The sequence below is a fragment of the Periophthalmus magnuspinnatus genome, chromosome 15 (genome assembly GCF_009829125.3).
Source record: "Periophthalmus magnuspinnatus isolate fPerMag1 chromosome 15, fPerMag1.2.pri, whole genome shotgun sequence".
Taxonomy (NCBI): domain Eukaryota; kingdom Metazoa; phylum Chordata; class Actinopteri; order Gobiiformes; family Gobiidae; genus Periophthalmus; species Periophthalmus magnuspinnatus.
In genome coordinates this window covers 16921051-16993139 of record NC_047140.1, presented here as the reverse complement: position 1 = coordinate 16993139, position 72089 = coordinate 16921051, and the positions used below count along the sequence as shown (strand labels likewise).

The 72089-nt window shown below is 39.0% G+C and overlaps 1 protein-coding gene across 1 annotated transcript; it reads left to right on the top strand.

Moving 5' to 3' along the window:
• The first annotated feature begins 17463 nt into the window (after nucleotides 1-17463).
• Nucleotides 17464-50383, top strand: LOC117382187 (gamma-aminobutyric acid receptor subunit pi). The gene is made up of 8 exons (XM_033979279.2): nucleotides 17464-17522; nucleotides 25575-25642; nucleotides 26905-27122; nucleotides 36394-36476; nucleotides 43351-43488; nucleotides 43704-43856; nucleotides 45921-46111; nucleotides 46920-50383. Exons 1-8 carry the CDS (start codon nucleotides 17483-17485, stop codon nucleotides 47295-47297), a joined length of 1269 nt encoding a protein of 422 aa, XP_033835170.2. The 5' UTR covers nucleotides 17464-17482; the 3' UTR covers nucleotides 47298-50383.
• Nucleotides 50384-72089: the final 21706 nt, after the last annotated feature.

Genomic DNA, 72089 nt, shown 5'->3' with positions numbered 1-72089 from the left:
TACTAGACTCCACTTACAGTTTATTTAGAGCAGATCGGTTACATTAGCGAGTCTGTGCATAATGTACCTTTTCTGGTGGAGGGTCTGAGATATTATTGCTTTACTTTGAATGTTCTATCTATCTTGCATTCATAATTTTGTGGAACATTCCAGGCAAAGCAATAACAACTCCATGGAGACAAACTGATGCTTTGACCCTCCACTTAAAAGTTGCATACTGCAGCTTTAATGCTTTGTCTGTTTGATTACATTACATTAGTAAATTATTAATAACATTCATGTCATGCTGTTGATAGTCCTTGAGTTATTTTGTAATCCTAAACCTGGTTTTATTTTGACATTTCTCTAACCCTGTGTGTTTTGAGTTTTACTTCCTATTGTATTGATTGCTTGCCCCGCCTTAGTGTGTCTCACATGTGTGTGGTCTTTGTTAATTATTACGCTATTGCCTGGAACACCTTCTTGGACGCCTCCCTAAAGAGGTGTTCCGGGCATGTTCCACTGGGAGGAGGCCCCAGGCAAAACCCAGGACATGCTGGAGGGACTATGTCTCTCGGCTGGACTGGGAATGCCTTGGGGTCCCACCGGAGCAGCTGGAGGATGTGTCTGGGGACAGATGTGTCTGGAAGTCTGGGAGTCCCTGCTTAGACTGCTGCCCCTGCAACCTGACTCCGGATAAGAGGAAGAAAATGGATAGATGGATGGATGGATGGATGGATGGCTATGACACTATTTTCTGACTATTGTCTCCCCATCACAAACAGACCTGGAGTTGTGTTCTGTTTCATTCACACATGTTAAACACACAAAATCTGCATATTTAGACTGAGTTCTTCTCTCAAACTGAAAACCCTCTGTTCCACCTTGTGATGTCATGTGCAATGTGGCAATGCAGGAAGTGCTCCACTGTGTTTTTAACTCCATACACCTTCACTAAAAGAATTTGGATAATTTCAGCTCTGCATTTGCCAATCTCTACTGAACTAAAAGTAAAAGGTAGATGTTGAACTTGGATACCACTGCATGACATCATAAGGTGGAACTGAGCATTTTGCGCTTTGGAGATATAGGTACACTAATAACCCAAGATTACTGAAACATGTGTCTATGAAACAAAACACAACTCATGATATGTTTTTAATATAGGACTTTTAAAGAACGTTTCAAGTGCAGTCCTGCATTTTGGGCCCTTCCTCATTACAAAACATGACAATTCCCTTGTTATATCCAACTTGGATTTCAGTACTCTTTGTATTGTTTCTTGAGTAATTATTCAGATCATTACTTTTTCCTTCTGCTTGAGTAATATTAGTTTTTTACTAACAGTGCACTTTTACACACAGTACTTTTGGCATTTTTGGCTACTCCACCCGCCTCGGATGTTATGTAACTTATAATAAGAACACACAATATTTTGTCCTCTGTCCTGTGCTTGGAGTCTGAAAAACACGCAACATTACTCCAATCCTCCAGGTGTGCTGTGCCGCCTGTCACCTCATTTAAAACGTCTTCTCTTCTTCCTTTGCGGCACTTTTATTTATTTATTTATTTTGTGGCTGTGAAATGGGATTTGAGGCAAGTGGATGCTGCTCTCATATGCTCAGATTACTCTTCAGCTCATCAGGGACCCTCAGACCCCTCAGCTACTGCACCCACCGAGCAAAGACTCAACCATCGTGGAAAAAAGGAAAGAAAAGAAAATAAAAACTCGTCTTTGAGCCCATGTCCCACTTTATGGATAAAAGCAGCTGTTTCTTCCTTTCATGCGTCCCCAGCAGATCCCTAACCCCCTCCACATATAGAATAGATGCAACGCTCCCTGTCAAATGCACAGCTATTTTTCCACACGTGAATCCTAAATGCAGGTAGACGTTTAAATATGAGAAAATTGGATAGTGTAGTTTTTCTGGTTTAGTTTCTTCTGTAAACATCTACATTTAACGGCCCCATATTACGCTGTTTTCTGATTTATGTTAAAATGTTGTTTCCTCATCAAAAACATTCACAAGTTTAACGCACAAAACCTGCACTTTCAGGCCAAGTTCTTCTCATGTCATGTGGTAATAGTGTTTTTAAACTCCGTACGCCTTCACTAGAATCATTTGAATCAGTGCAGCCCTGGTATTTCCAATCTCTCCTGAACTAAAGGTAAAAGGTCGCTGTTAACTTGAAAACTACCACTACATGACATCACAAGGTGGAACAGAGCATTTTGAGCTTTGGAGATGTAGACTAATAATGTAGGATTACTCAAACATATGTGAATGAAACAAAACGCAACTCCAGGTATGTTTTTATTTTGATGAGGTGACAACATTCTAACAGGGCTTAAATCTCACAATTTTGTGTAATATAGGACGTTTTAAAGAACCTGTAAAGTTTTTTCTTGCTTTCTGGAATAAACATGGAACACATTTGCAATTGTATTCTGCCCAAAACAACAAAACAAACAAAAAAACGAAAAACGAAATGGGTGTACATATATTGCTCACAGTTGGTAACAATGGAAAGTGAAGTATTATCAGTACCACTATTGGAAACATGACACTTAAACTGTTTTCACTGTGAAGCCTTTAACTATTAAGTGTTGAAATCATCAGAATGTTTTGATGAAGGTGTATGAACTAGAAAAGTACTTCTTGGAATAAAATATCTACACTGTGTTGAAATGGAGCAGACAGCAAAATTAATTGTAACTCATTTGCAAGTGACATGAAAGAGGATTAAGCCTATGAAAGAAAAATATGCTCCAAAGTGCTCACCGTTGTAGAAAAAAAAAAAGAACATAAAGGATCAGGACTAATGATGTCTGTAGAAGATGTTGAAAAAGATGATGGGTAGAAAATGTTAAATTATCACTTGTCGTTTTAATAGAATTGGCTCTGTGCACAATTATGCCTGGCAACCTCACTGTTAGCGTCACTACTTCCTGTCCAATTGTGTCTGTATGAAATAATAAATATTTAAAGATAAGACAGTGGACAGGAGTCACTGACAAAAACTACACAAATATACACAAATATATATAAATGAATGCTTCACTGGGGAACACTTAGAAATGGAGATGTTTGTGTCTCAATGCTAATGCTAATGCTAATTTTGAGGCACAATAAGTATTAAAACAATGCTACAAAGTATTCTACATGAAACAATTGGGTAATCTTTGTTTTAATTAATTTGGATTTTAATAGGTTGTTTATTTTACGTTTTCTGATTTTAATAAAAGTGACTGTTAGCTTTGAGATACAGTGAGCTAGTTAGCGCTGCTATGCAAAGCTACTGATGCTACTGATGAAATGGAATATGTAACTTTTTGTAGCTTTGATATTTTTAAAAACATATTCCAAGTCAAGTTCAATCGAAATCCTGTTATATTTTAGGGTGCATTCACATTTGTATTCTTGGACCTAGTTTTAGTTTAGTACAGACTTGTTTCAGTTCTCTTCTAGTTCTGGTTTAGTCCTGGTTTAGTCCAGATTTAGTCCTAATTTAGTCCCAATTTTGATACGATGATTGTAAAGGCACTCAAACACACTGAGGGCAAGGTGGGGTAAGTGTCTTGCCCAAGGACACCACAACCGCATTCAACTGTGGGAGCTGGTATCACCATCAACCTGTGGGTCCGTGGATTTGACCGCTCAACCAATAATGTCTATGTCGAGAGCGGGATTCAAACTGGCAGCGATCAAATTAGTGGACGAACTCTACCAACTTAGCTACTGTTGATTGTCCAATTCTGTACACACGCCTTAGATCTTGTGAGCTTGTGCGTCATCCGTTAGTGTGAATTATGGACAGATTGTCAGCTGATGTCTGGTAAAAGCAACAACATGGGTTAAATCAAAGAACCTTAACTGCAACATGACACAACGGATTCTTGTTCAACAAAGATGAAGAGGGACAGAGCTCTCATCGGCTGCTACTCGGGTTCATAACGAGTGCTATCATTCACCGTGACTGTCCAATTAGCAGCGCCGCAGTGTTGTGAGGTGGGGAGAGGCGCTGTGTCAGGTGTCAGATCTGAGTTTGGGTTTTCTCCGAGTACAATGACACATCAAGGACAATCACATCAGTGGTGACGGGAGAATCTGCAGCTCTTGTCAGCAAACAGCTCCTCAACTGCTACCTGATGAGGAACGTGAGATTCAGGTGTGATTTTGATACGTCAATTAGTCATACGATTATTTCTATTGTACACTGTGACTTTTAGAATACAATGTCAACCAGAGATCGACCGGTATGGGTTTTTTCATGGCCGATGCCGATACTGATTGTTTAAATACCTGAGAAAGTGATGGCTGCTCAGATCTGCCGATATTTTTGGGGCTGATATAAAGGGTAGATGTAGATTACTTTCCCCAAATGATGTAATTTATATTTACTACACACGTACGCACACTGCCTTTTTTTCCCAACAAACCTTTAAGAGAGCTGTGTAGTCATGTTTTGCAGTTATCTCTTCGCACTAAAGTGTTAAAATAAAGATTTGTGTGTACTCTGGTCGGTCAAAACAAAATCAAAATACTGGCCTGTGCTGGAGATTGAAAGCCGATAGCCGATAGCCGATATGCTAAAAAGTGCTAATATTGGCTACATATATTGGCCAAATGATATATCGGTTTATCTCTAATATCGACCAAGTAAATATGCAGACTTCTACATTGAGAGAATATTTACAGTGACGATGAGAAGTATATATATTTTTGACATTTTGATTTAATACCATCACTGTCTTAAAAAAATGCATTTTCATATGTTTTTCTGTATAGTTCAGATAACAATTACTATTATCAAAATATGACTACAATGGATTTTTTTAGTTGACTAGTTATGATTAATCGGTTAATTATTGCAGCCTTTCTCTTGATTTCAGGTCACTTGAGGATGTATTTGTCAGAGAATAAGGAAGTGCGTAGCTCAGCTCTGGCCTTTAAAACTGTAGTGAATAATTAGGATGCTCTGAATGCATAAGGTGAGTGAGGAGTAACTTTAGACCACCTCGCACTGTAACATGAACTAGTTCTGTTGTTCACGTCTTAAGACAGTAACAGTCAGGCACAGCACCTTTTAATCTGGTTTAAAATATATGTAAAAACCTCAATGTGCAATAGAGATAATCGTTTGACCAGTCGACTCCTAAAATAATCTTTAGTTGCAGTCATGAGTGTTCTAATACAAACTGAAAGATACATGTAGATGTTACAACTGTGCAAATTTATGTCTGATGTATTTTATAATCTGCAGTGACTTAATGGGTGCTTCATGATGCTATAGTATATGGCTTAAAGTTGATTTATGTCATCTAATTAGTCTAGATTGTAATTAACAGACATTAATTTGACTTCTCTAACTACTATAACTACTATAACTGCAATATCACATAACAGTTAACTTTCCTCCTCATATTGATTATAGTCATAATAAGGATTTTCTTAACTGAAATACGGCTTTAATGATTTACTGCATAAATTAGACTTTTAGTTCAGTGTTTAACTAAATTTAACACAAATAAATTCTAATTTTATCCTCCAAAATCTGCAATAAATACCCCTTTTAAACTTTAATGGGACTAGCTATATATCTCACTATGATCAAGCCCCAAACTTGTCATTTGAAACTATTAAATCTCTATTCAAATAAAAGTAATTACACAGCCCTATATCTTCTGTGGCTCCTAATATTACAGACATAAATGGCTGGGTTTACTTTAAGGTCTCAGTGTTCCCCGTCGACCCAAAACATGCACAATAAATATGAGGGATGGGTCAAATGCAAAGGACTTTGGGACTGTAACATGTATCGTACCTTATTATTACTACTACATCTATTCTAACAGTCATGTATTATTGCAGATTACTCATGTGCTTCATTTTTCTTTTTACATCTGTTCCTGTCACAACCCATTGCAGAATTATATTGTTGAGAAGACGTTGACTTTCAGCCGCCTGACTAAATGCATCCCACCTTGTCAGATTTGTTCAGTACAACAGTCCAGTTGGACTACACTGACTCCATAGGCTGTCTGCAACTTCACCTAAGCTGTGGGGCAGAGTCTTCAGTAAGTGACAGGTGCTGGCAGGTGCAGGGCTCTGTCTGACTGCATTTAAACAAACGGTGTCCCTCAGACCTGCTCACATCCAGCCACAGGGACTGTCTGAGCCCATGTGCATCCAGACCAGGTGGCAACTTTTACATAAAAGCCTGAGGAGATAAATACAGTTAACACGTGAAAGAGGTGCCTTTATGTCATCAAAGTGGGATTTCTCTAAATGAAAAGGCGATCGGGAAAAGGCATTTTGTTGGAAGTTCAAGCTGGTTTTATGAATGAGCCACAACAGAATTATGAGCTGATTAATAAAACTTTTGCTAAATATATAAAGAGAATAACCCAGATATCTAACCTCCACTGCAAGATGGATTTTCACGATATTTGTTCACAGACTTATCTTGAGAGACTCCCACTGTAAGGTTCAAAGTCTGGCAGCGAATGGACCAATCACAGAGCAGTATTGAGGTTTGTGTAGATGCCAAAGCGCTGAAACAAACCAGAACAAACACGGCAATGCTGACAGACGTACTTCAGCCTGTTTTAGTGAGAACAGACTATTCTGTTAGTGAAAATCTGCATAAATGCTCAAAGCCCTTTTCTTCAGTTCTTCAGTTTTTTAGTTGACATTTCTGCTAAAATATCCCTAAGTCGTTGACATATTTGTTTTGGTTCGTTTGAGTACTTCGCCTTTGGCTTCTGTCCCAAACTATACTGCCCTGTGACTGGTCCAATCGCTCCAATCTTCTCACAGACTCTTGTGGACTCTCCACACTCTTTGATTGAAACAAAGCAAAAAACAACAACATTTCCATCCTTCCTCAACGTCAAATAAGAGTCAGGTTTGTGGATATGCAAGACCACTCACAGTAAGAACGCATGTTTTTTTCTACATCTTTCAATAAACACAACTAAAATGAAAAAAAAAAATAATAATAAAGTTTATTTATTTTTGCAGTTTACTTTCTGGGTGAAACATTACATACTGTAGCTTTAAGGAGATAACCTTTATCTCTATCACCTCAATATGGCCTCATTATGAAACTGTCACATCAAAACCTCCAGACCCTTTGACACCTCTCTCTTTTAGCTGCACCCATCTGATCTGTCTGTCTCTGTCTCACTGGGTAACAGCTGATTGTCAGGTTGAACTCTGAGTCTCTGCTAAAGTTAGTCTGGGGAGTTTAAGAGATAAAGGAGGGTTGTTCTTGAGCCTCTTGCTGGTCTGAAGATCCATGTTTAATCACGGTGAGATTTGAGATGGATTGTTCTGTCACTTTCTGTGTTCATGAATCAATATTTTTGGCAGAGGGATGCTGCTTGGATTGTGTTAGTAACTTTGAAGTATCACTCAGCTCTTTTATCTTTGAAACATGTTATATTGGCTCTCCAAATGATACCGCTTTGTTCCTTGATAACAAAGTGTTCTGTCAGAGCAGCTCAAATGACAGCCAAAACTTTGTTAAAAATTAGGCATTTTCAGATTGCCATGTTATTTTGCTATTCCATCAAATGAAAAGAAGATTATAGTAAAAAATCTGCCACAATGTAATAGTTTCACTGTTGTTTGGCCTCTACTTTATTTTGTTCCTTGTATTGTTCCATGTCTTTCCCCTATTGTATAAGCAGGTCAAATTAAGTCTGTTTAAGCCGTTAAAAATAAACTAGTTCGCTTTTTCATGTTTTTAAAATAGTATGCAGCATTTTACCAAGAATTTTACCTATTGCACACATTTTGGGTTGATTCAAATTCAACCCATGATGAGGTAGAGCCGACCTCTTATGTAATGCCCAAACCTGGCCATATGTTAGTGATCACAAGAGGGTGAAGATCCAGTTTTATTGCTTTAAACCAAAATACGAATGAATAAATACAGTTGTGCTAGGGGAAAATGTATGACACAAAATCTATGATGACTTTCCATGCCAATTACTGCACACTGGGATACTTTTTATTTATGTTAGCCCCAAGGAATCTGACAAATAGTTGCTCATTAGTTCCTGTTTGTATTGACCTGGTTGAGTTAAATTCTGGGTTAGATTCTTCCTTCACTGACATGCTCAAATTGAAATTCTGACACTCTGAGCTGTCTCTGTTTTGCCTCGGACCAAATATAAGCCTATCATTCTGAAACTATCACAAACTGTTACGTAAAGGGATTTGCAGCTTTGGCTGAGGTCCTCCCCAGTGCTCCCCCCTCTCCTATCTTTTTCTCCTCGCTGTTTCTCTCTTTCTCTCAATCTCTCATTCCCTCTCTACTCTCCCTTTCTCCTTCTCTTTCTATCCCTCGATATTTTTCCTCCCTCTCTCACCCTCTCTCTTTCTGTCTCTTTCTGTCCATCCTCCTCTTCCCCCTCTATTCTTTCTTTCTCCTCTCTCACTTTGTTGATGTTATCTATTCCCTCTCTCTCTACTTCTCCCTCTCTCGTTTTCCTCCCCTGCTCATACCCTGTTTCTTAATTTTTTTTTATTTTCCTCTCTCCTTTCCCCTCTCATCCTGCCTCTCATTATTCTCCCTATTCCTCTCTCACTCTGTCCCCCTTTCGCCTCTATCTTCTCTTAACTCTTTCTCCCATCCTTTCTCTCTTGCTCCAGCTGTTTCTCTCCTCTGCTCTTCCTTCCCTCCTCATCCTCCCTCTCTCTCTCTCTCTCTCTCTCTCTCTCACTCACACTCTCTCTATGTCTTTCATCTCTCTTCTTTATCTCTTCCTCTTTCTTTTATCCTCCCCACCCACCTTCTCTTCCTCTCAGCCTTCCTCTTTCCCTCCCTCTCACTAAATGAAGGTCAGGTGGGGCGAGCCAGATTAAAGGAGCGGTGGATGCCCGGGGTGCTGTACTGTCTGTGCCGTCACCAGCATAGAGCCCCGTATAAGTCTGTTAACATTCTGAAGTCTACAGTGTGGACACTGTGCACTACAGACTCAAGCAGTCAAATGTTACAGAACAATTCATGAATATTGTTTTTGTCTGCTTTAACATTTATATTTCTGCAATTAACTTCTGCAGAAAAAAAACAAAAAAACTGTACATTTTTGAGGAGAAAAAAGTAGGTTGCCCTATAACAGCAGCAGAATAAGCTGTTTTACAGGCAGTAGTAGGAAAAGCAGTATCCTAATGGTAGATTTGTTCTGGTCCCAGAAGTGAAGTATTTATTTTATAATGGTTTCTCAATCAAGATCTAATTATAAAAAGATCTGTTTTTAACTGTCTGTACTCTATGGGTCTTCTTTTTTGAGGGAGTTAGTGCAACCCTGTTCTCCACTCAGAGCTCTGAGGTCAGCTGACCAGCTTCTGCTGGCTGTGCCCAAAGCCAGGCTCAAGACCAGAGGTGACAGAGCCTTGTCTGTGGCAGTGCCCAGACTATGGAACAACCTCCCTCTGCCTGTCAGATCGCAGTCTTTCTAGACTGAAAACCCACCTCTTCTCCCTGGCATTTATTACTAGCTAGACAGGATATTTATTGTTCTTTGTATAATCTGTATATGTGTTTTTTGTTCTTTTTATGTGACACACTTTGGGCAGCTAAAGTTGTTTTTAAATGTACTATATTAATATAGTTGAATTGAATAGATTTTTTTTATATTTATTAATATTTGTAATAATAATTATAATAAATGATTATTACAATTATATTGCAAATAGCAATATCAAATTGATTAATGGCTTATTTACATCAAATCAATCCACAAAGTTCCTTGAAACAACATAGCTGCCTGCTGCACCATGGCAACAGTGGAGTCTGTCTAAGCTGATTTGACACAGTCAGGTGAGACAAGTTCTACCTCTCCTCCTCTCTCTACCTCCTCACTGCCTCCTCATTGCTATGGGGGATGTGAAAGACAGTGGAAGTGTATGTGGCAAATGTAATATTCTTTTACAGTGAAGCTGATGTTTAAGTATGCAGGAAAAATCAGGCATTTTATTGGTGTCATTTTGATTCTCACTGCATTTTGGTACGAGTTTTGATCTAAAAATAGGGAACAGAGAGGACTGTGTTGTGACAAGCTGTGTCAAAATAAGGCATTTTTCTGCTGGTTTTCTTAGCTTCAAAGTGGATGCCTGAAATGGAGTCTGTGATCAGAATAGTCTTTTATAAAAATTGTAACAAAAGACCTAACAGAGCTGGACTGTCACAGTTGCGTGGTGCTTAAAGTTATATACTTGGTAAAGACTGAAGTGAAAACAGTAAAACATGAAAGACAATGTGCTTTTGTGTCAGCCAGCAAGAATTTAACTACAGGTAGATCAACCCACAAATTTGCACAATAGGCAAAAACCATCCAGCTAAAGTTGTTCTGACTAAGCCTGACTAAAGATGTAGGAACATTGAGAGATGAGTCAAATACAGAAGACTCATTTTGCTGTGGGGATAGTAAACTCTGCCTTGGAGGATGCATATTCTGCATTATTTGTCCTGTCTGTTTGGTGATTATTTGTTGACTTAAAAACTGCACAGGAAACCTCTGGATTTCTACCTAGATTTCTACCTGGCATAACAATCCATGGAAAATTTCAACAGAGTAAATTCTGAGGCTCAGAGGGAGATGACCTCTTAAACAGGATTAGTGAAATAAGTGTGAATGAAGCAAAACTCAGCACCGGCTATGTTTTTGATATTGGAACAATGTTAAGATTTTAAATTTTGTTTAAATATTTGTTTAAAATCTAATGAAACTGCGGATGTCTTCATATACCTGTTGACATCTTGAACTATGATGGCTTATATGCTATAACTATATTATATTTTTGTCGTTGTGTCCTTAGGCAAGACATTTCACCCACATTATGAAAGTGTAGTAGCTCATCACCACCAAATATGGAGTGAATGATTAATACTCCAAAAAATACCTGCATCGCTCTTAATAAAATGGTAAATTGTCGCATTTTTATATAGTCTTTTTTTCACTCCAGTCAAAAGCACTTTAAAAATAAAGAACCACTCACCCATTCACACACACATTCATACACCAGTGTACGCAGACACTGGGGGTGAGGTGGGTTAAGTGTTTTGCCCGAGGACACAACAACAGCATTTATCTGTGGGAGCTAGAACTGCACGGTCAACCTGTGGGTCAGAGGATCTGACCGCTCAACCTATGATGTTTATGTGGAGAGCAGGATTTGAACCGCCAACCTTCAGATCAGTGAACAAACAATCTACCAACTGAGCTGCTGTCGCTCAGTTTAAATAATAAACTATTTGTTCATCGTGAATTAAGTCCTTCCTCGTGCTTTCTTAAGGGGGGTTAAGGTGTAGTTATTCTAAGTGTTCCTCCTCCCCGATAGCTGCTGCGCACATGTCCTTAGGCAAGACACTGAACCTTCTGTGCCCTCTTGAGTACTCCTGCTGCATATAGTACATTCATAAATGTGTACTTATTGTGCTCATGGTTGAATAGTGTTGTTGATGTAAAGTACTTTGATAGAAGCTGGTTTCAGAAGCACAGGCTGAATGCAGTCACTTTAGCATTCATGCACATATAAGCACGTTACAGGCTGTATATCCCTGTTATGTGAAGTGGAGAAAGAGTGACACCTGCGTAAACAAACCATAATGGACCCTGTGCACCATTTAGCATGAATAAATCATAACTTCCGTTGTATTGTGTATACACATGAATACCATGTGTTTATAGGACTATAAATAGACCATTGCTTTTTCTATAATTATAGCTATGCACTAGTATTTGAGATATATTTGCTGTAAACACATTTTAACATCCCATATTTAAATATACATTGGATCTGAACTAAATATGTAGTTGTGCTCTTAGGCAAGACACTTCACCCACCTGTTTAGTATGTGTGAGTCAGAGGGGCAGATAGATTGGAGTCACTTCTGTTAGTTTACCCCAGGGCAGCTGTGACTATAGTAGTTTATAGTAGTCTGCACTGTTATCCTGTGGCTCAGAAAATAGACTTTATAGCAGCTCTGCTTATGTACAAATCTCTCCATGGCCTAGTACCAAAGCACATTTCCAACATGTTTGTGCCATATGAACCATCTCGCTCTCTGAGGACCTCAGGGAGCGTCCTCCAGCTGGTGCCCAGAGTCAGGACTAAACCTGGAGAATCAACGTCTTCCTGAAGATGTGAGACAGGCCTTTACTTTGACAGTGTTTAAATCCAGGCTCAAAATGGTTCTGTTTAGCTGTGCATGACTGAAAGGTTTTTATTCTTAACTCTTCTCTTTTGATGTTTGTTTTACGATAATTATTTATGTTTTGATTTGTTTGCGTTGTGATTTTAATGTCTTGCTTATTCTGTAAAGCTATGCAACTTGCCTTGCCACTGTAGCAGAATGAATAAACGTAGCACTTTGAGAGGTTTTTTTATCAAGCACAGTTGAAAAATAATGCATTCTTATTTGTTGATTAAAATGTATGCTGCTTTTTTAAAACTTTCATGATGCTTGTAAGACCACTGCTCATCGGGCATCAGTCTTGTGTAGTCAGTTTCGAGTGACTCAGTTCAATTCCAATGAAGAACTCTTCAACCAACAAATGGCCCTCTCCTCTTCTGCCACACACAGATATACTACTTTAAAGTTCTAGTTATAGCTGTTTCTAAGTGGTTCATTGCTTCATTACATATTCACAATTATTAGTTTTCAGAAGGGAGAGAGTATTTACATGAATGGGTGGAGGGATGATTGGTTGAGAGGGACAGTTTGCAGGTTGGGATTAAGAACGAGGTAAGGACAAAGTAACAAATATGTGGTTGGGGTTGGATTTTAGCACTTATACTGTAATTATACAACTGCAAGACACCCAATATAACCTCATATGTAAAATGCATGACAGAAGAAGTCACTATCTCTCTGTATCTGTCCTCCTGTTCTTCTGAATGTGCTCAGTGTTTCATTTAAATGTTTCAGCCTCTGCACACGGCCCGCTCCAGCTTCCTTCACTCCCTCTTACATCAGGCATCTGCCCCTAGGCTCTCTCTCTCTTTCTCTTTACTATCCTGTCTCTCTTCTCCTTCTCCCCCCTCTCTTTTTTCCCACCCTCCTCCATAATTGTCTCTCTCGTCCTCCTTTCTCTGTCTCAACTCATCTCCTTACCCCTTCTCATCTCTTGTTTTCACCCCTCTCTCACCCTCTCCATCTCCTCTCTTTTTACCCCTGCCCCCCTCTCTACTTTCTCTCTCTTCCTCTCGCATATCCCTCTCTCTAGCCCCCTCACTCTTCTCTCCCTTCTCTTTCGTCCCTATTCTGCCTCTCTCCCTCTCATTTGTTCTTTTCTCTTTTCACCTCTCTCTGTTGCTTTTCCAGGCTCCTCGCTCTCTGTCCCTTTCTGTCTACCTCTCTTTGTTTTTTCTTCCCCTTCTATCATGCTTCCCCTTCTTTCTTTTTTTCCTCTCCTCTCTCCCTCTCTTCACGGATTGCTCATATTTAGGTCTGATTTACACAAACACACAAACCTCTGGGGAGAGCAACACACAATGATGGTTCTCTATTCCCCCGATGTCACCGCAGCAATGCAATCATCTGCCACAATTTCCCTGTGTCTGTTGGGAATTCCGATGTATCTTTAAAGGGGTGGGTTTGAAGCATATGCAAAAGTGGACTAAGGGAGTGTGACGTCGCCCATAGCGTTCAAGGGAAAATTTGCATATTTGGAATTCTGACTGTATCATAGCAACCAAACAGCCGATCCGGAGTGAGTCTGTTGAAGGCCGTTCTGCTCATTTCACTGTCAATCAAACCTGTTGCTAACGCTAGTGGGAGCAACCTCAGGGAAAGAAGGCGACTCCTTGGTCTGTTATTAATGTTCATATCTTGATTTAAGGACAAAATAGTCAGATCAAAACACCAGGATCATGTCGTGCAGATTAATACAAACATTTTAAGACCAAAATGATGAGGCTGACAGCAGCAGTTACAGAGAAAGAGGCGAAAGTTTTTCAGTAGAAAGCGAATTGGAGGCAGAGCCGATGGAGCCGGAAGCACGCCCATGCTCACTTCTTATTTGGAACACGGTGGCTAGCAGGTTAGCTATGTCCATTTTTATATACAGTCTATAGTTTGAAGGCAAAGAGGCTATGAGCAGAGTGGAAAAAGTGGAGTTTCAAGCGGTCATTAAATTATCATTGATTGCTGTGTCATATAATCCCCAGTAGGTTGTGTTTGTGGGACATCACAACATTCACAAGTCCCTGTTCATGAGTTTCATCTTCCGGTTATATGATGCCATTTTGAGGATGGGTGAGCATTCAAAAGATATAATGTTTTTAGCTTCTTTTTTCTTTTAATCAGACAACTTAAATGAGATGTATTTCCCTTGACATGTTTTGGCTGTTAACTGCAAGCCATCCTCAGAACTAGGTGGTAATGTGTCATAGACTACATCAAGGTATAATACTTATAGTTTTGATTTGGTAATTACTATAGCAACAGTTATAACTTCTCATCATTCTGAATGGATAGTTAAAATTAAGCTGGAGGACAGGTCAGAATTTTATGGTGGAATTTGGCTTTAACTGTCGGACTGCAGATTTGTTGAATGTTATCTTATAGTATCTCTGTAAAGAAAAAGGGGAATACTATATTTCACATTAGCTTCTGAAAGTGGTGTCAATATGGGGCGACAGTAGCTCAGTTGGTAAAGTGTTTGTCCACTGATCCAAAGGCTGGCGGGTCACAAACTTCATTGGTTGAGATCCACTGATTGGTAATGCGATTCCACCTCCCACAGATGAATGCTGTCATTGTGTCCTTGGGCAAGACACTTTGCCCCCAGTGGCTGCGTACACTGGTGTATAAATGTGTGTGTGAATGAGTGAGTGGTTCCTTTATGTAAAGCGCTTTGTAAAGCACCTTGAAGGTGGAAAAGCACTATATAAATATGTGACCATTTACCATATTTAACCCCAAAGATGTGATTCTTGTCAATTGAATTACTTAAAGCTGTAAGATTAATGTGGTTTGTAAAGCCACAAAGCACATTAATATAATTTTCAGTTTTCTTGTAACAGTACAAAAATGCAAAGTAGTTCTAAGCTTATTTACCTGACATGTTTTGGTGGTCGGACCTTTGTCAGAGCTGTCAGAGTGTGGCATGAATCTTATCAGCTCCTTTCCTCCCACTACTCTCTCTTCATCTTTTCTCTCTCACGCCTTTTTCGCATCTCTTCTCCCTTTTCCCCTCTAATCGTCTCCTATCCTCGCTTTCTGTCCCTCCCTTCTCTCCACTTTTTCCTGCCTTGTCTTTCCCTCCTTCTCTCTTCCTCTCCCCTTCTCTCTCCCCCTCCTCCTTTATTCCCTTCCCACCCTTCCTCTCTCCCTCTCCCCCATACATCTCCCTCCTTCTCTCGTCTTCTCCCTTCTCTCCCTTTCTCAGCTGTTGTTTCACATGGACAGGACATAAAGAACAGAGAACAGAGGAGCACAAAAACAACAGATGGGTGTGGGATGTTATTGTACTGTAATCAGGGAGCAGGTGTTGGACAAATCAAACTGTATTAACATTTGAACTTTTGGTGATTTCATTTTATTGTTTTAGTTATAACCCACTCTCCACATGGGTTATTTATATAAAAAGCTTTGTCTATACCACTGAGAATTCAGTGGAGCAGGGGAATATCAAAGAGAAGAATGGGCTTACACATGTCAGGATTTGTCAAAGTCTGAACAGTCTAAAAATGAAGCATCTTTTGTTCAGTCAATGGTCACATTTTTATATAGCACTTTTCCACCTTCAAGGCACTGAAAGTGCTTTACATCAAAGAACCACTCACCCATTCACGCATACATTCATACATCAGTGCACGCAGACACTACGGGCAAGGTGGGTTAAGTGTCTTGCCCAAGGACACAACGGCAGCATTCATCTGTGAGAGCTAGAATCACAACGCCAACCTGTGAGTCAGTGGATCTGACCGCTCAACCAGTGTTTTAAGTCTAGAGCTAGAGTCGAACCGCCAGCCTTCAGATCAGCGGACAAACACACACCAACTGAGTTTTTCTGGTGCAGTTTTCAGTGCCGATAAATGGCCTCTCTCCAGCTCAGCTCAGTGTGGTTTGTAGATTTCTATGGAGTGGAATTGGCTCTGTGCAGATGAATTGGAAAGACAAGCTGGTCCAATAAATCTGATTTACCTGGCAACGCAAAAAGAATCCAGAAATAACATACATTCTCTTTTAAATAATAGCCATGGAAAATGTCTTAAAAGATTTTGCATTGTTTTTACTGATTGAGTGATTTTATTTAGAACTACATTAATCCCCAGTGGAACAATGCTCTGTGTCCAGTTTTATCTAAAGGTGCACTAAGATACTTTCCTTGTGTGTAACTTTTCACCTGTTTGTCACCATGGAGATGATATTATTTGCCTGGGATATTCCACAGTATAGCATGGAGCTTTTCTATCTCCATGGAGACAGACGGGTCTTGCTTACAGGTCATATCTGTTACTGCCACGCTGCTCCACTGAGAGACACAGGAAATCTTTCCTGCCTGTCGCCATCAAACTGTTAAACTCCGTTCTGTAACCAAACACTTCAATACTCCAATATTCCACTTTGTACATAGATGTAAATAGTGTGTGATTTTTGTGAGGTGATCTATTTATTTATTTTGTTTAACACTGACACTTTAGAAACACTGACACTTTATTTCTTATTGCATGACACTTTATTCTTATTGCACAAATTTTATTCTTATTTAAATTACTTTTTATTTTTATTCTTAAATTCTATCTTGTGGTTGTGGCATCTGGTAACTAAGAGAATTTCCCTTCGGGGATCAATAAAAGTGATTCTGATTCTGATTCTGATTCTGATATCTGCGGAGAGGTTACCCCACTCACACAGAATACATTTTTCTGGGCATTTTTGAACAATAAAAACACTTTGATTGATTAAATGCAGGGTAGATAAGTTATGCAATATCATGGAACATTCAAGGCAAAGCAATAATATCTCCACGGAAACAAGGAAGTCACGGAACCCCACCAGAAAAGTTACATAGTTCACCTTTACATAGCAATGACAGTTTTATCCACGCATTTGTAACGTCACATTTGGATTATTGTTAACCTTGGTATGCCTGAAAACCCACCTCTTCACCCTGGCATTTAATACTATCAGGACAGGATATCTTGGTGTTTTTTATTGACTTTTTATGCATTTGGGCAGCACTTTGGGCAACTGAAGTTGTTTTTAAATGTGCTATATAAATAAAATAAAATTGAATTGCTGCCATTTCCATTAAATATTCTAGACCGACTACTGTGATGTCATGTTTAACCTGCAACTCACCTCCCATATCTCAGAATAACGTCTTCTTTTGTCTTTTATTCCCTGTACAAATCTGCATGTCAAAACCTGATTATAACTTTATTCTTGTCTTTGTATTGTCAGGTTGTTGGAGAGCTCGATGTTTAACGCAGAAGTGAAAGAGGGCGAGATCCTGCCTCCCACCATCCAGAGACTGATGAAAGGATACAACAAATACCTGAGGCCCTTCTTTGACAGTAAGAAATCTGCACAAATGTACCATACTGAGCTGTCTCTCCTCCTTTTCTCTCTCCTCCTCTATCTCCCTCAATTGTTTTCTCTCCATCGATCTCCACTTTCTCACCCCTTCCTTCTTTTCCCTCTCCCGCTCTAACGGTGTCCTATCCTCTCTCTCTCCCTCTCTCCTCTCAAATTTCTCCCCCCTTACTTTCTTCTCTATCCCCCTCTTTCTCTCGGCCTCTCTCTTTCCCCTTCTTTACTTCTCATCTCTCTTTCTTTTCTCTTATTTCTCTCATCTTCTCTTTCCCCCCTCACATCCTCTCTTCCTCTCTCACTTTCTTCTCTATCCCTCGCTGTCTCTCTCTTTTTTTTACCTCTCTCTTTCCCCTTCTTTCCTTTTCTTCTTTCTGTCTTTTCTTATTTCTCTGTTCCCTCTCTTCCCCCCTCTTATGGTCTCGTATCCTCTCTCTCCCTCTGTTCTCTCCACTACTCCACCTCTTTCTTCTCTATCCTCTGCGCTCTCCCTCTCTACTGTCCTCTCCCTCTTTCTCTCTCCTTTCTTCTCTCTCTCTCTCTCACCCCTTATTTCCCTCTCTTCTCTCTCTCTTGATCTCCTATCCTCTCGCTCCCCTTCTCTCCTTGCTTCACTATCCCCCTGCTCTCTCTTTCATTCTTCTCTCTTTCTCCTATTCTTTCCTTCTCTTCTCTCTGTCTTTTCTCTTCTCTGTTTCCTCTCGTCCCCCTTCTCATGGTCTCGTATCCTCCCTCTGTTCTCTCCATTACTCCCCCAATCTTTCTTTTACATCCCCTGCTCTCCCCCTCTCTTCTGTCCTCTTTCTCTCTCTTTTACTCTCTCTCACATGTACCTGCATCCTTTCTTTGACGATAGGAATCTGCAGACACGTATGACAGGAGACAAAGTAGAAAGCGAGAAAAACACCCGGATCCCCGCACGCTCACGTAGAGTAATATGTGCTGACAGTAGACACACTTTGAAGTTTACTGCATACGTGTGGAAAAACAAAGGGAAGTTCCTGTAGTATAAGCGATATGGGCACATCTAAAGGTTTACTGAAATCCCATATTCCTAGCCATTGTCAATAGCTCCATGTTTAGTATTGATCATTATGGCACTATTTAATGTATATCTGACAAACGTCTAAGGTTTTCTTCAACGAAACTGTTGTAGCTTTCTTTTATCAAGGTTAGGGTTAAAGAAGAGCGATTGTGCTTGTGTCTGTTACATAGTTATAATCTCTGACACCCATGGATCATTATGTTACAGTTTGCATATATTAAATCACAATATTCATCCAGAAGGACTTAGTAAAAGAAACCAGTCCACTGGCTTCCGTATCAGAAAACTGCAGTGCCCAATGTGAGCTGACACCGGCGGAAACGTCATCACAACAAAGAGCTGTCAAGTTGTCGGCCCTTCCTATCCATGACTGTAGATTATGCTAACGAGCCACGTAGGGTTCAATATCATGGATTAAGGCAATAAAATTGAAAAAAAAAGTAAGTACAGAGCAGGGTATTTATGCCGGTGGAGGTGAAAAGAGGGACTGATCGGCAATATGGCATCTTGAAAATATGCGATTAAAGATTGCTCAAACATGCATGAATCACTACTACTAAGGGGAAACAACTATAACATGGATAAAAGCTCTGAAATAGGTCTGCTTTAGGTCTGCCTTAGTGCCTAGCAATAATGCCTTACAACAAGAAAGTTCAGAGTTCGACTCCCGGGTCTTATCTGTGTGGAGTATGCATGTTTCTCTCTGTGTCTGGGCGAGCTTCCTCCTGGTATTCTGATTATACCTGAAATCAACCTAAAACATGCACTACGAGTAAAATTCTACAGGGTCATGAAGTGTACTTTAAAAAGCAAATTCTGTGAACTGGACAGAAGTTTTAGAGTGAAGATGTTTCTCCACTAATTCAAGCGGCTTCTTCAGTTCTGGTTAGATTGCTGGTGGACACTCCCTTATATTTGAAGGGAGAAGATATAATGCAGATTACGGATTACTGATTATGGGTCATACCTAGACAACTGAGGGATTCTACAGATGTGTACAATCCCAGTTTAATATTTTAGCAAAAATGAAAAACTATTACTTGTAATATGATTACAATTACACCTTCATCTAGACATTAGTGAAATGTTGACAGAAACTGACCTTTCTGTCAACAGAAAGGTCAGTTAAAGTGGGGGTCCATTATTTTATAGGAAAAGTGTAAAGATTGTCGAGTTTCATGTCTAAACATAAAAATGTGTAGCACCGCTGGACCTTGCTAACCTCTCATTTAGATTTAATTTTATTATCTGACAGAGAATCTTAATTCCTTGAGTAACTGGAGGAAACTCACCCAGACACAGGGAAAAACATGCAAACTCAAACCACAACCTGCTGCCCATATTTTTCTGAGCTCCCTTAATTTAACACAGTAAGATTATGTTTTGTTTCATCTGTAATAACTCTTAACTTAACCAAGCCATCTAAACAATGGTCCTCTTTCCTCCCAACTTCTTTGTTTTGGTTGTGAAGCCCGAAGACCCAATCAATCACAAAGACTTTAATTACGTTTCAATCTGGTCTCTCCACTTTCCACTTTGCCTTTTGGTTGTGCTTTCTCATTTCGAGTTTCAGGGCTAAGTTGCAGAGGGAATTGGTAGATGTTCACTTACATGGTTGGCAGTTTCTATCCCTGATTGTAGTTGAATAGTCAGGCAGACTAGACATTTCATGTACTTGTCAGAATATATAAATATTTTTGATTTATGCTGACAGAAATAACATTGTAGAGGCAATCTTTCATTAGTATACCCCTAGTGAAAACTACAGAGATAGCACATGGATCCAATATATCTTGACATTTAAAACCATATATACAGCCAACAGGATTTATTGATTAAAACTTGGGCTCAAACGTGGTAAGGGGACCTGTCTTTGTGCAATAAAGTGTGGGTTCAATCATTTATTAATAAAACTGCACCACAACTCAAATGAGTTTTCAGACATCATACTTTTTCTCCTATATTTCTAGATTCCCTCTGTTCCATCATTTGAACATCCGGCCCTCAAAGTAACTGCTTCAGCCCCCTTCACCGTTGCTGTGATCTACTGCCCCCAAAACCAAATCATTCATGTCTGATTTCTCCACATTCCTGACCCAACTTGTCTCCACTTCCCCCTACGTTCTGCTACTTGGTGTTTTCAATTTCCACTTGGACTCTACTGGCTGCCACTACTACTGCTACTACTGACTTTATATATTGAACTGACAGCATGTAAACTTTCCCACCCATAACTGTTGACATACCTCTCCAGCACTAACCTCTCCATATCTGACCCTCCCCCCGTTTGAGGAAGCACGCCCAAAACCATCCCATTCAGTCACTCTGCTCCCTGGTACACTCCTGGTACACAACTAAGCCACTTGAAAACCAAAGGATTCCACACCTAACTCTACAAAGACCCTCTGCAACAATACAAGGAAGTCCTGTTTCACGCCTGGAACATCTACCACTACCAACTCATCCAGTTTGGCTCTGGAAATCTGAAAAGACTTTTCACTGCCATTAAAAAACATCTCAATCACCTGAACATTCACAGCAGAAAAATGCCCCTCCTTCCTGTTCAACCACCTCTCAGCATCTCCATCCCTGCTTTCTGCCTCTCTCTGCCCCCAAACCACTTGCTCTGCCCAATCCGATTTCTCCTTGATCTGCCTGAACTCTTGGATCTGCTCCATCCACACTCAAGCTTGCCACCATTACTCCCATCTGCAAAAAAAAACTGGACTTCACCTCAACATTCCCAACAACTATAGACCCATCTCTAACCTCCCATTTCTCTCCAAACTCAACACAAGTTCATCCATAGGTTCCCGTCTGCTCCACTCACTCAAGGTGTCCCCTGAGGTTTAGTTTTCTCCCCCCTCCTCTTCATACACTACATCCTCCCCCTCTGTCACATAATTCACCGCCACGGCCTTTGGTTCCACTGTTTTGCAGACAACATTCACCTGTCCACTAAATCAATAACCCCGGTCACACACTCAACCCTCACAAACTGCATCTCTGAAATAAAGTCCTGGCTACAATCTAACTTCCTCCAGCTCAACTGTGACAAAATGGAAATAATCAAAACGCAGAAAAGAAATTGTTTGAGGAACCTTTCTTTCTGTACTGATTACGGCGATATAATATACATGCAGACACCAGCCTCTACTTTGAAACCTTTGAATACAGTTTTTCACTCTGCCATATCATAACAGGCAATTAATTTAAAAAGCATCACTGTACAGAAGTACGTTAGCCATTGTTAAGAGAACAACACTGTATGAAATGTATTTATATGAGACAATTTCATAGACTGTCTGAACATGCAAATGAAATTATTGCTTGAGTAATGTAATAACTCTACCACCGTCACTATTCACTGTTTGAAGGCATACACACTTAGCCCAATTTGCTCAAAATTACACAATTTTTAATATTATAATTAACCAAAGAGGTTTTATTAAAGATTGAAATTGTATGAGTTTTTGAACTATAAAACTTCACATTTTTTTATAACAAAGACTTTATGCCATCCTAAATCCATATTGGGATTACTCTGTGGACTTTACCATTATTTCTTATATGCTCTCAATTAATTGCAATGAGAAAGAACTCCACTTTACTTGAAAAGTCCGTGAACACCAAATAAACTGTATAATTTACAGAAATGTCTCCACATTTGACAAGCTACACCCACATCATTGATTTAAAGTGCATTTGACAGATTAAGATGTAATAATTATGACTTAATTTGGTGGGATAGTAAATGAGGTAAATATTCATCATAATTTTACATCAGTCAAGTGGCAGTTTTGTGAAGAAACGTAGAAAAAAAAAAAGTACAAACATATCAGGAAGTAGTGCTGAGTTGTAAATGCTTCTATCTATGTCATCAACTGTCAATCAACTCCATCCAAAATGCAGAGACAGTTTACACACAAGGAAGGTATTTTTCTTACAGTTTAAACCTTCATTTAACAAAATAAAAGTGTTATTGTGTAATTTAGACATGTTTTGGCCTTTGTTTACATTTTGGTTGCTTGTTAATAGTTATGGAGTTGCCTTTACGTATGGCAGATCTGCTGTGTCCAACCAGGATGTAAAATTATAAACATTACCAAAAGAAAAAAAATCTTAAATATAGTATTAGTAACAACCTATGTAATAAAAGTAGAGCGTACTTGTTTGGTTAAGCACAGCCCACACACAGCGCCATATCTGCTCCATGACAGCGACCTCATTCATCATGTTTAAAATGAAGATTGATAAGAGGGAGTGGGAGCAGGGATCAAAGCGGTGAAATGCCAAAGTTTTCCTTCTTTCACGGTTCATCAAGAAGAACTAATTCCCCAAAGAAGCGTCAAAATCCAATGCGGGGTCTGTCTTAGCATCTCAAAAACGACCTGTAATAACCTCACATCATGTAACACTGTACACTTTAGCTCATGGTTTACGAGTGATGAGCAAAAACAATATGGCCGCTTACAGACACTTAGTAGGGTATTTAAGGCAATTGAATAGGCTGTGGTGTGTAGGAAGCAGAGAAATGAGAAAGTCATTTGACAAAGTTTCAATTTTAGTGATTAGACATCTGGGTCAGAACATCTTCAAAACTCACGCTTATGATGCAGAGTCTTGAATGAACATATGAAGGAACTATCATATAAAAAGTACCATGGCTAAAACTGCCAACTTTACGAATTCACCTTATTCCAGATCTTGCCTTGGGCGCCGCCATCGTCATTCAGGTTGTATTATTTTGTATGGGGCTGCCAATCTTGACAGCAAATACACTGTCTGGCCCAAAAAAAGTCGCCATCACATTCTAATATTTCGTTGGACCGCCTTTAGTTTTGATAACAGCACACAATGCTGTGGTATTGTTTTGATAAGCTTCTGCAGTGTCACAAGATTTATTTCCATCCAGTGTTGCATTATTTTTCCACCAAGATGTTGCACTGATGATGGTAGAGTCTGACCGCTGCACAAAGCCTTCTCCAGCACATCCCAAAGATTCTCAATGGGGTTAAGGTCTGGACTCTGTGGTGGACAATCCATGTGTGAAAATGATGTCTCATGCTCCTGAACCACTCTTTCACAATTTGAGCCCAATGAATCCTGGCATTGTCATCTTAGAATATGCCTGTGCCATCAGGGAAGAAAAAAATCCATTGATGGAATAACCTGGTCATTCAGTATATTCAGGTGTCAGCTGACCTCATTCTTTGAGCACAGACTGTTGCTGAATCTAGACCGGACAACTGCAGGAGGCTCAGACCTATTTGTTTAGTTAAACCCAGGTGGCGACTTTTATTTTTATTTTTTTGGCCAGGCAGTGCAAGTTCTGTATGGACTACTTCCAGAGAAATGGTGCATTGTTGACTTGTTGGTCACATGAACATAGAACATTTTAAACAAATGAACATACTTTATATCATATTTTAATGGCAAAACTTTACTCAAATTCTCCATTGAAATTAATGGGATTCCCACTTAACTGGAAGTGCCACCACAAAGACATAAACATCATTGGTTGAGTGTCAGATCCAGTGACCCACAGGTTAGTGATGCAATTCCAGTTCCCACAGATGAACACTGTCGTTAAATCCTTGGGCAAGACACATAACCAACCTCACCCCTCTGTGTCTGTGTACACTGGTGTAAGAATGTGTGTGTGAATGAGTGGTTCCTTGATGCGCTTTGAGTGCCTTAAAGGTGGAAAAGCTCTACATAAAAATGTGACCATTTACCATATCATCATAATTTTATGCCTGATTGCTGTTCAGAGGTTCTTGACTAAATAACTTTAAAGTGTCTGGACAAATTGAATTATTTGTCAACGGGCTTGGACAAAAGCATAGAAAATCTAGGCTGGGAGCAAAGCTGTTTACTCAGAAGGAGTTTAAGATGTGGAGAGACAAGAAGAAGTATCTGAAAAGCCAAAGGGAAAAAACAAAGTCACAAAACTGATGAAGCACAAAATGACCAGACACCAAAAAGAGGGATAAAAACATTCAGCCATTTAAAGGGATTCAGTCTAGACAGAAAATAAACAGTGCCATAGCTAGTTTTATAATTACATTGATGGGCGAGACGTTTTAAATTTAAACAAGCAAAGAAACCAAACAGGAGTTGACTTGAAATTCATCTTTTGCCATAAACAGAAGTTGGGATAGTTAGAGTCGTAGTGCAAACAAGTACACATATCTGCAATGTAGTTAGACCTGTCACTTTAACAAATTTTAAGTACAATATATTGGTGAAGAAAATATAGTCGCTAAACGATAATATTGAAACTAATGCTAAAGCAGGTTGATCCCCTCAAAATATTGTAAATGTACAAATCGTTAAAAAATATGACATGATAAAATAAAATAGGTAGTTAGTTTGCATCAACATAGAGAGTTACACAAGTTATACCGTATACTGTATTTTATCAGGTATTTGATATGACTGTCTCTAGGGCAACCAGCTGCTGCCTGGCAAACATACTCAAATCTATAACTATATGTGCTGGGATGTTCGGTAGTATGGCATTAAACATGTTTAATTTTCAGTTATTGAAACTGATGTTTTTTCTTGCTGAAATATCTCGTCACCTGCTTTTTTCTGTGGAACTACAAATGTTTGTAATGCCATCTATTCATTACTGTGGAGCATTCCAGCCAAACATTACCATGGAAACAAGAATGTGGGGTGGCGGATCCTACAACAGAAACATTTGACACACTAAATACATTTTGTACTGGAGAACACTTGATATCATCAGAAGAACTACTGTTATACACCATAATCTAATCTTCTTCTTTCTTTCAAATGTATTCACAACCAAAGGAAGACAAGCAGGTGGTGGACCCTTCACACACAGAAAAGTTACCTGGCACACCTTTAATATTCATGCAAAATCTGTAACGGACAACACTGTATCACCAGAACCACTGTTATACACCATAATCCAATCTACTCCTTTGTCACAATGTGTTTTTTCTTGCTTGTTTTGCAGACGGCCCTGTGACAGTCGGAATGAGTCTGGACATCGCAAGCATCGACACCATCTCAGAAATCAATATGGTACAGTCCCACTCCCCCCTAACCCCTTATGACCGTAAGAATTCTGTTTTTACTGCAGAAAGTCTATGAGAGACCCTGCACTGCATTCACAGCTTGTTTCTACAGTAGGAGCAAATCCATTACACGCTTTCAACCCATGTGATGCAACTGAGGGACATTTGAGAATAAAAAGCATGATCCTTGGACTTGAAACGAAACGTGGAAATACTTGCTGAGTTGAAGCATTGCAATGGATTATTTTTCCTTGAAGTGTACTTAGCTTAGGGACCTGACGCTATCAATATCCAACAATGTAAAAAAAAATGCTTACTATAGTAATGGTCTACGTAGGGGGGAGACATGCATGGTCTGTCAGCAGTTTATTGATAGCTTTTATCCCGAAACTAATTTCGTGAACTTGTAACCCCAATTTGCAGATTAACTGACATTTTTGTGTTGCCTATAGAAATGTATTGGTGTAAGATTGGAAGAGCCACACCAGCAACCATATTTATGCATCAGGAGTTGTAGTTAAAAGAACTCAACAGCACAAAATTGAGACTTCCCAATGAGACATATTGAACTAAATTGTACAGTAATATTGAACAAACTAACTAATGAAGGTTTGTTTTTGAAGTTACATTATGTATTTTTCATGGTGGACAGCCCCCACCCAATTTGGAGATGTTAATACTTTGACCGTGAAGTTCCACAGTATCGCAGTGAAGGTGCTGTAAATGATTTTCTTAAAAACATTTACCTCATGCATTCCGACTCTGAGTATCACAATTATTCATAACAATGAGCTTTTCACATCTAGGGGTGTAAGAAGAAATTGATTCAGTGATATATCGTGATTGGAAGATTCTCGTATCAATTCAAAATGCATCTGAATTTCTTTTTTAAATCAAATTTTTTTCATTTTTCACCTGTTAGATTTAATGTTGTCATAAAAAATGTTAAAAAATACAAAAAAAACATAACTTGTATTTCATAAAATGTTTTGCCATAACTGTAAATCATGTATAACAACAACTAGCATGCTAAGTGTGCGTTTTCTGATTCTCTGTCAATAAAACGGACTACAATTAGATACATACAGTACAGAGTGCTTATACAATACATCTGTACTGAGGCAAGACACATTTTGCTCAAATACATAAAAAAAACAGGTATAGGCTCTTTAAAGCTGTACATCTTTCACATTTTTTAATTATTGCCAAATACTTTGAAAAGCTTAAACCCATGAAGCTAACTTCCTGGCCTTGTAACCTCATTTGCAGGATTACACAGCCACCATCTTCCTCCGTCAGCGCTGGACCGATGAGCGGCTGGTGTTTGAGGGAAACAAGAGCCTGAGTTTAGACGGTCGCCTAGTGGAGCTGCTGTGGGTCCCGGACACATTTATCGTGGACTCCAAGAAGTCCTTCCTCCACGACATCACTGTGGAGAACAGGCTGATCCGGATATTCCCCAACGGGACCGTCCTGTACGCGCTCAGGTAAGAGGGAAAACTGTGGGAGGTGGTGGGTTTAATGAATGGGTAAAAGTACTAAATGAAGCGTATGCCCCTGGTTTAAAATGGAACTACAGCCTTTTTCTAATGTGATAGTCAATTATCAGAACCAAAACTAGACTGTAAAATTATTGAGCAAAAGAAAATGGAATAAATTGGACACACCCTAGTTGGTTACATAAGAAGAATTTGTTACCCTAAGGTGTGAACTCTCACCGGAATCACATGTAATAGACATATTTTTGCCAAGTTGACAGAACTCAATCTTCTTTTGCAATGGGCCCTACCTGGACAACTGGGAGATTACAGAGACATTGATGTGCTACATTTTCTGTAATGAGAATAAATCAATCAACAAAACACTTTTAAACACTGGTCAATCATAGCTTAGTTTAACTTAATAAGATCACAGTGTAACATTTAACATAAGAACAGACTGGTGTCCAAAGTACTTGAATTATTTAACTATGCAACTTGGTACTTAGTTACATTTCCATTTACTAAAACTTTACTTCTTAAATTAGCTTTCAGACATCATACTTGAGTAATACATTTTACTGTGTTCTAGTACTCTTTCTTGTGCAAAGGTTTGGGCTACTTTGGGTTAATGTGTTTTGCAGTGGATTATGATTTATAATTTGTCTATTCTATTCATCTTATTAAATGTTCTGCCCTCCAATTAGGTACATTTACTTCAACACACAGTAACTATCTGGACACAGCAGCTATGAGTCAGTTGTTGGGTCCAGGCAATTACTCTTACAATTACTCTTACTTTAGTAGTTGTTTCCCCAAATACTTCTTGGACCACTACTTTCTACTTCTACTAAGTAATGGACTTTTGCTTTATCACATTTACTTATTATTATTTAATTATTGTCGGATTACTCATGTGATGTTGTATCTTGGACTGGTATCACATACTGTAAAACTGCTGCGCCCCCTATGGAAGCTTCTCTTAAAAACCACCTCGCCAGCGGGTGTAAACAGTTTAGCCTTGTCATTGACTTATAGCTGTAAGTTCAATATCGCCATAATTGTATTTACTTTGCTGCCTCACCAAACAATGAATAGTGGCTTTGAGAGGTGGGAGAGAAATTGTCTGAGGGACGATCCGTGGGATGGATTTGGGATAGTGCAACCGCAGGGAAGTCACTGTTGATTCTATTAGTTTGTATTGGATTGCACTGGATGGTATGAGTTGTAGAGCATGTGATATGTCGATAGGAGGAGATATATACGGGAACCTTGTTAGGATCTTTCAATTTTGATTGTCCTCTGTTCAAGGGCTTAACATGGGCCAAGTATGTGGAACATGCATTGATTAAAATGAGTTTTGTGGAGACTGGGTACAGGCTACGGAGGGGTGCAGATGATCCGTGGATGAATTAGTTCTGCTCCTTTAAGCTTGTGTGACGGGATTTCCTGGCACTCCTCGTTTGTGTCAGGAGCACATGCGGGGATTGGAGAGGTGGGATGGCGGCTTGTCTCCGGATAACAACTTAAGGTTTAAAATAAGAATGAAATTACTCACAATATAGTGGCAGGTTTGCAGACGTATGTACAGTAACAAATGTGAAGGTGGAATGCTTTTGCTAGAGCCGCGAGATAGGATACCAACATTAACTGTGAAATGTGTTATAGCAAAATGGCAATGTGTGTTAGTGGCTCTAGTTTGGTTGAGTTAGCTTATTATTTTCTTTCAACCAGAGAACTTATAAGTGAGATGTATTTACCGTGACGTGTTTTGGCTGCTAACTGCGAGCCATCCTCAGAACTGTCACCGGTGTTGGAGGCGACGTGTCGTACATCAGCTGTTGTTACTTCCTGTAGATGTGGTCAGCTTGACTGGCCTGGGAGGTTGCGCAAACTGACCACGCCTCCTGTGGTCAGAAGAGTGTCCCGTCTGTGAAGGGAGGAACGCTCCTTCATGTCGCTGATTTCAATGGCCTCCTTGATCCAACTTTTGATCTCGTTTGTTTCAGCTCCTATGACCCATGCCCCAGTCCATGATGTGATTATTCCTTTTGTGATGATCTGATATGGCGGATTTTAAGTTCTGTCGCTCTGCTTTGTCGTTGTTAGTCGTATCATACGTGCAGGCGAAATGAGAATTACAAAAGTAGGTAAAGTAATATCTGAAGGTGATCACTTAAACAGTCTAATGTAAATGACCTTAGTAGTTCATTCAGTGATACAACACAATTCAATTTGGGAATACATTATTTGTATTGTTAATAACCTTTAAACATGCTTTTGAGTACATTTGGTCATTGTACATTGGTCTTTCATGTTGTAGAAACAAACAGTGATCCAAAAAAAGAAAGGAGTGATGTGATGAAGACTATTTGCTTAAATGTAATCTGAAAAAAAAAGAAAAAAAGAATAGTTAAAAATGTTTGGACAAATTCATGTGCCGTGTGTGCAATGCAGTTTCTTTGTTGTTGAAGTTGGTCTTTGCACTTCTATAAGGATACAGGTGTGTGTTACTTCTTCATTTGGTAAAACATAAAACTTAAAATAATGCCTTGGGTTGGTAAATACGTGTTACTTCAGCAGTGCATCTGTTGATAGTAGCTGTTAGCACACTGTATACTTGTAGTTCAGTGCAGAATATCTTAAAACTAATCCAGTGATGGCTTATGGACTTAAAAGCCCTATACCTGATTTTTTTTTTCTATGTATTTGAACAAAATTTGCCCCAGTACAGATATATTGTATAAGCAGCTCTTGAGGTCAAAATAAGTCTACTGTGTGCTATCTCCACCTAATCATAAAGTATTCTATTGTCCGATAATCAGGAATTGTGCGTTACCATGCTACTTGTTGTTGTTGTTGCTTTACCGTATGGCAAAACTCCACACTGGCCTCTGAGAATTGTGAAAAGCGCTTATAAACTTCCTGGTGAATAATAAGGATATTCAGAATGCATAAGGTTAAGTGAGGAATAATTTTGGACCACTGCAAAATAAACTATTTCTGTTTTTTATGTTTTTAAAACTGTAAAATTGGTACGGGAGACTATCACAATTTTCATCGCTCTGAGTTTTTGAATGCTCTGAGTGAGAGAACCTACAGGTGATACAGTAACCTACTCGTGATATGAAGATTTTTATAATATAATAGGCTGTTACTTCACTTACAGCCAATTATATGCAAAAAGAGCCACAATCAAGTTAACTTTAAATGTAAAAGCCAGCAAGTTTCAATTAACAGTTAACAGACAAACATGAAATAATATACTGGCACTTAGTTTGTGTAAAGTACCTTTCAAACACCCTTTTATTTATTTTAATTGTTTCAGTCTTAATTTTTCGGTATAAGTTCAAATAAAAGGTTAGGTTTTAGTTGTCTTTTCTTTGTGTTTCAATCTATTTTTCTTTTAGATGACCGGTCATTAATTTAGAGGGTTTTAGTTGTGGAGTCCTTTGTAGGGTGCTCTCTGGGTAGGGTCGCCGTCCGTATCTCAGTGGAAAGTTCAGCTCAGCTTATCCCGGAGGAAATAAAACCTGGCCTGCAGGACAGGCCACAAAGAAAATAATTTTAGTCCATTAAGTAAAAAATAAAAATTACTTTAAATGAAAGCAGAATCATCTTACGTGACTTAATAAAAACTCAAAATAGCGGCTGCTCCGCACTACAACCATTTAGCACGTTTCACATGAAATATACCCAAAATATATAAAATAACATACAGTCAGGCTTAAATAGTATCAAATAAAACTGCAATCAACATAAATATGCCATTTCCTGGTGTCTACAGCAAGTTTAAATTATCTTAATTACCTGGTTTAACCAAGGCAAAATGCACCTGACAAAAGCAGTCAAAATGTAACATAAAACACCAAAACTCTTTGCTTAATCTCAGGGCGGGCCCTAGCCTTTAGGGGCCCTGAGCTAAATTTGCCCTCGGGGGGCCCTCTCCACTTTAATGCCACATACTCATATTTGACAACATTAAGACAACACACAACTACACAACCAGTTGTCAAAAGACTGAAAATTCGAGATGCTCACAACAGCAATATCCACAAGTATAACAGTATAAAGACGTGTAAGGAAGGGGGGTCTGCCAGAGGAATTTTTAAATTCTGGTGCATTTTAATGTGTGACAGCAGACTAAAGTGGACTTACGTTTCTGAATTCTTTATGTCATAAAATACAGAATTGGATAGAGTAGCAAAACGATGCACTTAAGCAAGGGTACACTTACTTCAAAATCATATCACTCAAGAAGTACATAGAGTTGCATAAGAGAAACAGCCTGGACATAACATTAGATTTATAATCATCAGATCATTTGGACTGAACATTAAATAAGACGTGATTTTAAGATCATATCATTTTTATGTTTATTCTCAGGCTTTGGATGCTGTGATTTCAGTAAATGTGCATATTAATGAGTAGGATGCACAGATACTGATACCAGTATCGGTGCCAGTACTCGTACTCGTCAATGGGCTCCCGATACCAAGAGTCGATACCACTGTATCTGTGCCTCTTGTTTGACTCACAGCTCATCTCTCCACAGAGCAGTGAGCTCTGGACATAAAGCTGCACATTAAGCACAGCTGTAATCACATGTGACTGTCACATGAAATATACAAATATTTAGGACTCTAAAGATGATACAATAGTAGCATGCTAACGTAACTTTTAAAAGACGTACAGCATGTCCATGTGTGTGAAAGTGTGGCCCTGGTAAAAGTAACAAAACACTCAGTTATGCTAACAGTGGCTCGTTAGCAGTTAGCTTGTTAGCTTGTTAGCTATTAGCGCGTTAGCAGTTAGCTCGTTAGCAGTTAGCGCGTTAGCAGTTAGCTTGGAGAGCACAGTCTGCAGAGGAAGTGGTAAATATTAAAGCCAGGTGCTTATCTAAATAAATTATATTTGAATTATACCAAAATACAGTGATTTCAGTAGATAAAAATTGTCTGTATTATAAAAATCCTATGAAATGAATAAGATTTGCCACTACTGTATAATCAAACACCAGTAAAAATTATGTCTGGTATCGGCGAGTACTCAAAATTAAGTACTCGTACTGTTTTTGCATCCCTAGATGAACATTCACAGCACATTCAGGAGTCGTTCACAGGTCGTTCTTTCGTCCAGCACATATAACAGAGGTTTCTGCCATAATCAACGTTGTTAATCTGACTCAGGAGCAGTGAGGCTTTAACTAAACTCACAACATCTGATGTTTAGAGACAAAAGAATCAGACACAACCACAAACAGCCAGTGTAATAAACAGACTCACCTGCTGTCCTCTGTCCCTCTGAGGTGTGTCCTTTGTCCCTCTGAGGTGTGTCCTGTCTGCAAAATTACACATGTCCAGCTTCACAGTTTGATCTGCAGGTCCATTGAAGTAAAATGGTGGCATATTTCATGTCCACTCTAAAACGTTCCTCTTTCCCCAAAATGATCTTCCTCTGGACTCTTCATGCCTTGTCCGGTACTTTAGATAAACTCACTAACTTTTAGTCTTTTAGTCTCTAAAACATCCACTCAAATGTCCCTCTGCTGCCTCAGTGCACTCAGAGCACACCTGGAGGGGAGGGGTCCTTCACACCAGTGTAAACATGTACCTGTCCACACACTGCCTGACTCAAAAACAAATGTAGGCAGCACATATTTAGCTACTGGAAATAAAACACATCTAACTGTTTAAGAAGGATATTTAAACTAGTATAAACACCCAAGCGCCGTTTAGTTTTCAGAAAAACTTTTAAATTATTTTTTTCAACATAAAAGTATGAGCTCTTGGGGGCCCTCTGGTGGCTTATGCAGCTGCTTAGTCTGTTTATAGGCTGGGCCAGCCCTGCTTAAACTCACACCCCACCTTCGGTCTTGCTAGACAACAGGTTTGGTAAGTAGCTCAGTTGGTAGAGTGTTTGTCCACTGATCCGAAGGTTGGCTATAGAAAAATGTGACCATTTACCATGAAATGCTGTTATTGCTGAGCCTGTTTGTAACCGGGGTTACATGTTACACCGCGTTTCAAATAGGAAGGATCACTGACTCAGACAAATCAGGCGCCGTCCGTCCCTGAGGTCAGTCCCACTAGCATTAGTGACAGGTTTGATTGGCAGCATTATTACGTGCCCGCTTCCCGCTCAACCAGCGGAGTGGGCGAGAAGGGGCGTTGCCTTCAACAGCCTCTCTTGGGATTGGCTCTTTGGTTGCTACGATACTCGTGGTCGGAATTCCTAATATGCAACTTGGCTCCAAATTGGCCACTATAACTGCTCTAGCCTCGATGAGCTTCATTTGACTGGAGCTGAATGCTATGGCTGACGTCACACTCACTTAGTCCACTTCTTTATACAGTCGATGGTTAAAATCTGTACATTTATAATTCTCATAGGCAAATTGGGAATCCAGAACACAAGTTTTGCCATCAGGGGGCGCTGTAGCTTGGCTCGCTTTAACATACATTATTTGAGAGTCAGGACACACCTCTGCAAATATTCAGAGAGATAACTGCTTCTCTGCTCCAGCTGTCTTCTTCAAACCTGACCTCTTTTTCCACTCAGACAAGTCTCCATTTTAAGGACTTTACCGTGACACAGGAGAAGTCGATGAGGGCACAGACAGTCCGGGACTACTGAGGGAGAGGTAGAGCGATAGAGAGAGATAGAGGGAGAGGGGGGAGGAAAGAGAGAGGGGAGATAAATAGGAATGACAGGGAGAGAAAAAGAGATAGAAGGAGAGAGAGGGAGTGAGAGAAAGAGAGAAGGGGAAGAAAGAGTTAGAGTGAGATGATCAGAAAGTAAAAGGGAGGGAGAGAAAGAGAGGGGAGTGATGGAGATAGAGAGAAAGAGAGGGAGGAGGAAAGAGAAAGAGAGAATGTGAGAATGAGACAGAAAGGGAGAAAGAACATGAGAGACGAGGGAAGGAGTGAAAAAGACAAGTCAGAGAGAGGAGATAAAGATAGAGGAGTGGATGGGCATGAGAGAGAAGGGAGAGAGTGGTGAAAAAGACAGTGAAGGGGGGAGGGTGAGAGAGAAAGAGGGATTGGAGGGAAAGAGAATGAGATGGTGAGAGAGGAGTGGAAGGTAGAGAGAGAAAGAAAGAGAGAGAGAGATGAGGGAGAGAGACTGAGCTTGTGACAGAGAGCAAGGGTTAGAACAAGAGACAGAGGGACAGAGAGAAGCCAAAAAGAGAATGAAAGAGGAAGTGGGGGGAGAGAGAGAGGGAGGAGTGAAAGGGTGGGTGTGTGTGAGAGAGAGAACGAGAGGGAGAGAGAGGGAGGGGGATTAGAGGGAGAGAGGAAGGAGAGAACAGAAGGAAAAGATAGAGAGATGGGAGAAAAGAAAATCGAAGTAGATATTCACAGGAGAGATGGCCTCCTTTGGGATTATAGACCCCAAAGAGAGTGAGGTTCAGAGCTGCCGACAGATAGACAGACAGACAGCTGAGGTATAAATGTCTTATTGCGCTGCCAGAGGGGACGAAACACCGAGGAGGAGAAGATAACTCAAGGTCGGGCAATTAGAACGGACTATCAAATTAAAGTATGGGGACTCATTGTGATAATGCAACTGGAGAGAGGTCAAGACAGTGCCGAGCTGCCTGCCTTAGGGGGGGAACACTGTAGTTAATATGCTAAAGTAGTTTTATTCATTCCTAATTGTGTGGATCTGCTGCTGGTGAAATCATAAAAAATACGAGAGATGTAAAATTATGGGTTAATTTTGAGGTCATGGTTTTAAATTGCTTTCTCTGTTTAATCAAGTTGTATCGTCAAAATTACAACAGCATGATGCCATTTTCTTCAGTGTTCAAAAGGTATTTAAGTTTGAGTGCTGTGCAAATGCAAAAACAATATTTTTGAGAAAATGTGTACAAATATAATAATAATAATAATAATAATAATAATAATAATAATAATAATAATAATAATAATAATAATAATAATAATAATAATAAGATGCATTCTTACTGTGAGTGGGGTCACTTCTCCACAGATCCGATCTTTAACTTGACCTAGTAGTATCATCCACTTCACGTCTCCATAGTATAGATTAGTGTAAAACAATATTCTGGAATACTGAAGGCAAATCAATAACATATTTATGGAGATAAGCATGCAGGCAGTGTACCCTTCTCCAAAACAGTTGAGACTACAAAATATAATTGTTTCATTACACATAGCATTGTCTCGGATAATAATTAATACATAAGCTACTGACAGGGTCACCTTTTTTGTACAGTTAGGCACATTGTTACTAAGAATCATGGTAAACCAACTGCCTGGCACTATCTCACACACTTGATCCTCTGGCATGGTGCATTTTTAAGAGTGAGACAAAACTATAAGGAAACAACTAATGAGAGACATCCCAGACAGTTGTTTCTGTCATTGTGCAATATCACAGCGGCAGAAAGGACTAAGTGGACGGGCCTAAAAGTTCAAACTAGAACATGCTCCTGAAATCAGGTACATACCCTTAAAAAAAACAAAAAAACCTAGGCTCCTTGCTTAGTATTGCGACCTCAGTTTGCTCCATCTAAAAGCTGTCAGTATTTGATGGATGAGCACCAACTTTAACAAAGTATTTTTTCACTTAAATATCGATATCCTTTAAAATGGCTAAAGTAACACAAATAGGTCTTCATGGATTCAGAACAGGAGTCAATACGACTGCAGACTGTTCCAAGTGATCATTAACATTGTGATGGAGTACATTTAATCACAAATATATATTAAAAAATACATACATTTGGTGGATGACATAGTGTACTAAATAAGTTTGTAAAGTGACTCTTGTAAGAATCTGTGTATTTTACAAAGTACATTAAAGGTATATTAACAAACTGCTAAATAACACCAGTCACAGTAAAAAAATAAAATTAAAAAAAGGCTAGGCTGTAACAAGGATTGCGTTGTTCTGTCCTTAGGAAAGTCTTCACCCTCCGTACCTGTATAAATGTGAGTTTGAGGCATAGCTCGCAACATGGATCACGATGCCAACTTTAAAGCAAGTTTGTCATCCAACTTGCATATATATTGACAGTTTAAAACATTTTAAAATCCTTTGTTGTGAGAATTTGAACATGTAGTGCGCTTTCTGATTGTCTCCATGGAGATATTTGGCTTTGCCTGGATTATCTTGAATATCTTGCGAGAATTCAGTCACATGTGTTTTTATTGCTCAAAAATACTGTGTCATTGAATCAAAAGATGGAAGTACTCTAGGTGTATTTTCTTTTTCATTTCATGTTGCTAAATCCAATGTCTCTCTCTTCCAGGATCACCACCACAGTGGCCTGTAACATGGACCTCACCAAGTACCCCATGGACAAGCAGACATGCACACTACAACTGGAGAGCTGTGAGTACAAGCTAACATTAATATGAAACTAATCTGAACTGTGTAGTTTTAAAGGCTATGGGGTCATGGGAGCTGTCTTTTGAAGGACAAGAGAAGTGCTCTGATTGGCCTGATGCTCCCTTCACAAAATGCTCTTTTCGCTTGAATTTAACTCAAATTTAAATCCAACAAATCCAAACCAACGTAACTCATTCTTTAACTAAAAGCTGTAACAATCCAGTCTGTTCTGTCCATGTATGTGACACTATGTACTCAGTTTATTGATAAAGTTATTGCATCTTGGGTACATTTTGGTCGCTGCAGTGAGAAAGAAGCTTTTAGACGGGGAGTGTACGGGGACACATGTACACACACCCTCAGAGACAGTATGGGGAGGTCGGATTGTTAGGAAAGAACCTGGAGATACAGCAATACATGGCTAGTCCTTTGGGTCTGATTTCAAATCTATGTGATCAAACCAGAGGATCAAACGTATCTTAGAGGGGAGGGAGAGGGGTATGTTTTCAGTCTTATGTAACAGCAGGTAGACAAAAAAGGCACAAGTTAGGGTCATGGTGTTAGAACAAATTGCAGTAGCTCGAGAGTTGAAGAGAAGAGGCACGACGCTTAAGTTCTAACGAAGGAGAAGTTTAACATCAGAACTGAACCCAGCGCCCGGAGACATGAACCCTCAAGACATTATGATAGTTGTTCATTCCAGTCTAGAGCAGTCTAGTCTAGGTATGCCTCCGTTGTAGGGAGTATTATACCTCAATCATGAAGTTTCCTCTTTGCAGTCATGTTTTATAAAGGCAGACATGTGAGAAAAACACGTGACATTTTGTCGTGTTGCATATACGATGTCTTTTTAATTTCACTGGTCTGGTTTAAGTCTGGTTCGCTCTGGTCCTCTTTAGTCTGGTGTAGTCTGGTTTAGCCTGGTTTAGCTTGGCAGCAGCTGGCTCTTTCTGCTCTATAATCAGCTGCACCTGAACAGACTTGATACCCTCACAGACAGAGACTCCAGAGGCTGTGACCACAACACTGACCATGCATTTATGAGCTCAGGAGGGACCGGGCTTTCAGAAAAACTGTATTTTTGAATAGATGTCTGCACGAGAAGATGAAACATCAACAGTAAGAAAATAAGTTAATAAGCACTTGGATTAGAATTTGCTTAGATTTTGACGTCTTAAATATGTCTACCAATGCAACAAGCATAAAATGTAAATGTGTGTATTATTTTAGACCACAAACATTTGACAAATTTGTCCTTAGCATTTGACCCGAACTTCATTGCCACTGGGGCGACCTGTCAGTACCCAGGGACCATCCACGCATCTGGCTCAGGATTACCTTAGCTTGGGGATTTAACCTATTGTGCATGTTTTGGGTTGATGAGGGAAACTGGAGTGCGTGGAGGAAACCCAGCCAGATACAGAAATGCCTGGGTAGCCTTAAGATTGAACCTGAAACGTTCTTGCTATGAGGCGATAATGCTAGCCATAATGCTAGTCAACTCCAATCTATAATTTATATTGAAATCAGTGAGCATTGAAAACAACGCAAAGATATATCGAAAGGATGAGCAGAAGAGGCTGAACGCAGAAGGACCTGAACAAAGTCATTGAACTAGGCTTTGTGTTTTGTTAATTTGCTTAATTTCAATGTGTTTACTGCTGCTGAGCAAACAGACACTTAAAACCTAATTAGGCTATTGTTGCTTTGGCATTGACTTTGGCATTGGAAAACTTCATTAGCTGTGCAAGTCTGAAAACCATTTAAGACCATCACCCTTTTTCAGTTGTACAAGATCACACCGCTGACCTTGTTAAAATGCTGTGCGCTTCTGGATTATTGGCTTGTCTTTACATAATCGTTTTACTAGCCAGGCCTTGCAATTGTGAAATGCTGTTTATTAGGGACACTGTTGGCCGATTGAATGCTGTAGGCTTATGTGTAGTGTGTTGTATGAGTTATATCATTTGTGGATCATTAGATAAAAGAGCCCTGTGGTGATTTCAGACTTTGTAAAACATTGTCATTAGATGCATGACCTTGTTCTTCATGATGAAAAACACTACAGCTAATAGACTGTTGTTGTGTACAAGAAGAGCCAAAGGATGCCAATTAAAGTATATCATACATAAAAGAGGGCTTCAAACGAATGATGGGACATACACTATGGAATAATGTGCAATGCTCTTGGCTTGCTATATGCACAACAGCAGAGAGTTCACAAACTTAAAAGAATGTTTTGTATAGCACCCCCTGCTGCCAAAAGTGAAGCATTGAAACAAACCACACCACCTGTAGTTCTTCCTCAAACATGTTCTGAATGTCATGTATTAGTTTAACAGTTCATAGTTCAGTCTTCTCTCAAAAGATGCTTCTGGAGTTGTTTGCAATGTGCACTCTGAACAAAATTATACTTTTTAAAAAGATATCGTGTCTGATTGCAGTACTGAAAAAAGTGCTTTGAGTTTGGATCACAATTTGGAATTTAACTAGTTATGTTTTGAAGACATTATGGGTGTGTTCACAGTTGGACATAGACCACAGCAAAACTGGGACTAAACTGGAACTAAACCTGGACTATAACAGGACCAAAACAAGGCTACATCCAGACTAAACTTAGCCCAAGCCAGGACCAAATCATGTTAAGTGTGAATACACTCTAAACATCATGTACATGCCTAATATATTTTTATACTCTAATTTGAATCAATGTAAATCTGAACATGCCTTCTACATGTATTATAGGCTACAGTATATTATTTTATCTACTGTAAAATTTAAAAATCGACCGACTCCCCCCTCACTCTCTCTGCTCTTTTCTCCATCTCCCTCTGTTCTGTGTGCTCTGTGACAGCAGCCACTGCTGAGCTCTGTCTGATCCCTGCCAGAAGCCCACCCAGACCTGTGTGCCAAATAAAACATTTACTGCGCTCCCTTTGCACTTAACATACTAAACCACACAAAACCGCACAAAACCACACAAAGCCGCACCTGAAGGTTAAACTTGGGTAATGGAGAGGATGATGAATAGACCTTGTGCTCTTTCAAATCGTTAATTTATGTTTCGTTCACTACTAAGGATGTGCTCATGACATTGTAGAATTTTATGTGACTGTTTTCGATGTCTGTGACCAGTGAGTCTCCTTGAGTTTAGAATGGCGTGATTGAGAGGTGGATTATCCAGTCAGGGGCCTGTATGGTCCGTCCATATTAAAACAAATTTGGCTACATACGATGAAAAAAGGAAAGAAAACAGGGACTGAAAAACATAGCAGATTTCTGTTAATATAAAGTGAGAGAAATGGCATTTTATTCAAAATGATAGGTGACTAATGACTAATAATCACTCAAATAAATCTGATTGCTTGATCAGGTTTGGTTCTGAGACGTGAAGGATGGAGTGGTGACCAGTCTGATGTCCCTGTGTATAAAAAATACAGAGAGATATCTAGATTCTGGATTTGCCAGGCAACCCTTATGGCACCTTTTCATTAGTTGTTTGGGACCACAAATTTACCATGGGGGCTGTATATAAATCTGTTGCATTCTTGTATTTGTCTGGTACAAGTTCAATTCTACCATAAAATTGTTTCCTTCCCTCCAGTTCAATGTTAAACTGTGGGCAGTTTAGAAAGTTATAACATCACTTCAACCCAACCTGTTGATACCACAGAGTTCACTGCAGCAGGTTTGACCTATTCTTCACCCCTGTATGAAGTTGTACAGTTTTATGCAAAGATCCATGTTCTTTTAATGCAGTACCAACGTGAACTCTCTGCAGATGACAGTTGTTTATGGAAGTGGGGCTGTGTATATCTGCTGATGTGAAATATTAAGTGCGTTCTGACAGCGTAAACACATATACTTCTGAGACCTAGAGTGTGTTTCATTCACTGGAGACATATAATTATAGAGAGGTAGAATGTCAAAACTGAAAACACAAAATTCAGCTATCAATCAAAAAGATAGAGCACTTAATTTGTTTTTCTGAAGCATTTTATGAAGTCATTTTCTGCACATTCCCAAAATTTACTGCCTCCATGCCACATGAGACACAGTTGTTGGAAAGTTTTTTGTTAGTTCAAAGTCAGAAATCAAAACGTGTGCAGTTTAATTATGATATATTATGTCATGGACTACTAAATTGTGTTGCCTGGCAAATCCAGACGATATCTCTCTGTATTTTTTATACAGATTGATATCAGTCTGCTCCCCACCTCCTCTGCTGTGTCTCAAGCCCGGTCAAACGTCTAATCAGATTAGGTTTTTTTCATGACCCATGTGAAACAAAGGAGCTCATTGGTCACCTATGATTTACAAATAAAATCATGCGTGTCTCCAACTGGCTAATCCACCTGCCAGTCACACCCATTTGAAAACGTCAGATATTCACCGATGACCAGACTCACATCTTCGTAAAATATTGAAGAACTGTGTATTCTGGATCCCAGGAGACTCTGTTTTTGTTTTATCTGCACAATTTTAATATATTTAACCAAATACCATGATGCAACACTCTAATAGTTTGTTACAGAGGTTACGATGGTGGAGAATTTTAAAAGTGCTGTAAAAACAACAACATTGATCCAGAACTACTTACAATCTAAGCCATTTACTCAGTAATTAAGGGCAAAAGGGCAAACAAAAATTTATCTAAAGGCCATATTTGGTCCCCAGTCCACAGTTTTGATGCCCGTGCCCTCGATATTAAGACTTGTTTAAGATGGTGTAGGTCTGTTTTAGCCCCTGGTGTAGCCTTGATTTAGCCAGTGTTCAGTTACAACAGTAGTCCTGGTTTAGTTTTGTATTTAGTCATTTAGATCCAGTTAAGTCGTGATTTCGTCCCTCATTAAGTCCTGGTTTAGACCTTGTTTCGATCACCTTAGTCTTGCATAGATTAGTTGTTTAGTCCCTGTTTTATCCTATAGAGTGCTGTTTGAGATGGTGTGAAATTAGGCTGTTTTAGTAAATATAAAATGTTCTGTTTGAAATGTTCGAGTGCCATTGAAGTAGCCTATTAAATGATCAAAGTCACCACTCTTGGTTAGCTGCCTCTGGCTCAGCATGACCACAGTCCTTCTCTGTATGGGGTTAACAGGGATTAGCAAATTATAAAGCGTTTCAACAGATTACAGAGGTATAGCCCCACTGTTACATTTCACACAGTGTTGCTTCTCTAGTTCTCTTGCTCCCCCTGCAGATAACTAACGTAAATACAACAGAATGCTTAGTGAATGCAGATATTTGTGCATTTGTGAAGAAAATCTCTATTCATTTCATCTGATGCTTTTAGCTCATAGACTGAAAGAAAAAGATGTAACAGTATGACGAAGTATAATTCAATTCAGTACCACTACAGTGCAACTACTACTACTACCAGTACTACACTTACTAATACTACTACTATTACCATTAAAATTGTTATGATTACTTTGCTACCTTAAAAAGTCTCAAATAACATCAAAACTGCAAAATTAAGAAACTTCATTTGGTTAAGGAAAGTCTTTCAAAATGACTTGGAAATGAAACTCCAGCTCGGTTGTTTGTTCACAGTGAAAGTCGCAGTAGCAGGCTCTGTGTATCTAACCATATTAAATTTGCATGGCTCCTTACCCTGGTCTTATTTGGGTTATAGCCTCTCTCTGGGGCCTGGTGCAGTATGCATGATTAGTCTGTTGTGCTACAGTCTCGCTTTGCGCAGAGCTCCTCTATTTTCTCACTCTCACTAAATTAAAAATATGTGCTCAAATGCATTCAAACATTATTTCAAGACTGAGTTTATAGTCATGTTTATACACACATGAAAACGGAATACTTTTGATGCAGTTAATGTAAATTGTAAAATTGTGACTAATACTCACACACTCGTCCAGAACAAGGCCAATTCAAAAGCACGTCTAATCCGAGACTAAACTACGAACATGCCAGGACTTTCAAGTGCCCCAGGAAAAGACCACGTCTACACCTGAAGTAAACAGGACTTTGCCAGGACTGGACCAGGACTAAACCAGGACTGGACCAGGACTAAACCCGAACTAGATCAGGACTAAACCAGGACTAGATCAGGACTAAACCCGGACTAGATCAGGACTAAATCGGGACTAAATAACTAGCAAACCAGGACTAAAGCAGGATTAAACCAGGACTTAATAACTAGCAAACCAGGACTAGATCAGGACTAGACCAGGACTAAACCAGGACTAAACCAGGACTAAACCAGGACTAAACCAGGACTTAATCACTAGCAAACCAGGACTAAACCAGGACTAAACAATTACTTAATAACTAGCAAACCAGGACTAAACTAGGACTAGATAGACATAAACCAGGACTAAACCAGGACTTAATAACTAACAAAGCAGGACTAAACCAGGACTAAACCAGGACTAAATAACAAGCAAACCAGGACTAGACCAGGACTAGACCAGGACTAAACCAGGACTAAATAACAAGCAAACCAGGACTAGACCAGGACTAGACCAGGACTAGACCAGGACTAAACCAGGACTAAACCAGGACTAAACCAGGACTAAATAACAAGCAAACCAGGACTAGACCAGGACTAGACCAGGACTAAACCAGGACTAAACCAGGACTAAACCAGGACTTAATAACTAACAAAGCAGGACTAAACCAGGACTAAACCAGGACTAAATAACAAGCAAACCAAGACTAGACCAGGGCTAAACCAGGATTACCAAATGAGCACACCTAGATCAGGATTAAACCAGACTAAATAAAGGAAAGCAATGATTTAAGGAGGTTTAGATCAGTTCTAAATCAGAACCGGGAGAGAACTAAACTAGGACTGAACCTCTATATGTACACACCCCTCTACAAACTGCTGATATCTACCAATCCTTTTGTGTTTTTAAAGGGGGCTACAACATAAACGACGTGATGTTCTACTGGACCAGAGGGAACGAGTCAGTGAGTGGACTGGATTCTCTGCAGCTGGCTCAGTACACTGTAGAAGACCACTACACCTCTGTGTCCGAGGCTATTTATGAGACAGGCAAGTAGAAATGAAGTATATAATGTACGTCTTTTTAATATAAGAGATTTTTGCTTCATCTGCAATTTTCCACAGGCATTAAAACTCTTTTTCATCATTTATTTTGCTACAGGTGTATTTTTGTTCACAGTGAAAGTCCTCAAACCCTGTAGTAGAGAGCTTACCATTTGAGCTTTTTTATTTTATAACTTTGATATTCATGTTTCTTGTTCCAGGGCATTATCCAAAGCTGGTCTTCCACTTTGAGCTGAAGAGGAGCATCCTGTATTTCATCCTGGAGACCTATGTGCCCTCCAGTCTGCTGGTGGTGCTGTCCTGGGTCTCTTTTTGGATCTCCCTCTCCTCTGTGCCAGCACGGATCTGTATAGGTAAAAATACACACTACAATACAAGCTCACAGGGGATTTACGCATGGACTTAGGCTAGTGTTTTGTTTCATTCATACAAGTAATAATGTACATGTTTACCTGTATAGAGCTTTACACAGACAGTTACAAAGTCATACAGGAAGAAGACACATGGAAAGCAATAACATTAAAGGGCCCATATTACACTATTTTTGGATATGTTAAAAATGTTTCCACAAATCCAGCTACTTAGGACTTTTTCCCTCAAACGGAAAACACTCTATTCCACCTTGTGATGTCATGTGGTAATACAGGAAGAGCTCCACTGTGTTTTTAAACTCCATACACTCTCAGTAAAATCATTTGTATAACATCAGACCTGGAATTGCCAATCTCTACTGAACTAAAGGTAAAAGGTAGCTGTTAACTTGGAAAATACCACTTCATGACATCAGAAGGTGGAACAGAGCATTTTGAGCTTTGGAGAAGTGGACAGACTGATAATAAGGATTAATCAAACATGTGTAAATGAAACAAAACACAAATCCAAGTATGTTTTTAAGGAGGTTACAGCATTATAACATGGCTTAAAGCTCACATGAGTCAATTGTGCATAATATAGGAACATTAAGACATTAATTTAGATTTTAAAAAATACAATTAAATGAAAGGAAATAATTACCCAGTCAACTAAAAGCTTTTCTAAATAAAATAGGAAAAAGAACCATCAGTTATCCCATATGGCATCACACCAGTTGCTACTTTAAAGTTTCAGCACTGATATTACCTTTAAAAACATGCAGAATTAGTTGAATTTAAAGGCAAGGCAAAGCAAGTTTATTCACTATTCATATGGAAAGTAATTCAAAGTGCTTTACAAAATAAGAAAGACATTAAAATCAACAGTTTGCAGTGGTCCAAAGTTATTCCTCACTTACCTTATGCATTCTTTCATCCTAATTATTCTCTGTAGTGAGTTTAGAAGTGCTTTTCACAACTCTCACACACTAAAGTGGAATGAAAACTAACAACAACTAGCATGCTATCACTCACATCCTGATTATCAGAAAATGAAACGCTTCATGATTAAATGCAGACAGCAGGCAGCAGACTTCTTTTGTCCTCAAGAGCTGCTTAGAGAAAATATCTCTACTGGGGTCGGACAAATTTAGCTCAAACACATGGGAAAAATTGTGTACCGGCTCTACACTTTGAAAATGGTAGAAGTTCAAAAAGAGGGACCTTTAATGTGTTACTTGAAATGCTAGTGCTGTTGTGTGGAGATGCTAAAATGTTTGAAATAACCGCACTGGCAGGCTGCAGAGAAATTGTGCTACTTCATTACATTGCTCATTAAATCAAGTGAATCTGCACCAGGATCTTTGGAGTGTGCTCTGTAGCTGAGTGATAACGACTTTCTGTGCTAATGCTTATGACTCTTCATATTTGAGTATGTTTATGGAGCAGAGAAAGCAGGGAGGTACAGGCGCTATCATCTCTGCTGGAAAATTCATAAAGGAAAGTGAACCAACATCTGCAGTCTACAGTCAAACTAAATCTTATATTCCCAAGTTGTGTGAGGATAGTGTTTGGTGGACTTTAATTTGTTTTCAAGGATCGCTTTAGTACATCATTCAGCCAGGAGTGGTCCATGTTAACAAAGTTTTTCAAATCAAAATGCTCCAACTTCCATCCAGAGTCGAACCTTTGTTAGTACAGATTTGTCAAAAAGTCTATATGTCTGGTACTACCTCTACTACTACTTCAATTTGCTCACTTTTAACACTTGAAGAATGGAATAACTGGGAGTGAGGGACTTATTCATCATTTTATTACGTTGTTTTCAATAAGTATAGCATTTTGAAAACAATAAAAGTTATCAAAGGTAACATGGTGATCTAAATATGTTATGTGTTAGCAATGAATACCCCATAGAAATGTAATACCCTGTTTAATATTTGCATAACAACCAAACAATATTTATTTGACCTGCCCCCATCTGTATTAATTATTATTAACCAATCAAAAGCTGTGATGTCATGTGAAAATCTGCATCCTTCCCGTGTGTTTTTGTCTCTGTTTTAGGAGTGACTACAGTGTTGACCATGACCACTCTAATGATGGGCGCTCGCACCTCTCTGCCCAACGCAAACTGCTTCATAAAGGCCATAGACGTGTACCTCGGCATCTGCTTCAGCTTCATCTTCGGGGCTCTGATTGAGTACGCCGTGGCCCACTTTTGCACCCTCACCAGCACTGATTCACACATGCTCATGGTAAGACATTATGTAAGTAAACAATATCATTTATGCAGTCTTAATGGAGCATGAAGTAAATACCATATATGGGAGGGGGTAACAAACATACAGTAATCTAAAGATCAAAACGTGTTCATAATTCTGTTATTTATTGTGCTGGTTCTTAAAGCCTCAATATGTAACCTTTTAGCCAAAAAATATAAATGTTTATGGCATTGAAAAATGTATGTTCTTAGTGTCGAGAGGTGACACTGCTCATAGTAAGAATGCATACTTTTAAAGCTAAATTTTAACCCTATAACAACTGTGATAGGATCTACATGGAGACAAGCAGGTAGCAGACCCCCCCACAAAAAGTTACATTTAATTACACTCGTGATTAAGTTGTGCAAGGATCGTGATGAGCTAATGCATGTCCAAACTGTGGTCCGGGGGCCAAATACGGCCCTCAGACCAATTTTTCTTGGCCCTCAAGCTTCCAGGTGAATTGGCACATATTACCTTAAACAGTACTTTTTACTGTATATTTCTTAAAATCTGCCCATATCAAATATTTAATGTGTCCCACTGAGGATGTAAGCATGAATAAAGGTCTAGTGGTTCAGTCTAACTTGTAATAATAATGCAGATTTGAAGTATTCACTGTATCGGCGACCAGTCTATGTAGTCTCAATCATCCCTCAGCTTTTTCTCAGTTTTTATATTTGGCCCTTAATGAGAAAATTTGGACACCCCTGAGCTAATGCATTAACTCATGTACTAAACTTATAATGTGTTACCAAAATATCTTTTACTAACACCTGGTTGCTTGCATTTGCGTTCACAGTACAGTCACCACCTCCACGACCTGGACGACGAGATCAACGGCATCGTCACCACCATCTCCAGTCACGCCGCCGCCGCCAACCGTGCCAAGAGACGGGCCAAAGAGCAATCCGCCACGCCCGCTCCGACCCCCGCCTCCACCGAACTGACTGTCACCCCCTCCTCCCCGTCCGGCAGCGAGCCCAAACCCGAGCCCGCCCCCCCAGAACATACCCACTGGTGCATCACCGCCCTGGCAACCCTCCGCAAACTCCTCCGCTCCATAAAGTGCTGTACCGTGGAAAACCCCCATCACATAGACAACTACTCCCGAATCACTTTCCCTCTCTCGTTTGTCATGGTCAACCTGCTCTACTGGACATACTACCTGTATTTTTAGCAGTTCCCCCGGTTCTCCACAAGGGGGCGCTGGTTTGTAGAGCTGCAGTGTATTTTGCTGTATGTATGTACAGTAAGTGTTCTTCAGGTGTGGGTGGAGATGTGTGTGGACAATTACGATCTTACATCATCAATACATCATAAACTAAACGCCCCATGGTGTACTATACTCGTGTACAGTCACTGCGATTTTGGCTATAGCTAAGTTGTGTTTTTTTCCAAGTTAGACAAACTATAATAATTGTTGTTGTTGTTGTTGTTGTTGTTGTTGTTCATTGGCCTTAAAAGTTATCAGACCATTTTTTTACTTACCTTCGAACATTTTATTCAGTATGATTTGGCTTAGTGTATTTTCAATCTAGCACCTTTTTTTTATTAATGGGATGAATTAATGAGATTATGAAGGCTATTCTTATACAAACTACTACTATATTGCCTATTATGAAGTTTATTGTGACAGGGAGGGCATCTGGTGTAAAATCCTGCTAAATAACCTTGCGACTGACTTGCTCTGGACACCTCAATTTAATACAAGGACATTTTACTAGATCGATTATTCTTCAAATACTTAATAGTAGTTGACACATGCACCATGCGATGATCTTTAGACTGAAATTTATGACTTAAAGCTGCACTGTGTGACATTTCTAGTAGACGGTCCACCACCTGTTTGTCTCCATGGAAATGTTATAGCTTGTTTAAAATGTTCCACAGTATAAATTAAACCTGTCTATCACGAGGGAGACAAGCAAGTTACAACACTACGCTACATTACAGTTCAGATCTGTGGAGTGTCACCCCTATTCACAGAAGGAATTATTGTGTTTTTTACGCAATACAAACACCTGTAATGAATCAATGCCAGATGGATATGTTTAATGCTGTGCCATGGAATATTACAGGCAATGGAATAACATCTCTATAGAGACAAGTAGGTAGCGGACCCTCCACCCGAAAAGTTGCGTAGTGCAGCATTAAAGTTGACTTATCATGCTTTATTTGGCCTCTATTGGCTCTTAAACATGCTTTTCAGAACATAACGTAATAACACAACGTCTAACATTTCGAGGCCTATACAAGCGAACAGATTTACTTTAGAGCGACGTGATCGACATGGTAATATACACACGCAGTTATTATGAAAGCAATCTGTCAACAGAAGAGCTCAGAACGAGTCCAGTAAAGTCCTGTTCTGTTTAGTTACGTAACGATTTGGGCAAAATGAAAACTCAGAGGGAGATGACTTAGTGCACAGGATTACAGAAACAAGCACGAATGAAGCAAAATACAGCTCTATGTATGTTTATTGATAAGGAAGCAATGGCACAACAAGGCACAGTGTCTGTACATCTGTATATTTCCTATGGGCCTACCACGTGTTTTCACCGTTGCATTCTCACATTAGGTTCATTACATTTCTCTGTCTTATATGTTTATCTGGCTCAGTTTTAAAATTTGACAGCCGGGGAACATAAAAAGCCAGTGACAATTTGATGGGAAGGATTCAATTAATTCCATGTGATGTAGAAATGGAAAACACTGCTCGGGGAGATAAAACGTCTTGTATTTATTTCCATGGAGGCTTTCTCTTCTCTGTCCGAAGATGGATTGGTAATTCAGCGCTCTGTGACAGGACACACTAGTACCACCGCAGCTGAGAAAAAGCCCACTCCACTTTGATACTACGCCATGATGAAATGTGCATTGATATTTTACAACTTCATTTACTTCTGGCTGCCTGGAGGTACCGAGCTTACACTGAAATTAATGGATGGACAATATGTGGAGAGAAGAGAGACAAAAGAGGAGGAAAGAAAAACTACATAGAGCCATAGAGAGTAGTGTTAAAGTAGAATTCTGAATCCCAATAACTGACTTTTAAAGAACACATTTTATGCATTATTTATATTGTTGTTGGCTTTTAATAGTAGATGAGTAACTTCGCTTTGGCATCTCATGTTTTAAAACTTAAAATATTGGCTCTGCTGGTATAATTTTTCATCTTGTGCACTCCCTATACTCAAATCTGGTGTAGGGCTCCATCTACTGGCACTAGAAGGAATTACCATGGGGGGAACTAAAAACTAATGTTACTAACGCTAACTAATTAAGGAATATGCCCAGATATGTTAATGTAAGAATGCAGTTTAAGGCTTAAAACGAGTCTGGTGATAATTTATGGACTTAAAAACTACGCAGGGCTTTTACTGGCGTACAACTGTGTTACAATCCTGGGAAAAATCAAATTCAGTACATACAAATACAGCACAAGATTCATTCAGCTAGTGCCAGTGAAGCAAGATCCAACTCAAGGTACGTCGTGTTTGATAAGGGAACAATGTTAGAACAAAAATCTTGAAAAAGTCAATTTTGCATAACGTGTGTTCTTTAAGAAATCTGTCCAATCAAAATCATCATGAGATATGTTCATTCATTCAAACATGTGATGTCTTTGAACCACATCAGACTCTGTGACACTGTAAATGTAGTGGCCTTCTATACAAGCAGCTGGGAATAGGGCCAATGGTATAATGGTGTTAGCAACCAGTTCTCATTTCCAAGGTGAAAAATGCCATAGATTCGACTTAAACGTATTGGAAGTTGCTATCATTCCAATACAGGTACGTTTGTGTGGTGAAGGTATATACTTCATTGGCCTCGTAGGGATATTTTTCCTCAGCAAACTAGCTTATTGTGCATGGTTTAGGTTGATGAGGGAAACCAGAGTACCCAAAAGTGTATCCAGAGTGTACCGGAAACACCAGAAGACCCTACCTGATCTGCAAATGCAACCCAGGTGAGAGTGCTAAACCAGGGTTAATTTGGTTAACTCAAATATTTTTTAGCATTACCATATTTTTGGTGACAAAATCTAAAACTGAGTGGATATAAGATACAAGTTCTGCACTAAGTTTTCAGCCCCAAACCAGACTCAGAATAAACTCAACTTCCAAGAAACACAGCTTTACATCTTTCATGAAGCAACACAATTCATCATAGTTAAAATTAAAAGTATGTTATGGATTTGGACTGCAATTAAATCTAAAACTAAAAAGAAGGAAGTTGACAAAATCTTGCCTGAAACTGAAAAAAAAAAAAAAAAATCATTTCTGTTAAAAGATTAAAACTCAATTCCATTTCTTTGTACAAAATGAACATACATGCTGCCATCAGTGTATGCAGGCACTAAGGGCGAGGTGCGTTAAGTGTCTTGCACAAGGACACAACTACAGTATTCATTTGTGAGAGCTGGAATTGCACCGCCAACCTGTGGGTCAGCGGATCTGACCGCTCTACCAATGATGTTCATGTCGAGAACGGGATTCGGACTGCCAACCAACCTTCAGATCAGTGGACACTCAACCAACTGAGCCACTATCGACATCGGACCTTGCACCAGGTCGGATTTAAAACAAGCCATCTGTTTTTTTGCGATGAAAGAAACACACACCTCAAATTTCATACAGTAGATTTTGCCTTGGAAATGAGAACTGAATATATGAGCTCCAATATTTAGTATGAGTAAACTTTCAGCTTTTGTGATCAGGTAAATACACTGAGGAGAGGTGTGCCATATACGGAGCGCTTGGATGGACTTCTTTTTAATATTCTAGTAATATTTATGCATCGCTGCTGGTTTGATGTCTCCACCGTGCTTTCTCTAGCTATAGTCGGGCTTTCGATGTTCCAGTGAATGGGACCAGCAAATTTCATCAGGATGTCGTCATGTAATGTGTTTATTATCCAAATGGAAGAATGGATGGCTACGCTTCGTTTCTTTCTCGTTTTTTTTTTTTTTTTTTTTTTTTTTTTCAATTTAGGAAGAGATGTGCGCGGATGTGTTTGGGGCTAGTGATGCCAACCAAAAAACCAAAGATCCTAATTTCATTTCGCTCTCTGTCTCTCCTCCAATACCCCCCTAAAGCTTTTTTTTGATTTTCTGCAATGTTATTTCAATGGTTTAATATCTATCTGGGTACACACAACTAGCATGCCGCCATCTTGCAAATGGATAGCTTGTTCATTTGCACAGAGAACACAAGGTTTAGTTCACCACGACACAAATGCATGTTTATTTATTGCTGTATCTGGTATTAACGTGACTCACCACATTGAATTTAACTGTTCATTTTGGGAGGTTTTCTGTGCACTACGGCAAAGCTAACTCAGCTAATGCTTCATTGCGTTTATTTCCAATGCATTTCTCGTTTTGACCCTCTGCTAATTCCTGATTGCTCCTCTTGCCTGATGTTACTAGCTAATTTCAATTTCTTGTGCATGATTACAAGTGTAGCCTTTGGTTTCTCTAATTCTATATTTTCAATGAAACTTCACCAAGTGTATAGGACACATTGTAATTATTTATTTATTTATTTAAGGATGAATGAGTGACTTTACATTTGCCTCAGAGTAAGCGATATGTCGATGAACGCACCAACTTCTAATTCTTTTTGGTTTTGGGTTATAATATAGGACCACAGTTGTATTGTGAATATTACTGTTCCCAGTGTATATGAACTTACCGCCATTTTGGAGCCAGTGGAATGTGAGGGAACTGCTTTTTTCTATGGCAATGTTGGAAGTTGTGCAGGAAAAATGAACTCTACAGATGGCCCATGTCGATATGTGTAAACCAAGTTAGATTGATTCTCTATTGTGAACAAATAGGATATTATAAAGCATACGTTTTGGATAAGCATAAGCAGGACCAGTAGTTAAAGACTGCAGTTTTCCAGTGGGGAGGTATGTGTACATGTAATGCCTCACAATACCTGGGATATACTCTTCATGTGAAATGTATTTATAAATTGTAGTACCATGTTAATATTATTATTGCATAGGCTTTTGGTTTGCTTAACCTCTTGTAAATACATAGTACCACTATGCATGTTTATTGGTGTATGAATATGAATGATAGCAATAAAAGAGATTTCATGTGCGCTGTTGACACCTGCAGTTTCTGATGTTTCCTATAAATGTATTTTATTTTGAAATTATATTCAGCAAAATTAAAAGTCCCTGTACCCATTATGTTTTCCCACGTGTTTGTGAACAAAATGTGTCTTGCCGCAGTACAAATATATTGTATAAGCAGCAAAATAAGTCTGCTCCGTGCTGCTTGCACATGATTAGAAAGCATGATAGTGTTAAATTATCAGGAAGTGTGCCTTAACATGCTAGTTGTTAATATTACAGTCACAGCAAAACTCTGCTCTGGTCTCTGAGAGTTGCTTATAAACTCATGAATAGCTGAATAATTAGGATGCTCAGAATGCATGAGGTAAGTGAAGAATAACTTTGGACCACTGCAAACTGTTTAAAATGAACTAGTTCTGTTCACATTTGACACAGGCACAGCGCCTGTGAACATACGGAAAATTAAGGAAAAGGAGCAATCGTGTGTTATCTGCCACTTTTTCAAGCAGTACTTTAACACTGGTTGTTACTACAATATTTCCATTTAATGCCCGTATTCATAATTACATATCTGCCATTTATCCACAACAATCTAATTCTCTTTGGTATTTTTCCTTAAATGCTATTACTGTTATACATCACTTTTCAGCCACAATTCAGTGGCCCTCAACAGTAATCAGAAGAATACTAAATGTATTTAGTTAAAGAATTCTGAGTACATGCATTCAAATATTCAACATATTTGTTACATGGTTACATGGTCCAATCAAAGAGCTGTGTCCTGAATACAGAATACAGTTACTCCTAATTAGTATTGTGAATATGTATTTTTGTTACATGTACAGTATTTAGTTACTTCCCAACACTTTATTTCAATGATACTCAGACAACTTGCCAACAGCAGTATGAATGCTCTGCTCCGCAATATCTGGAGACCTATTCTTCAATTTGAAGACATTATGCATTATTGCACAGGTTTGAACATTGATTGAAAAGAAGTAACGTTATGGGAAAAATCAATCCATACACATGCTGCTTCCACATAGGAATTGAACCTGGGACCATCTTGTTATTGACTGAGGAGGCTCACCGTTGCAGTAGTTGCTGTTTACAGGTCTTATCATGATGCAATGCAAATGTTTTTGAAATAACATGTGACGGTTGCTATTCATATACTGTGCCCATAAGAAAATGATGTAATACTTCTTATGGAATTTCAATAGTTTGCAAACCAAGCAAACAGAAGATTAAAGACATAAAATACATGAAAATACTGAAACTGCAACACACAAAATATACAAACTAATCTATGATGCTGAACTGGTGCGTCAGGAGGAAAGATTCAACATAGTCCATAAGATCATCATGACGTACACTGAGGGGGGAGATGGACTTGTTGTTATAGGAGTATATGCTAATTAGAATATAACATTTATGCATAGAAAACTTGTGCAATTTTCCAAACCTCAGTAAAGGGTGACATTTCTGCTTTCTTGTGGTAAATGTAACTATTTTCTGTTAATCTTGCCCACCTCTATGAATACATATTGTTGTGTAGTAATTTAAATGTATATTGCATTAGTATTAGGTCATTCTTTTGAGACTCTTTTTCAGCAACCTGATTTGTAAAGCCATAAAAGTTTAATTGAATGTTTGTTGAAAGTTTGGATCTCATTGAAAAAACAGCTCTGTGAAGCTTACCTCATTTTCGCTGCTTTTATCTTTACACAGAACGCTCCATCTCAGCTGCGTCTGAACTGTTATCTGATTAGATCAGATTGAATGTTTAATGCAAATGTTTTAAATCACAAAAATATTTGTTTACTTTGTATGCGCTTTTCTATATTCCAAAAGCAGCAATAAGAATTCACTCCGTAGCTGCGATTCTTTGTCATTGGGCTCTGCTACAAGTCACAAAATTACAATAAAGCTCATTCATAGGCAATGCAACATTTAACTCATTTTATGTTATTGTTCATCTTAAAGGCCTTGCACCAGATTTAAAAAAACAAATAAACATGAAAAACATAACTCTTTCATTTTAAACTGTTTGCAGTGGTCCTGAGGTATACCTCACTTACCTTATGCATTCTGAGCATCCTTTGCTGTACCTTTAAAGGTAACAACTAGCATGCTAATGCATAGTTAAAGCAGGACTTATGTGGCCTTTATGAGTGTTTTTGGGCACTACTCAACAAAACTTGAGAAACATTAACGATCCAATGGAAGCAATTATCTAAGTGAATGAATGAATGAATAATTAATGAAACAATGATCTATAGGGTCGTAAATACCATTTCTATTCACCAAAGCAAACTGTGGTTTATGAATTTTTTATTGACCAAGTTAAACAGACGGCAATGGAGTATGAAGTATGCGAATGAGTGTGGTTTACTTTAGACTGGGGTCTAAAAATTAAAGATTAGATTAACTGCCCAAGAGTTATCTAAGGCTATGTGTTCTTGAGTCTAAATTGATTAAGCCGATCTGTGATGTGCGCTCGTACAACTGGGAGCAGGATGTTTCCAGCCGCAGTAGTTCCTGATGTCTCAGTCCATGCTGTTATGTACACGCCTTCAGAAGGTCAAATCTGGAGGTCAGGCTGCTCGGCATAGACGCAGGCCAGCGGTCTAGAGGTCCACTCTCAGAGGCTCTCTTCTCATACTGAGAGCAGGAAGGATGTTTTTCTGGTTGTTATCCATAAGGTCTCAGCTGCACGAGGCACAGAATGAGGCTATATTACATTGAATCAAAAAGACTGTTGATGACAAAAAAACAAATCCATAAATTTGGAAAAAAAAAAAAAAGTGAAAGCTTTGCCTTTGGTCAGATCAGCTATAGTTATTTTGTATTAAAAGATAAGATAAGATGACATTCTGTCTCTCTTTCCTCTGGATGAGGAGAGTTATGTGAATTTCTATTAAAATGCATATTATGAGTCATTAAAACAGATAGACGATATTCACAAAACATTTACAAATCAATGTGCAAACAATACTGACAATATTCACAGCATGAATCATTTACATTGTTACTGTTTTTTTCTGTGAAGAAAGTCATTCATTGCCTGAGATTGGGTGTTTAATCTTATGGCATTTGTCCTTTAACTGTGAAGTGAATTACTTCAGTTTGTCTCAGAAGCCTGGACAGTCATATATGGCCCAAAACATCTTGGCTTTTGAACATGTCCTACTTAAAGTTCTGGCACCATGGCAACAGTGAAGTCCTCCCAACTTCACATGTCAGTCTGTAATACCACAGGTCATATTTTGATCTGAAGAGCTGCTTATATAATATATCTGTACTGGGGCAAATGTTGGCCAAATATATGCAAAAATATGGTACAGGACCTTTAACTTTTCACTTTTTGACCAAGAAGTGCTGAATAGGTGAAATATCGGCGTGTGTTATTGTTGTTTTCTTTGGGAATCCCTCAGGCCCCTCAGAGTTTCCCTACAACTTTTTCAAACAACCCTAAAGAAGTAGTATAGACCAAAAATCCATCTGATAAAGTGGCAATATCCATCTACATAACCACAAGATAACTCCAGAAGTCTCAGATTTTGCCTGGAGAAAAGCTGAGTCCCTGAGTGAGTTTCAAATGTGTCCAAAACCCTGCAGCTGTTCAGATCTGCACAACACCGGGGACTGGGATATCCTCTTCTGAGATCCTACTTCACTTATTTATGATGTGATTTTTTATTTTATATTTTCATGCAGGAGACACCCACATGCAGTCGATTTACACTCAAAAGAAATGTCACTGAAAGGTAATGGTATTTGGTATAAAGGATGTATTTACAGTTAGTGCTTGTAGATATTTGATTGCTCTTAACACATATTTTCTATGGCACTGATACTTTAACCAAGATTAGGTCAACTTTTTAACTAGGGTGCTAACCAAATTCTCTGGGAACTTTCACATTGTCCCCTCAGATCACTATTCATAGTAAAATGCCATCAGAAAATTTGACCTGTCTCATTTTTAGGTCCTTGAAAAAGTTGTTTACCAATAGCTTACTAACTTCTTCCAAATGAACAACTCCTTTGATGTTTTCCAGTCAGGTCTCAGACCCCACCACAGCACTGAGACGGCTCTTATCAAGGCGACAAATGGCATCTGCTTGAACACTGATCAAGTCTCTGTCTTGATCCTGTTAGATCTGAGTGCTGCTTTTGACACTGTTGATCAAGGAATCCTCTCACAGAGACTAGAGGACTGGGTGGGCATTTGTGGTAAGTCTTGTCTAGAGTACAGGAAGTACTTTGTTGAAAATGGAAACTCTCTCTCTTATAAATCTAAAATCATACAAGACTGAAGTCATCGTCTTCAACAAATCTGGGGGTAATAATTGACTTAAATCTATCAACTCGAATCAAAAACATCAGCAGCTTTTTACCATCTAAAAACACTGCAAAAATCAAATGTATACTGTCAAAACCAGACTTGGAGAGACTTATCCATGCCTTTCTCTCCAGTAGGTTAGACTACTGTAACGGCCTGCTCACTGGCCTCTCCAAACAAGTGTTAACACAGCTGCAGTACATCCACAACGCTGCTGCTCAGGTCCTGACTAGAACCAGGAAGTACGAGCACATGCGTCCTGTGCTCAGGTCTCTGCACTGGCTCCTGTTCCTCAGAGAATAGACTTTAAAGCAGCTCTGCTTGTGACAAGTCTCTCCATGGCCTAGCACCAAAGTACATCTCCAACATATGAACCATCTCACACTCTGAGGACCTCAGGGATCGGCCTCCTGATCATATCTGGACACGAGCAGCAAAGACACTACCAACTGTAACTGACTGACACTGTGGATTCACAAGCTTTCTGTCAAATAAAAACACTGTATTATATATGACATGAAAGGAACATGGATGCACCAATAATTACATTTATTTTTAAACAAATAGATGGATACACCAGTCGACACAGAGGGCCTGTCTCCATGGAGATGCTATTGCTTTGCCTTCTATGTTTCACGGCATTGCACTTATTTATCCCCATGGACAGAAGCAAGTGACTCCGCAAGGCCAAGTCAAGGTGAGGTGACCTTGCTCAGAGTAAGAATACATGATTTTCAAGGTATTTCAAGATATATCAGTTCAATGCCTGCTAATACTGTGAAACAAACATGTGCCTGACCCCCTAACCAGAAAAGTTACATGGTGCATCTTTAAATATATTACATTAAAAAAAAAACATAAAAAGAAAGAGTAAAAAAAGAGTACAGCCAATATGGAGATTATTATTCTTAAAAAAAACAAACCCCAAAAACAAACACATACAAAATAACATTATCGAAAAGTGCACTTTCTTTACTTACCACAAGATGTCAGCGCTGTTCCACATTTAGTTCCTCAGCCTGACAGCAGCCTGAGGATCTGCACTGAGCAATCACATACAAAAAAAAAAATGACATTCAGTGACATCAGCTGGATCCAAATTTATCAACATTTTTCACATATAATTTAGTGGATTAAGGCAACGATGCGGTAAAGTCTATTTTCTGGATGGGTGATGTCTAATTCCTGGTGTTCTGTTTTACCAGAGGGAGGAGCAGAAACAAGGAGACTGAGGCAGAGTTCAATCCAGGTGATGGCCATTTAGACCTGAGCAGTAAATCCAGTTATAACCAGATCTGTCAAGGCCCACAAAGGATGCCAAAAATATCACCCACAACAGTATACACAGGACGTCAGTGCAGAAAGCATTATGAAAAATCAATCAATCATCCACTGGGATATTGTACCTGGACTTTTCCACAATATGGCATTAAACCTATCTTGCATATATGAAATAACAGGGGTTCTTATTGCTAAAAAGATACTTGTGGGTAACTTCTCCACAGATCTGACCTATAACTTCCCTTGCATAAAAAGTTAAAATCATACTTCAGAATATTTCATGGAGATATTTAAGTTTCATGCCATACAGTGGAATATTACAGCCAAAAGAGCAACTTCTATGGAAAAAAATTAGGAGTAGACCCTCTTCCAGATCAAAGAAGAGTCAGGTTTGTGGAGATGCGAGCCTGCTCAGAGTAAGGATGCATGTTTTTTAGTAACACACAGTAACAAAAACGAAAATAGAACAAACAAAAAACATAAATAAATACAATAAAAACATGCTTTTGTCTGTTTTTTTCTGATACCTTTAATGCTACACTCTGGACCATTCCAGGCAAAGTGACAATATCTCCATGGAAACAAGCAGGTGGCACGACCTTACCAGAAAAGTTACATACCACACTTTTAATCTCTTACTGTTTCAATAAACCAATCAAGTCAGTTTTTACATATTTTTGGGAAGATAAGACAAAGAATTACAACAAAACAACTGGATCCTAAACATAAATACCAGTATATAGTATAAATACATGACGCAGGACTAGCCTTACTTAACACAGCAGTCAGTCCCAGCTAGTACAACTTTAATGAAGGATGGCTATTAAGAGAACAAGCTAACTTTTATGGCACGCGGCACCTCTCTAAACGCGCCCGAGTAAGTTTCATGCATTATTCAAATATAGATTGAATAATAGAAGGCCTGCAAGGAAACACTTGAGTCATACCTGCAAACTGCTCTGCACAGCCAAAAATAACTGAACTTACTCCGTCCAGCCCATTCACTGTCAATCACATAACCTCGCAATTTGCAAATTTGGGCCATTGGGATCATTACACAGTAAATTGAATTTCACTTCAGCCTTTTTTTTTACACTTGTAGTCTGCCCTGTGAAGTTTTATACACTCCCCAGACTTGTGCAATGGGTAATAAAGAGAAAGTTAAACATTTTGGATACAGCCGGTCGCTCAGTATTTGGTCATAAAATAAACGTTGTTATTGAATTGAAATAAATAATATGTAGGCAATATTGGGATAAGTATAAAGCACATTTATAGTTGCTTAGAATATAATGAAATTGTTGTATTTACTGGTGTGACCGGCATTCTGAGAGTTTTGAACTGCCAACCTTTGGGTTAGCGGGCAAACTAACACCTTAACCAAGTGAGTTACTGCCATTAAAACGATATGGGTTTCAGAATGATGAAAAATTTGCAACATTGTCAATCAAAAATGACAAAATATGGTATCTTTTGAATGATCTAAAGTCCTTAAAATGTCACCTATGCATTGATTTCAACCATAGATTGTTTATATAAATAGACGTAGCTAACCTGCAAGACATGACGTTCAAAATAGGAAGTAAGGGCACGCTTTTTATTTCGCTATTGTCTCCTTAAATCAACATATGAGCGTTAATAACAGACGAATCAGGCGCCTTCTTTCCTCGAGGTCACTGAAGTTTGATTGACAGCATTGAAAAATACACCCCTATAACTGTAAGCCTCAATAAGCTTCATTTGGAGCTGGAGCCGAACGCTACAGGAAACGTCACACTCCTTTAGTCCACTTCTTTATATACCGGTAGTCTATGGTTTCAGCTTATAATAGTATCTTTCTCCATTCAAAAGACAGTCCTATTTTGTTTTAAATGGTTAATTTCTTTGGCAACTCATTCTGTAACCCAAGGATAGGTAATAACTCAAGGATCTTTGCCCATTCAAAAAATAAAACTGTGCTATGGCAACAGTATTAGATTAATTCATTAATCTGAAATACACAAATAGCAATTTATAACTTTTAGCTGCTTGATTTATTCTTTCACCGTTGAATAGATACGTTTCAGCTTGTCAAAAATGTTGCTTTGTATGTTATGGTGATACTTTAAACAAACATCACATTAGTTTTTGAAGATCTTGGAGTCATAAATGAGCAGAGCCAGCAGAGACAGGCTCTTCAGCAGATCTCTGGAGCAGAACAGGAGGGGAACTGTGCCGAACCAAGCTGTGCAGGCTGTGGACCCACAAACCCACACTCAGCTCACAGTGTAAGATGATTCCAAGTGCACAACATTTGGTCAGATTTGGAGATACAGTATTTGTTGTATCCAATCAATTTTCACTGCATGGTATGTTAAATGTATGATTTGTTTGCGTGGGTATTTTTGAATAAGATCACAGAAAGAGTAGCTGCCAGTTTGGTGACATATAAAGGGGATCGAAATAAATAAATACATAAATAATGCTTTAGTTTTATGTGGGATGCCCGTCCTAACGCCCCCTTGTTCATAGGTTGCATTCACATTCAGTTTGATGATGTCATAATTTCAGATGGAGAGCAGGGGCCGATATAACTTGAGATGTTCACTGTTTTTGAAGAAAATCTTTCAGCTGCCAATGATCATATCTTTGGGGCCTAATAATGGTACCACTTTCTAAAGCTTTTATAAGAAGATAGAGAAGCAGTGATGGAAGGTAACCAAATATAAGTAGTAAAGCACTGTTCTTATGTAGAATTTTTTGGTATCTGTACTTTACTTCAGTCAATTTTACAGTGGATACTTTTTACTTTTACTTCACTACATTTGAGAGCAGTATCTGTACTTTCTACTCCACTACATTTTTAACAGGACTGAAAAGTAAAAAGTACTTTTCGCATGATTTGAGAGGTTATTTTTACCATGTTTGTGATCACATTCTGACTAAAGTTTTCAATTTCAAGCTTCGGCTCTGAGCAAACAAAAATAAACACACAAAATTCATAGGAAAAATGTAGAAAATGATTTGTATTGTTACCAACGACCAAAAAAAGTATAGTTTTTAGTCAACATCTGTACATTTAACACTTGTGTGGAATACTTTTTATCCTTAAAGCACTTTTTAAACAGGTACTTTAATTATTGGACTTAAGTAGAATTGTTCATGTGATACTTTTACTTTTACTTGAGTAACTTTTTACCTCTGTATCTGTACTTTTACTTAAGAAACTAAACTGAGTACTTCATCCACCACTGCAGAGAAGAAACTGGACTTTGTGCTAGTTTTAGTTTACGGTAATTTTAATACTCACAGTATTTGCAGAGATATAAATCATAATCCAGGTTGCCAATTCTGCATTTTCAGACAATTCTATCATATAATTGTGACCTGTTCATCTTAATTTTCAACTAGAGGGATTATACATTGTTGTGATTTCATGTGACTGCGAGCAATTTTTATTTTTACGTTAAGAATAATTAGCCAAAAAATTCACTTTATAATCCTGCAAATTAGACGGAGAAAGTGACTCATCATAGCTTCATTCAGAGGACATTTTTAGAAACATTTTAACATGTTGGACCTTTAATGTTGTTCTTATTATTTATCCCGCCCTCGGTAACAGTCTCCAAGCAACTCTCCATGGAAACAGTTGAATGGGGCTTCTTGTGTCCAAGCTCTTAATTACTGCTTCTACCACTGTGGCACAACAACTGAAAAACACTTTTATTTACTCTGCACTGAGCTAATATAGGCTACAATCAATTTAATCTCAGTTAAAGCTTTTTTAAATTATTGTGAAGAGAGTAGAGAGAATTAAAAAGTCCAGTAGCAAAATATGTCCTCCAGTAATTTGCAGTGGTAAACATAGCAAACACATGCAGCGTTAAAAAACAATATAACACACATATTCTAAAGTAGTAAAGAACTCCTTTCACTGTGGCATGTGTAAAAAGGTATAATTTGATAATATGACACTACCCAATATAAAATGTGCTCAATATGACACCAAATACACACTAGTATTTACATTAACTAGGATCGGTCATGCATCGGCTTCCAAATGTCAGTCGATATTCAGGTTGGACATATAAATTAATGTAATAAGACTATTTTCTGGTATTAGATGGCCCAGAAAGTTTCAGAAAATGTTTGAATTTTTACTTACACAAAGCCGTTCCATAGTTACTTACGGCACAAATAACAGCTATGTATCAGTTTTGTCTTAAGTTTATTTTTGTTTAAAGAAAATGGCTGCTGTTTTCAGTCTCTGCGCTGGTATCGGTTGATATCGGGTATCTGCAGACATTTAAAGGGCCCATATGATGCTGTTTTCTGTTCTATTTTATAATGTTGTTTCATCACAAACGTACCTGGTGTTTTGTTTCATTCACACATTTAACACACAAATCTTGCAGGTTTAGACTGAGTTCTTCCCTCAAAAAGAAATCACTCTGTTCCAATTTGTGATGTCATGTGGTGATACAGGAAGTGCTCCACCACACCTTCACTAGAATAATCTGGATGATTTCAGCCCTGGAACTGCAAATATCAACTGAACTAAAGGTAAAAGGAGCTGTTAGCTTGAAAACCAACACTTCATGACATCACAAGGTGAAACGGAGCATTCTGAGGTTTTGGAGATTTACACAATCAAATAATAAAGTGTTGCTCAAACATGTGTGAATTAAACAAAACTCAACTCCAGATATGTTTTTGATGAGGTAAATACTTTATAACATGCCTTAAAGACCACAGGAGTACATTTTGTGTAATACAGGATCTTTAAAGCTGTAGTATCGAGAAAAATCGAATGTTTCTAGTACCAATACTTGAAATGGCGTTTCAAAAATATCTTCCACTTGATAGCTAAGGACGTATAGAATTTGCTGATGTTTGATTTTTAAATGATGGGTTTGTCCACTGTATTGTTCCCAGACAGAAACAATGACAGAGAGAAAGAAAAACAGAACGGGATTAAAGCATATGTAATTTAAGGCACGCCAAGAAAAATCAACTTAAGCTATAGTCAACGTTAAGAGCACGGTACAGTAAACACAACATATCATTGACATTTAGCTGTTATGTTTTGCTCAATACAGGAAAATCTAAGACAAAATCCTTCCTTCTGTGTCTTGTTCTGACGCGAGTTTGATATAATTATATGGAGGGAGCCTTCAGCAGTCATAATTGTGGTCTGCTGTCTCTGTGCTCACACTGTAATTATCTCTGTACACAGAAGCAGTGGGACAGTTCGCCTTTGAGAATGTCCCAAATGATGACGGCTAAAATGTGACAAAGAAAGAAAGAAAGCAGGGGAAAATGGAGAGTTGGAAGAAAGATTGAATTGTTTTGTTGAAAATATAAGAATTGCAGCTGATGTCTAAATTCAAATGGAAAAGGGATTATCTGGTAGATGTAATATTGAACAAACTGTTGGAGAAATGTAAGAGTAAAGACATGAAAACACATCTGGTCTAGAGCTTCTCTGTGTAACTTTTCTGGTGTGGTGTCTGCTACCTGCTTGTTTCCATGGAGATGTGATTGTTTTGCTTGTTTTCCTCGAAATGTTCCACAGTAGGCTATGGCCTCAATCTCGTCTTGCATTTATTCATATAGAATCAAAATAGCTGATAGTGTCTAAATTCAATTGGAAAAGTAATTATATACTGTAACTCAATAGAGAAATGCAGAAGTTACAGCAACACACCTGGTGTAAAGCTGCACTATGTAACATTTCTGGTACGTTGTCTGCCACCTGCTTGTCTCCATGGAGATGTTTTGCTTGGAATTCATCACAGTATGGTATCAAACATATCTTGCTTGCATTCAATTACAGGTGTTTTTTATCAACAAAAATATACTATACATTCGTACAGTGAGATTTATAAGTTTAATGCCGTTCCATGGAACATCCAGGCAAAGTAATAAAAGTGCCTTACATCAACTACTTTAAGTGATTTAAGCCTGATTCCCGACTATACATAATCAAAGGGCTCAGAGACTTGTGCACTAATGAGTTAATCAGTTTAAATGTGTCTTAAAACAATAGCTGCTAGCGTCAAAGTTGATTCTGTGCAGTTTGTTTGAGCTGTGAAATGTAGAATGACTCAAACATGGAAAAATAAATGCAAACACAACTCCATCCATTTTCTTCCGCTTATCCGGGGCCGGGTCTCGGGGGAAGCAGTCCAGTCTAAGGAGGGACTCCCAGACTTCCCTCATCCCGGACACATCCTCCAGCTCCTCCGGTGGGACCCCAAGGCGTTCCCAGGCCAGTCGAGAGACATAAGCCCTTCAGCATGTCCTGGGTCTTTCCCAGGGCCTCCTCCTGGTGGGACATGCCCGAAACCCCTCTCTAGGGAGGTGTCTCGATGTGGAGGAACAGCAGCTCTACTCCGAGTGCCTCCTGTGTGACCGATTTCCTCACCCTATCTCTAAGGGAGCACCCAGCCACCCTGTGGAGGAAACCCATTTCAGCCGCTTGTATCTGCGACAAACACATCTCAGTGTATGTTTTTGATGAGAAAACATGAAACATGAAGTTGACAAAACTGAAATTCAAAATTTCAAAGTGTAAAATATAATCGACTATACACAATGAACAGTGAAAAGAAAGTAAACTCGGTACATACTGTAGCAGTTCGAATCCCGCTCACATTGAGTTGTCAGATCCACTTACCCACAGGTGAATCAGCTCCCACAGATCAATGCTGTCATTGTGTCCTTGGGCAAGACACTTAGCCCTCCTACCCCGCAGTGTCTGTGTACACTGGTTTATGCATGGTATGGTTCCATGATGTAAAGTGCTTTGACTGCCTTGAAGGTGAAAAAGCACTATATAAAACGTAACCATAGGATTGTCAGCAGATTAATATTCATCAAAATTAAGATACTAATCAATACCAAAAACTAGCATCGAGAAGCAAGTATCGATACTGAGCAAAAAAACAACTGGATAAATTTCCTGAACAGTTTCATCTTGAGTTTTATCATAACTAATGTAAGACAGTATAATAAACAAATACTATTATCCTGTGTTGAAAATTACCATATTGTCTACAAAATAAGCTTTTAAAATGATCATTTGGGTAATTGTATTAAGTCTATTCTTCAGCACTGCCAATCCTCACCAACTAACTTCCCAATCATTACGATTGATCAAATAATTTCACTTTTTCTCCATTTTCAAATACCTTCAGCTTTCAGTTTCAAAACATCTCCACAAATGGGTAAAAAATAGGAAAGTCAAAAATAAAACCACATTACACTGGCAGAAGTGTTATCATAGCAGCTAAGGCCTGTAACATGAACAAGCTCTGGCCCAGCCCCAATTCCAGCCCATTTCACGCTCCTCACTGGGCTATAGGGGCGACACAGATATGGGGTGGATTAAGGAGGGGGCACCATCCCAAAGAGTATTAGAAGAGGGTTGATGGGGTAGTTTTTATAGTAGACATTCCTCATTCAGAAGGGAATAGGAGTCTATATCGGTGTTTCAATTATACAATATTTTTTTCATTAGTATTAGTGGTATTATTCAAAACACACATGATTTCTATGAGTGACTACTCCTCTATAAGACCTATAGATGTTGTGTTGTCATCTGAAACCCAGCAATACTGCATATTATCTATATATTTTCATATATATTTAACATTTTTCTTATAGGAAATATGAATTGTGCAATCTTGTGATGTAATCTTAAACCCAGCCGTAGGGGGAAGCAGAGATGTTTTGTATGAGCTTGTACGGTAGAACGCAGTTAGATAAGATTGGAGCAGAGTCTCCATCTGATAAGCCTGTTGTGGAGGATAAACAGAATGACAGAGGGTGGTGTGCAGACTCAGCAGATCCATGTCTGTTCAGACCACAATGTCTCAATCACAGCTGTCACTTCTGAAATAATATCCAAATGTGTGTATTAATAAAAAAAAATTAAATAAGTAAACCAACTTTTCTTTTGGTTCGCTGGAGTTGGCGTTTTCTACAATAAAAGGTGCATGGCAAGGTCTCCATGGCAATCTTGTTTTGCCTGGAGTGTTCCACAGTATGACATTAAGAAAATAGCTTGAAAAACATGTATTGATGGTTTTCATGTTCCACAATGTGATGACGTCATGATCCCAGACTGGGGCAAGAGGCCGTTTTCCCTGATTACATTGTACTTTTCCATGGCATATCCAAAAGGTAAATTCACAAATGTTGAACCTGATCATTTTTATTAGTGACTAGACCCAAGAACGCACTGTAATATAACAAAAATGTACATTTAAACAATATTAATTTGTGCTGCCCCCATGTGTATTAAATATTATTTGTTCCATAGCATAGGTGTCAAACTCTGGCCCGCGGGCCAAATTTGGCCCGCAGTGTAATTATATTTGGCCTGCAAGGCAATTTCAAATTAATATTAGAGCTGGCCCACTGGTATTATACGGTGGCAGGGCTGTAACACCGCATTCACCGCTTATATTACAAATCCCATAATGCTCTGCTGTTGTTTTGGCGCATCAGTTAGGACAGAGGCAGACTAACCTCCAAATGGAGCTGATTGAACTCCAGTGTGATGAAACGCTGAAGTCAAAATTTGATGCTGTTGGGGCCGCACAGTTACCACAGTTCATCCCTGAAACGATGCCTCAGCTCCGCACCGAAGTTGCTCAATTGCTCTCCATGTTTGGTAGCACTTACCTATGTGAGCAACTTTTCTCCTCAATGAAGATGACGAAAACGTCTCACAGGAGACGTCTAACTGACGAACACCTTTGTTCAATAATGAAGGTTTCTTCAGCTCAAACCCTGAGCCCCGACATTGATGAATTGGCATCCAAGAAAAGATGCCAGGTATCTGGCTTGGGCGCATCAGAGTAGATCAGTGTGTCACAAAATGAGCAGTAAATACATTTTCTATGCACCTTTTCTTGCTACTCCAAGGCCTGAATGGTTTATTTATTCATAGTTATGTTATTTTATTTTGAAATTTATTAGCCTGTGTAAGAAGCTAATTTTCACATTTAACTCAGAAGGCTGCAAACAGAAAGGATTCAATTTTTATTTAAATCTTATTTAATATGCCATTGATATGTTTTATTATTATTATTATTACTACTACTATTATTAGTAGTAGTTATTAGCAACTCGATTTTGCATGCCTGCACTTTAAAGTTATATAAGCCTTGCTTGTTCAATATTCATTGTTAAATCAAAACTTGTTTGGTTCCATATTAAACGGTTCATTTGTTCAATCTTGGCCCGCGGCTTTGTTCAATTTAAAATTTTGGCCCACTGTGTATTTGAGTTTGACACCCCTGTTCTAGAACATGAGGCTTCTAGATCACCGGTCACCACAGTGATGGGGCGATGACATCACTCAAACATGATGTCACGGTGTGACACCTGTGGAAGGTGGTAAGTGAAGTTCCCGCACATCTCAGGCTCATTTCGAGAGTTGAACTCAACCGTGTGGGTGCATTTTTACAGTCTGTCGTCAAAACTTGACTTTCACTGTCTTTTTGGTCCGTTTGTCACTGTGTCTTATCAGACAAAACAAACAAGCATTATGGACGCTATTGCACCAACAAAGGGTGTTTACCAGCCAATTAAGGTAGATAAAGTTGTAGATATGTGTTTGTGTGCGTGTGTCTGTATATTTGAAACTTAATATTTTGAAATATTAAACTGTATTCCAGTACTGTAGTTGTCTAATTACATTTCTTTCTGGCCATGTTTTAGGAGCTGTTTGGGACAGAACTATATCACTCTGCCCTGCAGTCCTGTTGGTACGTGCCTGCTTATGAAACCGATGTAAGTACCACTTTATTTATTTTTTTAAAATGTTTGAGAATATAACTAACACGGTTTGTTTTTCCTTTTGTGACTCAGATGGCACTGGTCGTGGAGCTATTTCGGCTGAGGAGTTTGGGCCAGATGTCCCGAGCAGTCACCACGGGGCACATGGTCAGGGAACTGCTGGAGCGGCAAAGGAGGTTCAGCCATGTACGGTGAGTGACAAGCTGTTTACCAGTGTAATATTTCTTAACATGTTACATGTACAAGGCAAACTGAATTTGTGTATGCTTTCAGACAATGGCACCTTGAGTTAGAGGCAGCTCAGGACAGCGACAAACCTCTTCTGAATGTGGTAATTAATCATATTTTATATGTGTATTCAGTCTGTTTCTGTTGAACACATTACTTTTATTCATGCCCTTATTTTTGTGCACTAACCCTTTGTCTCCTCATTGTTTCAGGCCTGGGATGTCATCATTCGCCTTAAAGTTTACAATGTTGTGCTTGAGGCAGCAAGATTGGTGATTTCACCAGAAAACATCCCAGAGACCTTCAGGTGAGTCTCTCAATGAACAGAATTAATTACCGTTGATTATCTGCAAAACTAACTAGGACTTTTTTTTTTCTTTTTTTTTTTTTTTTACAAAAGGCACCCAAAACTGTTGCAAATCGCAGAGAGGTTTGCGAACTTGCTGTCCCAGAATGTAGAGGACATGCCCCGTCTGCTCCAGCCCAGGGAGGTGGTCCTGGAGGTGATCCCTCAACTGATCTTCAGCCTGTTTAGGCCTCCTGTGGATGCTCCATATATTAATATGCCACCAAGAGAGATGAACTCTCTGGCCGTTGGAATGGCCCAGTCTGTCCTGGACAGACTTGAAAAATCTGACATTTCCATGGTCCAGCAGTGCTACTATTATCGTCGTTTTCCAGATCAAATGGTCCAGAACATCATGGAAAAAATCTTTCAGATGTTCCCAGGACAAAAACTTTTTCAACATCTGAGCTCATGTTCAAAAAGTCTGCTTCGGGCCATCACCACTGCCACAGCAGACGAAATCTGTCAGCTGTTTCCTCAAATACTTACTGAGGAGCTTCCAAACTCCACTGGAGACCAGGAGTCACCTGCTCTCCTTTTATCTGAGCACCTCAACAGTGAACTCCCTAAGGAACACTCAGAGGAGCCGCAGAAGCAACCTGCTGAGACAATCCCTAAAATTGATGCATTAGAGACTTCTGACACAGTGAAACCTGATGCAGTACAGACTCTTAATGCAGTAGAGAGTCCTGATATGGTTGAGCCTCAAGCAGAAGAGACTCCTGATATAGTGGAGGCTCTTTATACGGTGGAGACTTCTGTTACAGTAGAGTCTCCTGACACAGTGGAGCTTCATACAGTGGAGCCTCCTGACACAGCGGAGCCTCCTGTCACAGCGGAGCCTCCTGACACAGCGGAGCCTCCTGACACAGCGGAGCCTCCTGACACAGCGGAGCCTCATGACACAGCGGAGCCTCATGACACAGCGGAGCCTCATGACACAGCGGAGCCTCCTGTCACAGCGGAGCCTCATGACACAGAGCCTCATGCAGTGGAGGCTCCTGTCACAGCGGAGCCTCCTGTCGCAGCGGAGCCTCCTGTCACAGCGGAGCCTCATGCAGCGGAGCCAGTACAGACTTCTGATACGATGGAGCCTCGTGCAGTGGAGCCTTCTGATACAGTGGACACAATAGAGACTCTTGACACAATAGAGACTCTTCATACATTAGAGCCTGGAGTCCATACAGAGCCCCTGCCTCCCAGATCTAGGGGTAGATCTGCCATCTCCCGCTTCACCCGGTGGATTCGAAAATTCTTTTCCAGGAGGAAAACTAAGACACATTCACCTTGATTCATTCAATAAAAACTACAGCACATTGCAGTTTGAAGTCAGTTATTGTGTTATATGGTGCCAGAAAGTCTTATGCCCACATTCTTGTCCGCCATTGGGTAATTTATTGGTTTGAACTACTATGATATTGTTGTAGTCTTATTCAAAATCTGGATTACCCCTAATGGTGGTTAAAATTTAATTGATTCTGTATACTTCTATATAATAAATAATAAATGTTATACATTGGTTAAATGTAGTTTTACAATAAACAATCTAACGTTAACTTGCAAACATTCAAGGGCATCTTGTGACGTTCAGAGGACCCACACAAAGCCTTGAGGCACACCGTTTTCAAGAATGTTTTTGGTACTTCTATAAAATATATAGCCATTAGTGCTCACTGTGTGGGTGAACTGCAGAGTACAATAACTTGTGTTTGTGTTATGACTTATTTGTAACATACATGCAGACAGATAGTTGCCTCTATGGCATTGAACAATATCAGCAAAAGTGCACATGTTATGTTCCAATATTAAAAAACAGCTACTGTATATTTACCTTTAAGTTTGAGACATTGGGAGTTTCTGCTGAGTTTATTTTTATCCATGTGTTTGATGAACATCAATGGGACAGATGTATTTTTTAATTTGTCACTTTATAGCATGTTGTGAGGTCATCTGAAACCCAGCCATACGTACTGTGCACGGGCTTTCCTTATTTGTGCCCATGGGAATAAGTTTAGTGGTATAACATTGTACAATAATATCTTCATAGAGCCAAGCAGGTGTCACTCCTTCCACAAAAAAATGAGCAAATGAAACTTGTGACAAATACAACCTCATAATGGTTATTAGTTTGCATGTTTTTAAAGGGCCCATATTACGCTGTTTCCTGATCTTTGTTATAATGTTGTTTCCTTCTCACAAACAGACCTGGAGTTGTGTTTTGTTTCATTCACATGTTTAACACACAAGCCCTGCATATTTAGACTGAGTTTTTCTCTCAAAAGGAAAACACTCTGTTCCACCTTGTGATGTCATGAGGTAATACAAGAAGTCGTCCACTGAGTTTTTAAACTCCATACACCTTCACTAGAATCAGTTGGATGATTTTAGCCCTGTAATTGCCAATCTCTACTGAACAAAAGGTAAAAGGTAGCAATTACCTTGAAAACTAATGCTCCATGACATCACAAGGTGGAACAGAGCATTTTGAGCTTTGTAGATGTAGACAGACTAATAATAAAGGATTACTCAAACATGTGTGAAATGAATCACATCTCCATGTATGTTTTTGAGAGGGTAACAACATTATAACATGGCTTAAAACTCACAATAGTCAGTTCTTTTTTTTCTGACCAAGGATTTATAAATAACAGTAGAGATAAGCTGTCACAGTAAGTGTTTTTTTTTTTTTTTTTTATAGTTTTTTCAGACATTTCAGCATTACTTACTCTTGCTTTTCCAGGGCCATGTTTCAAGTGCACCAGGCGTCTCCAGACTTCCCTCTCCCCAAACACCTCCTCTAGCTCTTCTGGCATTTCAAGCTGATAGACCTTCAACATTCCCCAGAACTTCATTTCATACATTCTGTTCTTAGGTGATAAAAGCAGCCAGTTGAAGTCAGCTGAATGGCTTATACAGCAGTAGCTTTAGCCTCTCCCTCTACTCTGTCTGCCTTTATTCAAGTGTGTGTGTATGGATGGGTATTTATAACAATGTGAGGACTAAAATGTATCCAAAAATCTTGACATAAACCCTTTATTATTAGATCAACAGCACTGTTTAAAGTCCAGGCAAGTAGTAAGTAACTAAGGTTAAGGTTAGAACATGTTATGCCTTTCTTTATCCTAAATCTTTACTTGTATTGTTATGTATTGTTATGGATCGCTTTGACCTAACCTTCGTGATACTATCTGTTATTACGCATAGGTGTATCTCTTGTTTGTTGCCTACAAGACAATGTGTCCAGCTGCCTCGAGCCACTTGGACTATATGATTGTTTTGACGGTATAAACACACTGTATGTATGTTCATTTGTGAGCTGAGGGCGAGACGACACTACTAGGGACAACAGCTCTTTGACAACTTCTCTGTTGATTTTATATTTTTTAAGGTTTGTACTACATTCCACAACAGACAGTTTCTAGAAAGTCAATGTAATGTCCCTCAAAAGCATGGAAACCAAACATGTGTCTGTGTGTTGTGTGTGTGTGTGTGTGGGGGGGGGGTGTGGGTGTGTGTGTGTGTGTGTGTGTGTGTGCGTGCCTGTGTGAAACCGAGCTGTAGCGTACTTGCGTCTGACCCCTGAGATCTTGCTGAGCGTCGATGACTCACTGTTTTGTCATATCACACTAGGAACAGCAGAGAAGACAGAGGAATACAGCACAATACAACGAGAAACATGGCTTGGATTTATTTTACAGACTTGATAAGTGTCTCAAAGCGCAACAATAGACCATTATTCTTTCACTGTCCTCTCGTGATGGCAAGCTATTTTTGTAGCCACAGCTGCCCTGGGGCTAATCACTTGCCAAAAGGACACAATGGCAGTAGTGTGCAGCGAACGGGATTCAATGAAGAAATGCATTACAATACAAAATCGCCATGTGATT

What these genes read in the sequence shown, in the direction of transcription:
- LOC117382187 (XM_033979279.2), top strand. Translation starts at nt 17,483, where the DNA reads ATGAAAGGATACAACAAATACCTGAGGCCCTTCTTTGACA. An exon ending in CCTGAGGCCCTTCTTTGACA is followed by an intron (nt 17,523 to 25,574) that starts GTAAGAAATCTG and finishes CTTGTTTTGCAG; the next exon opens with ACGGCCCTGTGACAGTCGGA. An exon ending in ACCGTCCTGTACGCGCTCAG is followed by an intron (nt 27,123 to 36,393) that starts GTAAGAGGGAAA and finishes TCTCTCTTCCAG; the next exon opens with GATCACCACCACAGTGGCCT.